The sequence below is a fragment of the Cyprinodon tularosa genome, unplaced genomic scaffold, assembly GCF_016077235.1.
Source record: "Cyprinodon tularosa strain WSP-4 unplaced genomic scaffold, ASM1607723v1 ctg70, whole genome shotgun sequence".
Lineage (NCBI taxonomy): Eukaryota > Metazoa > Chordata > Actinopteri > Cyprinodontiformes > Cyprinodontidae > Cyprinodon > Cyprinodon tularosa.
Window position 1 is genome coordinate 4706807 of NW_024039452.1, and position 72089 is coordinate 4778895.

General features: G+C 41.0%; 3 protein-coding genes across 4 annotated transcripts in view; 1 reads left to right on the forward strand and 2 right to left on the reverse strand.

Annotated features, from left to right (window-relative positions):
• The first annotated feature begins 1585 nt into the window (after positions 1-1585).
• aco1 (aconitase 1, soluble) lies at positions 1586-34744 on the forward strand. The gene is made up of 20 exons (XM_038268462.1): positions 1586-1721; positions 1807-1975; positions 3222-3359; positions 3435-3504; positions 3584-3767; positions 5176-5315; positions 6559-6730; positions 6830-6930; positions 8425-8541; positions 14169-14328; positions 14424-14559; positions 15772-15856; positions 25240-25396; positions 26369-26493; positions 26580-26684; positions 29800-29942; positions 30031-30178; positions 30259-30381; positions 34025-34210; positions 34284-34744. The coding sequence occupies exons 1-20, from the start codon at positions 1613-1615 to the stop codon at positions 34398-34400; spliced, it is 2685 nt and encodes an 894-aa protein (XP_038124390.1). The 5' UTR covers positions 1586-1612; the 3' UTR covers positions 34401-34744.
• A 12452-nt stretch (positions 34745-47196) lies between these two features.
• paqr9 (progestin and adipoQ receptor family member 9) lies at positions 47197-50603 on the reverse strand. Its single transcript, XM_038268382.1, has one exon. The coding sequence runs from the start codon at positions 50233-50235 to the stop codon at positions 49078-49080; it is 1158 nt and encodes a 385-aa protein (XP_038124310.1). The 5' UTR covers positions 50236-50603; the 3' UTR covers positions 47197-49077.
• A 19849-nt stretch (positions 50604-70452) lies between these two features.
• The window catches only part of LOC119772102 (leucine-rich repeat-containing protein 72), a 15727-nt gene continuing 14090 nt past the window's right edge, over positions 70453-72089 (reverse strand). Inside the window, exon 5 of one of the 2 annotated variants that reach the window (XM_038268401.1) lies at positions 70453-70867. In XM_038268401.1, the coding sequence (XP_038124329.1) occupies positions 70678-70867 (190 nt within the window). In that variant the 3' untranslated portion in view covers positions 70453-70677. The remainder of the gene's footprint in view (positions 70868-72089) is intronic. The other variant, XM_038268400.1, reaches the window with a different exon arrangement.

Below are 72089 nucleotides of genomic sequence, written 5' to 3' on the forward strand. Positions count from 1 at the left end.
TCTAACGTTAGACATAGTTTCAATGACTAATTTAGTCAATATCTTCCAGTCAGTCTGAGATAGCCAGTCTAATGTTACGCTCCATGCTTTACTATTGGATCCATCGGCGTATATATTAGGGATGGAATGGTTTATGAAAACCGTCCGAACCGTTCGGTTCATGTGCTGCTCCTTTTTCTCATAGGCGAAGCGATTACACTCCAGGGCAGCAGGTGGCGGTACTGTGACCAAAGCCAACCATCAGTAGTAAACAAGAAAAAGAGAAGCAGCCTAGCTGGGTGTAGCAGAAAAAAATCAGTTGTTGTGGAGAATTGTGTGGGTATGGCGAGTGGGAAAGAACAGGAGTTGGAAGACGCGCCAGCAGCACTTTATAGGTCTGCTGTATGGGACCACTTTGCATTTAGAGTGACCTACGATGACGGCGGAAAGAAAGTTGTGGATAAAAGTGCAACAGTGTGCAAGCATTGTGCAACACCATTTGTTTACACTAACAGCAACATGACCAACATGTCATGCTAACCCCGAAATCCCTCATACTCCACCATGCTCCGCTCCGCCCCGCTGTGCTCCAGACCGCCTGCACAAAGCAAAGCCTACAGCCTCCGCTGTGGCTCCCGTCCGCTCCGCTCTGAGTCCCTTGGAGATGGTAGAGGGCATGCGCCAGATGATTAAATTCAAAGCAGCAAAACATACGGAAATGATCTAGGGTTTCCGCGGATCATTAAAAATAATTACAATTCATAAATTTTTTTGGATTTTTTCATTAATTACATTAATTTTTATGGGATTTCGGTGTAACAATCAACATATACCGAACCAAACCGAAAACCGTCACCACAAAACCGTGAACCGAACCAAATCATGGATTTTGTGAACCGTTCCACCCCTAGTATAGATGGATTTATTGATTAGTTCATCCACTGACTGTGAAAGTACCAATATGATGGACAGTGGCTTCACTTTTTTTTTAAGGCTAATGGCAATCAAGTGAATAAATACAGATCAGTTACCAACTTAGCTCCTAGCGCCAAATCTAGCGACTTTTTTTCTTCTTCTGGAGACTTTGGAGACAACATCTAAAAGCGGCAAACTCTGCTCTCCAGAGCGAGTAGATTGGTAACCCCGCCTCCTGCTCTCCTCTATCTTGTCTGCTGTCATGATTCATGCAGCTATTATTTCATCCAAATGAAAAATGGAGAACAGATAAGCAGATCATGGCTTGTCTACAGTGAAAAGAAGGACTGGGTTATTTACTTTGGCCTTTTTGGAAACACAGGAAGGAGCAATCAGCTAAGTGAGCTTAGTGCTTGGAAAAAATCTTTCATTCTTTTAGAGACAGCATGAAAAGTCAGCTGAGTACAAAACATAGAGAGGAAAACAAGAAGAAGAGAGAGACAAAATGTAGAACAGATAATGGATGTCTATTCTATTAACATTTCTCTATCTGTAGAATTGGTCTATTCTATGTGTTATCTTCTCAATGCAGAGGGCACCCTGTATACCTTTGCCTAGGGCCCTGAATTTCATAACTCCACTCCTGCTTACAATGCTAATAAAAGTCGTATTGAATGTTTCTGTCTTTAGTAAGATCATTGGCTCCACACAGGGGAAGATGTCTGCAGCAGGAAATAATCCTTTTCAGCATATAGTGGAGCCTCTCAGCCCAGAGGCACCAAGCCAGAAGTTTTTCAACCTGCCGAAGCTCGGAGATCCCAGATACGGTAACGGCCGACTGGTATTTGGTTGCAAGGTGACATAAAAACCCGTTAGATCTGCTGAGTTCTGATTGTGGTCGTCTCTCCTCAGAGAGTCTGCCGTTCTCCATCCGGATCCTGCTGGAATCGGCCATTCGAAACTGTGACGAGTTTCTAGTCAAGAGCTCGGATGTGGAAAACATCCTGAACTGGAAGGAAACCCAGAGCCGGAGTGTGGAGGTGCCGTTCAGGCCGGCTCGTGTCATCCTGCAAGACTTCACGTAGGTCCCGCCTCCGCTGCTGTAGCGCTGTGGGAGGAAGAGAGCAGCGGTGCGAATGAATAATAGACTCAGATTGACTCTGTACTTTAGTTAGACTCTCTGTTATTTAAGTAATAATTTAAGGCTTTAAAATGTTTTTTTTTTTGACTGCATCTTATCAGGGCGAAGAATAATTTAATCAACTAATGGAATTTTTAGCTACAGTTGGGTTTCCGGTTCGGAATTTGTTGTAGATTGCAGGTTCCATAAAGCCCATTTCCACTAGCCTTTTGAAACCGCACCGAGATCGGTCCGAGCACGGTAACCCAGATAACAGTTGAGTGTAAATGGTACACACAACTGAACCGAACTGAGCTAAACTGGTATTAGTTCATCAGTAGGGCTCAGCGTTGTTCAGTTCTGGCTCAGTTCTAAGATAACAAAGAGCGCATCAGCGTCATCTCCTTAAAGGCTGTGTATACTCCCGCAGTGTGTCCAGGGTATGACGCAGACATTTTTGATTTATGCCCAATTTTGAAGCGTTGTCTGGCCACGCTACAACACCAGAGGGACAATCATGAACTAGCTAGGATTGTGGGTGTCCGTGTGGCGGTTTGACAAGCTTGTTCGCCGTCTGCAACCCCTCATCCAACGCAGGACGACACACAGTTCACCCGTGAGTGTTCCCCAAAGACTGGCCGTGGCGCTGCGTGTTTTGGCTTCGGGTGCAAACCAACAGACCGTCGCACAGAGCTACAAACTAGCGTCCTGCACGATGTCTGGGATAGTGTCCGAGGTGTGCCAGGCGTTGTGGACGGCTATACAGCCAGAGCTTCTGCCATTAGTTACATTAGTTGCATAGTGTAGAGCGAATGTGGAATTCACCAATCAGAGGCCTCCTTTCCTCCAATTTCTCGCATGGAATAGCCTTCATTTGTAAGAACAAGAATAGATTGTCGAGTTTCAGATGAAAGTTCTCTTTTTCTGGCCATTTTGAGCATTTAATTGACCCCACAAATGTGATGCTCCAGAAACTCAATCTGCTCAAAGGAAGGTCAGTTTTGTAGCTTCTGTAACGAGCTAAACTGTTTTCAGATGTGTGAACATGATTGCACAATCAATTAGCCTTCTGAGCCAATGAGCAAACACATTGCACCATTACAACACTGGAGTGATTTTTTTTTTTTTTTTTGCTTTAATCCTTGTTACTGAGTTTTTAGTTAAACTGGCGGCGCTGCCCGGCTTTGACTGACTCGTTTCTTTGCAGCGGGGTTCCTGCTGTGGTGGACTTTGCGGCCATGAGGGACGCTGTGAAGAAACTAGGTGGAGACGCAGAGAAGATCAACCCCGTCTGTCCCGCTGACCTCGTCATCGATCATTCCATCCAGGTGGACTTCAACAGGAAGTAAGACCGCCCAGCCGTCGTCGCTGGTCTGCGTCCTTCGGCCATCCCTCATCTGTTGTTTGCTTCGTCCTCCAGGGCCGACAGCCTTCAGAAAAATCAGGATCTGGAGTTTGACCGGAACAGAGAGAGATTCCAGTTTTTGAAGGTGTGAATACTCCTAAGCTTCTCTCTGTCTGTCCCGCTGTAAACGGCGGGTTTTGTTATCGCCTCTGTTTTTCTCACAGTGGGGCTCCAAGGCCTTCAAGAACATGAGGATCATTCCTCCTGGCTCAGGAATCGTTCACCAGGTCAACCTGGAGTATTTGGCCCAGGTGGTGTTTAATCACGACGGCTTCTGCTACCCAGACAGCGTGGTGGGCACAGACTCCCACACCACCATGATCGACGGTCTGGGTGTTCTGGGCTGGGGTGAGACCTTTATCTGTTTGTTTTTCTATTTAAACCACTGATCCAGATCTTTGCCTGTCGTTTGATTCCAGAGCTCCTACTGCAGATTCATGTGAAGACTCTTTTTCTTAAAGGAAAATTCCGGTCAGCAATGAATTATCAATGGATCATTATTCATACCTAGAACTAATACGTCTCGGTGATTTAATGAATTTAGCGTTAATCAGTAAAAGAAATAATAATAATAATTTTCGTCACAATCACTGAGTCTGGGGTCGGCCATTTTTGCCCAAATATAGTAGCCCCTCCCTCCTGCCATCTTCCAGCAGTGACGTCACGGTGCGGTAAGCCTAGCGCCATTCTCCCCGCTTTACAAGCAAAATCAATGGGAACTACTAGACACATCTGCAATCAACAACAATTATTGAAGATTTCCAGAGGACTTCACCATTGAAATTCACCAGAGCTATAGTGAAACTGACAATGCCCACGTGCATGGCAGCTGGATGCTGGAATACATCGGGTAAAAGTGAAAAATTATTCCACCTTTCCGATTCCTGATCCTCCACGGACGGGTTGGTCGTTGGATCGCCAACTTGAAGAGGGAGGATTTGCCATCGAACTTCTGGCCAGAGAAAAAACACGTAATATGTAGCCAACATTTGGAAGAAGAATGTTTTCAAGATGACTTGCATAATAGCGCGTTGTGACAAACACCAGATACAGCACTGGGACTTGATCAACAGCAGATACCGCACCGTGACGTCACTAACCAGTAGGTGGCAGTAGTGTTCTTTGACAAACATGGATGCCTCCAGTAAAGCACATTCAAATCAAAATTACTCTTAATTAAAAACACTTATTATTTATTGAACAGGATGGAATTTAATTCATTTAGTTTTTTCTTTCTCTTAGAAATTTGACAAAGAAGTATATCCTGATGCCTTTTTATCTCTTCTGAATCAGAACAATGTTCTGCAGCATCAGCCATGTTTAAAGCCCTGGTGTGTAAGATTTAAAGGCAAGAACAGACCGAATCCTATTTTTCCTTGGATGAGGCATTTAGCGAACTGGAAGAAATAAAATCTTGATAGCTAGACAAAAGGAATATTTTACGCTTGGCAGACGATGATCAGCCACATATAGTTTATTAAGTAGCGAGAGCAGGAAGAAGCTAAGCTGGCAAAGAAGCATAGCTGGAAGAGCAGGGTTTGTCAGAGTTCAGTGTGCAGTACCGTCCTGCCGCTGCTGACATGGTCCATCTGTGGTCATGCAGAATGTATATACCGCTGCGCGGCAGGTTGGCGGCATTACCAAAATGGACGCGCTGTTACCTGTCCTACAAAAAGCAGCACTTAATGCTTAAGAAGTACTTTAAATCGATTTTGGATGAGTCGTTGCTGAACTGAAGTCATCCTGTGATGCTCAGGTGTGGGAGGCATTGAGGCGGAGGCTGTGATGCTGGGCCAGCCAATAAGCATGGTGCTGCCTGAGGTGGTGGGATACAAACTGCACGGGACTCCAAACAAGTTCATCACCTCCACTGACATCGTCCTCACGGTGACAAAGGTAGGCACAAGTTTGATGCAAAACTTCCCAAAAGTTTAAAAAACAATCCCCTTTGCTTGTTTCCAAGTTTGAAGACGTTTCGCTTCCCATCCAGGAAGCTTTTTCTATTCAAAATGTCAGAAATAGCTTTGAGTTCCAGGCTTTATAGAGTAGCCAAACAAAGCCTTTAGAAAACATGCAAATTGAAACGGACGAACGGATCCACTCCTTTAGAATGGAGGTTGTTTAGCCTGCAATGCCCTATACCTTAGTGATGCACGATATTGGGATTTTGGCCGATATCCGATATGCCGATATTTTAAAACTTATGTAGCCGATAACCGATACCGATGTTAAAGCTGGACAAAAATAAGTAGTCCTTGAAAATAGCAGTTTTGTTATCCATTTCTGACACTTTGAAAAATAATATACTCAAATATATTTTCATATGCTGATATCAAATTGATTTTTAAAAACGCGGCATCTATCTATTTTACTTTCAAAATCTTGTGAAATTTAATCGTTATGTTACAAACTCTCGTGATATTTTGCAAATTCTTGTGAGATTTTGTTAGTAAAATAGATCGATACCGCGTCAATATATCAACATATAAAAATATGGCAACATTTCGGGGATTTTTGGGGGATTTTGTAGCATAACGATGACATATAGCAATATTTCATTAGTAAAAGAGATTGATATGTTGTTTTTAAATGGCAATATATCAGCATATGAAGATATTGGGATATTTTAATGGATCAATATTTTTTCCCTCGTCTTTAGAAGTTTTTAAGTCTGTAAAAAAGAAGTTTTTGAGGAAGAAGAAGAAGTAGTATGTTTTTTTTTTTTTAGACTTTAGAAACTCAGAAGCTGATCAAATATCGAGTTGAATATCGGTGGGGTGGCCGATGTCCGATATTCAGTTTTAAGGCCGATACCGATAGGGGGCCGATTATATCGTGCATCCCTACTATACCTGTCTATGTCTCCGAAAGGGGGGTTGTTAAAGGGAATTGTTGGCCTGGCTGAATAGGCGCAGTCTTCTGGTTCCCTGTAAAGGGTTGGGGTTGCGATGATAGTGGGAAAGGATCAACTCAGTTGGGATTGGAAGCGAAACGTCTTCAAACTTGGAAACAAAGTTTTTTGGAATGACTATGACCTGGATGACTGAGGATCTTCACCAGCATAATGCAGGACCATCAGCAGATCGCTTTGTTTTCACGTTTGTGATATTATCTCCTCTCTCCGTCTGCGGACATGAAGCACCTCCGCCAGGTGGGCGTAGTGGGGAAGTTTGTGGAGTTCTTCGGCCCCGGAGTGGCCCAGCTGTCTATCGCTGACAGAGCCACCATCTCTAACATGTGTCCCGAGTACGGTGCCACGGCGGCGTTCTTCCCAGTGGACAACGTCAGTTTGAAGTACCTGGAGCAGACCGGTGAGGGTCCAGTTTGTGGGGATGTTGAAGGCATCGCTCTTCTTTATGGGTTTGCAACTGTCGATTTGGGAAAAAAGTGTAAACGGCATTTTAATTTAGGACGGGAACCCGACACGTTGGCCTACGTTGCCAAATACCTGAAGGCAGCGGCCATGTTCAGAGACTACAATGACGTCGCTCAGGATCCAGATTTCACTCAGGTCAGTGGAGCTTTTATTCTTCAAAACATTTCTTCGGTATTTGTTAGGGCTGCAACTAACGATTATTTTAAAAATCAATGAATCGGACGATTATTTTTTCGATTAATCGATGAATCGGACAAAAAAATTTTTTTATATTAACCTCTTTATTCCAAAATAAACATTTTAGACAGAACAAACAAGCACACAGGTACAGGTTGCTCATTAACTGTACTGGTGCAATATGAAAAATAAATGTTTGTGATAAAACTACGCAAACTTACATGAGAAATGTAGCTGTACATCCACAAAATATAGGGTACTTTGTTTCATAAAGCGCAAAAAAAGACATTTTTGTTTTTAAAAGCCCCTAAGGGGTTCAAACAATAGGCCCCCCCATTTCATCAAATGAGTTTTTTTAGACTAGAAGAGTTCTGCCTTTTAAGACAGGAAAGTATAGCAGTTAAAGTTGCTGCTTGAGAAAATACTGAACCATAGAGATAAAAATAGCCCTGTAATTCAAATTATAAATTGTATTTGGAATAAAAATGAGAGAACTAGGGGTGCTAAAAAACACATCCTCCAAAGACAGATATTTACATGGGAATGTGGCAGATAATTAATTGACATATTACTGATCTTGCTGGATTTTATTCTGCTTTACTTCCATAAATTGCAGGATCTTCTTTACTTTATCTTCGCCAGAAGATTTAAACTTTAAAAGCCTTGCCCTCATAATTTGCAAGTTAATTTATTTATAAAGTAAATGTAAACGCTGCTTAAGCTAATTCAAATGAAATTAAAAGTAAAATAAGTAGCCAACCTTATCATTGTCTGTAACCTACTAACAAGGTAAGGAAAGCATCAGATGAGCTACCTGAGAAACTAACGTAACGTTTCCCCACTTTAAAACGAATTTCTTTTGAAAAAAGTTGCATGTTATCACTTTTTTCACTTTACAAAGCGCAGGCTATTTTAATTATTGTGATCAATTTGCGCCGTCAATCCCGGTGCATGCGAGCTTCATTTGCAGTCTGGACGCTGAGGCTCTGACTGCAGCGCTGAGAGGGACTCCTGCGGGAGCGGGGGGAGGCGCCCCACGGCAGAGTAGGAACGATACATGCTTTCACGTAAGAGTCTCCAGAAGCCGCCAGTGCCACCGAAAAAAGTCGCCAGATTTGTCGCTAGTCGCTTTTTTGAAAAATAGTCGCTGGAGGGGTCTGAAAAGTCGCTGAGTTGGCAACACTGCACCTGCAGCCCTGACTCGCTCTGCCATATTTTTTTTTCTTCCTCTTTCAGTCAAGAGGCAGTGATGACGGCGCGTCGGATGACGCAATAATCGCGCGTCACAACTAATCGATGATGAAATTCGTTGCCAACGCTTTTAAAAGTCGATTTTTATCGATTTTATCGATTCGTTGTTGCAGCCCTAGTATTTGTTTTTCACAGCAGATTATTTGCTATCAGAGTCAAAGCGCATCATTATTACCCACGAGCCATTCTTTTCTCTTTAAGGTGGTGGAGTTGGACCTCGGCAGTGTGGTTCCTTGCTGCAGCGGCCCCAAAAGGCCGCAGGACAGGATCCCTGTTTCTGAGATGAAAACAGACTTTGACACCTGTCTGGGAGAAAAGGTTGGCTTAAGAAAATTGTTGCATTATTATATTTAACCATTTATTTTGTAATCTTCATGCAATACTGACTGAATAAACAAAGACAGCTTTTTAAACGTATTAACAATGCGATATAATAAAACAGGAACCTTTTAAAGGTTAACATCGGAGCCTCTGCTTGGCACTGTCACTACCAGATCCATCACAGTCTTCTGTCAGATCAACATACCCCGTCAGACTAGCATATAATATAGTCAATACGAATGCGTATGTCAGGTCTAAGCACCTAAAACATCATACATACATACAGGGAAAGAAAGAAAGCACAGAGACAATTAATTTAATTTTACTCGCGAGGAGAGTAGGAAGAGACTGCAGAGTTTACAAATCTCCACCCCACTCTGCCGGTCTTCAGCTTTCTCGTCGCTATTTATTGAGGTCAGGGGATGTCCCTAATTACACAGGCTGAGGTTTAACTAAGGGAAAGGGAAACAAAATGATCTTACCGTATTTTCACGACCATAAGGCGCACCGTACTAAAAGGCGCACTCTCAGTTATGTGTCCCATTTCTGTATTTAACACACACATAAGGCGCACCGGACTATAGGGCGCGTTTTTTATATACAGGTACAAGTCCTCTACTACCTTTAAATACCTCTACTGCGTATTTAAAAATACAGCGGGGGCAAAACTGAGTATGACTGTGCTTTATTCATGTATTTATTACAAAGTATTAATCAAACCTGGCAGCTGGCCGTGAGACAGACCACCATCGCAGATGACACAGCGCTGTGATCACTCCTAAATTAACTTAAAATCCTGAAACCTGCCGACGGAATATGTTCGCTTTTATTGCCGGTATCCTGGTGCCTGCAGTTTAAATTGTTTAGATGAAAAACACCTGCTAGCCGCCGCGGTGAGGCTGCTGTTGAAGGGATTTACTGTCGGTGCACCGCTGGTATGTGGGGGTCTGAGCGCCTCCGACAGAAATAGTATAGGCACGATAATAATCTGGATGAACTGACTGCAATTAGGAAGTTTTCAGGTGGACTTTCTCACTTAAAAACATATTAAAACTACGTTATTCCCACTGATCACAGCAAATATAGCTGCAAGATTTAGATTATTTAGATGAAAAACACCTGCCAGCCACCGCGGTGAAGAGGAGGAGACCCGCCCAGAGGCTGCTGTTGAATTAAGTTTTCAGGTAGAAAAATAGAGCGGGAGCAAAACTGAGTATGATTGTGCTTTATTCATGTATTTATTACAAAGTATTAATCAAACCCATCAAAGTCATCCTCCTCTGTTTCTGAATTAAACAGCTGCGCTAAATCAGACATGCCAGTTTCCCCTTCTTCTTCGCTGTCAGAGTCACTTTCCGTGCAGCGCAGCTCCTCAGAAATAATGCCGGCTTTTGTAAAAGCTCGAACAACAGTGCCAGCAGACACGTTAGTCCAAGCATCTACAATCCATCCGCAAACTGTGGCGTAACTTGCCCGGCGCTGCCTTCCACTTATCCTGAAACTGTGGTCTCAGTCTGTCATCCATCGCTCTCACGCCGCTCGCAGCCTTACTTTGAACGGCCGCTTTCACACCGATGTCGAGCGGTTGAAGTTCCTTTGTCAGACCCCCCGGGATAACGCCGAGCACAGCGTCAATTTGATTCACCTTTTTTTTCACATCGGCTGTGAGATGGGCACGCAGCGATGGTGATGCGTGGAAAAAAGCACCTGGTCTCCTCACATACACCTGCCTGCATCATCTCCTCATCCATCCAGCCCGTTTCATTTGCGTTAATATATGTCATCAGAGCGCTGTGTCTGTCTCACTGTCAGCTCCCAGATCAGCTTCTCTGATTGGTTGATGCGGCGCGTCCAGCAGCAAAACTTCAATTTTTCCATCTCGAGCAGCAGCAGCGCGTTGGCAGATGCTTAAATGCTCCTGCTGCTCAAAACGCGCTGCAGGACCTTTTGCTGCATCTATACGCGCGTCAACCACTGACTTTGCATGTAAACTCGCTGCTTCTGCTGCACCTGCTGGGTCCGGTTCACACCGATGTCGAGCGGTTGAACAGCGAGCACAGCGTTAATTTGTTTCCCCATGTTTTTCACATCAGCTGTGAGATGGGCACGCATGGAGTCACATATTAACAGCAATGGTGATGAGTGGAAAAAAAAACACCTGGTCTCCTTACATTCAGCCACTCTTTCATCATCTCCTCAATGAGGTGGTCTCAAAAGTCGCAGTTACAACACACATAGGGCGCACCGCACCATAGGGCGCACCGCACATTTTGAGGAAAAAAAAGACGTTTAAGTGCGCCTTATAGTCGTGAAAATACGGTACTTTAAACCTCAGCACATAGGATAAAACAAAGCATGTGGTTGTTTTACAACTGAATTGTTTCAAGAACACATGTTTAGAAGAGACATGTGATAGAGGATGTTCAGGCCTCCGTTGCATGACCTTTATCTGGAACAATCTTTAGCAAGAGTTAATAAATGATAAATCACACATTATACATCATAATAGTTCATTACTACACAATCCATGAAACACAAACGGAGTATGAATGAAATATTTCTAACAGCGTAAGACGTCAGATTTGAATTTGTCCCTTTAGTTTTGTACAAAAAATACAATTTAAACTACCTCGACTGGTGTGTATCCCTTTAGTCGTGTACAAATGACAATTTAAGGTCAAATCGCCATATGCTTCAAAAAACACCAAAAAATAAGTAATTAAATTGTTTTTTGTATGTGACTAAAGGGATACACGCCAGTTGAGGTAGTTTAAATTGTATTTTTCATACAAAACCAGACAGAAACTAAAGGGATAATTAAAGCAGGGTTCACCAATTAAAAATCAGCGGAGTCTGAATAAAGAAAATCATCAACCATTAAAGGTCCAAAGACATATTTAATTTTAATCTGTTACATTAAACAGAATTGTACACTGAAATTAAATGCATTTTATGCATCCATGGAATTTTTAAATCAAATGATATGAAAAATTAGAATTTTTTTTCCATTTTAACATCTAAATTGTTTTTTGAAGTAGAGAACAGCAATCGTTCAGTTTGGTTTATAGACAATTTCCTGATTCCCATATTTTCTCAAACACCTGAACTGAGCGTTTGTTATTTTCTTTCTTTTTTCTGTCTTAATGTTGGCAGTGGGCTTTAGGCTGCCCTGCAAGGCTTTAAACCTGGGTTTAACCGGAGACTAAGCCATTCTCAAGCACATATCAAGGAGCTCATTTTGAGCCTGGATCCAGATTTATTGTTGATTCTGTTCATGGTGGAGAATCCTGCTTCACAGCAGCAGGTTGAGCCAAACATCCTCTAAATGTGCAGGGTCCTCTTTGAGCACGCCATTTCACTTTTCTTTCACCAGTTCACCGCAGTTCTTCCAGCAGTCCACACTTTCTCTGCTCTCTTTTTCTCATGGTCTTCTCCTTCTTTCCCATCGCCCGGCTTGCCACAGGTTTGCCTGCTGTGTCTAACAGTAGCAGCAGCAGCAACCCAGACTGACAGCTCATTGGCTTATTTGGATCACGTGCAGCCTGGAGCCGGACGCTCCCCAGGGCTTTACAGTATTAACAGGAGAAGAGGCGCAAGTGAAGTTAGACATTGTCATCTGACAACATGTGGGAATTTATAAATGTTTTAAATCAGGCTGGATCCGGATCAGCCAGCAGGTGGGTCTGGATCCAGACCCTGGCCCGCTGATCTGTGACCTCTGATCTAAACGGATAAACGGGTAGTGACTATGGGTATGCTGCAGACATGTTCACAAGTCATTTTTTGCAAGTCCAAGTCAAGTCTCAAGTCTTGAGAAGGCCTGTCGCAATAATCAATTAATCGCACAATAAATTCTAATCGCTCGATTAATTAAAATAAGTGCAATAATTTTCGTGCTTGCTTGTTTCTCCTTGTGTTTTCATCTCCGTCACTGAGACGCTATAGCTTAAAGGTTGCTATTATATCTATGGAATGATCATTATCTTGAACTGGTAAATGAAAAATACAATTTAAAAAAGCACACACGCATTTTTTTTTTCCAGTAAAATTTTGCATCTTTATTTTTTTCTTTCAAAAACAACAATTTTCTTACAGTATTTACCTGACATTTGTGGTTACAACTTTATCTAGTTTTTGTAACTTAATGCCCTGGAACAGACAGAACCGACTTGGCGGGCAGTATTTTAAATTCAATTCAGTTTATTTATTTAGTGCCAATTCACAACATTATTCACAACATATTTCTCCTCTACGACTGCCATGAAGTTTTTAAAGCTTGTCTTGTCGATCATGCATGCATGCGCACGGGCGCGCGGGCATATATGTCACCCAGCGTTGCGTCAGTGACGTCAGTGCTACGTGACAGTTTTACAGCCCCTCTGCCTTTTTTTTAATTTTTTTACCTCTGCTGTGTGCGGGTAAAGCGAGCGACGATCAAAAAACACTTAAAAATAAAATATTGTTCACAAGTCAGAAATCACAAGTCTGAGTCAAGTCTGAAGTGCTTCAAATGCAAGTCTAAGTCGAGTCTAAAGTCATTAAATATGCGACTTAAGTGCGACTCTGGTATGCTGCTCGGACAGAACACTGGGAGCATGATCCTGACCATCAGCTCATTTGGGCCTGCGCAACCAGACATCAGAATTCTCCGATTTATTGACAAGAAGGTTTGCACTTACAAGGAATTTGACTTGGTGTTGATGGTGCCGACAAATTAGATACATATAACCAGAATCTCTAGATATATACAATATAAAACAGACAATATACTGTATACAATATATAGTATATAGCCATATATAATATACATCTGGGTTTCCATAAAATATATAATTATGGTTATAAAGTTACTTATTACTAACCATAACTCATTAAATACAAGCATCAGAAATGAAGCATTATGCGCGTTTTTGCTGCTCCTGCTGCTTGCAGACTGAACGTAGCTGAACTCTAGCAGCTGCTGCTTATGAAGCGTGTCACTTGAGGAACTGCTTCAGCTGCTCTAGATGCGCTGCAGGACCTTTTGCTGCACCTTGATGCGCGTTAACCATTGACTTTGCATGTAAGCTAGCTGCTTCTGCTGCCTCTGCTGCTTGTGGTCAGAACGTTGCATTAGGCTGATGACGTTTCACAAACACATGAGAACGCACAAGCACACATATTGAGAAATAGCCATGGATTGCGCATGTCTCCCTCTGGCATTACAGGCGAGGCTCTGCTTATGTATGAACAGTGGCGCCCTCTAGTGGACGGTGGTAACATTAAAACGGTGATAGAGACTCCTTTTAAGCGTAAATAATCAATTCATCGGTCCTCGAGGGCCGCTGTCCTGCAGGTTTTAGATGTTTCTCCGCTCCAGCACAGCTGATTTTAATTGATAGTTGATTAACAGGCTTTTGCTCTACTGCAATCATAATCAGCTGTGCTAAAGCAGGGAAACCTCTAAAACCTGCAGGACAGCGGCCCTCGAGGACCGAGTTTGGGGATGACTGTTCTAAAGGAACAAATGTCAACGTTACAAACTTGTTTTTGTTTACATTCCTGTGGCAGGATAAAATGTTGATTATACCATAAGTTTGTTTTTGCAAAATGTTCTCAGTTGTTCCCTTTTTTGTTCTTGTTAGCAAGGATTCAAAGGTTTCCAGGTGGCCCCCGAACACCACGGCGCTGCCATCCCCTTCCTATTCAACGAGAAGGAGTATATGCTGAGTCACGGCTCGGTGGTCATTGCTGCAATCACCAGCTGCACCAACACCAGCAACCCGTCCGTCATGCTCGGAGCAGGTGCTTATTCCAACTGCAAATTATTTCATGGCTGTATTTGATAATATAACCCATTTTTCCGAATGCAAAACTCCTGATATAATCTGTTGCTGCAGGACTCCTAGCAAAGAAAGCAGTGAGCCGTGGTCTTAGTGTGAAGCCGTATATAAAGACCAGCCTGTCCCCCGGCAGCGGAGTAGTGACCTACTACCTGAAGGAGAGTGGCGTTATGGACTACCTCTTTCAGCTGGGGTGAGCTTCTCGCCACTCTGATTTCTCACATATACTCGGGCGTGCTGATTGGTTTAAGCCGGGCATACACTGTACGATTTTTTACCCTTTCGGGCCGATTTTCCAGTCGTGCGAGAACTTTTTCAGTTAGGCCCAGTTTCAGCCTGATTGTGCATCATGTAGCATACAGGGGGTAACAAGGGGCAATTAGCCTCTTACGACCTAGCCTAGTGAGACCATCCTGCTCTCGCGAGCTTTCAAGATTTCTCTCGCTAATCAGTCTGGAGACTCTCTGTTGAAGAAAATTTGGAGCCGTTCACCAAATGAACGTCCAATCAGCGTTGGCTTTGAGGCGGGTTGAGGTTTGACGCAACGAGAAGTGCGACAGTTCAGTCTAAAGAACATGGCGGCTTCAGCCGATGAAACTAGCGTTAGCGTGGCTATCGAGCAAGTTTTATCGGAATTACAGAGTATTTCTTCACTGAAAGAAGAGCAAAACACTGCTCTGGAGGCTTTTCTCAGAGGAAAAGATGTTTTTGCTCTTCTCCCGACTGGGAGAGTAGCCTGGCTTGTGGTTGTGTTTTCGTTGTCGCTCTGTTAGTACGTCATATGGTTCGTTGATCTGATTGGTTTATTTGGCCCGTCTATCACCAACATAGGCCAATCAGCTAACCAGTATTTTCGCCCCTTCCCAAAATTACTTCAACGGAAGGTTTCCAGAAGGATATGCGGAGCAAATCCATCTGGCGGAGTCAGGTTACCTACGACCAACTCCCGATCAGGAGTCGTAAGGTCGGGAGAAAATCAAACATGTTTGAAATTCAGTCAGCCGTCGTAAGGTGTCCTTGTCCTGCTGTTGAGTCAGAGCTACGAGCCGATTTACCAGAACCTCGAGCACTGCGCATGTGCAAACAAGGGAGTTCTTCCTCTCCTTCTACCAGATAGACATGTCCGACCGGCGCCATCTGTCGGCGCTGAGTCCGACGTGTTTTTTTTAGACCTACAGTGAGCAGGTAGACCGCATCAGAGCGTCGCGCCGCACAGTGTGAGAACAAACATCGTGAGCTGTGAACTTTTAAACCCTGCAGTTTTCTTGTACAGTTTTAGCTGCAGCTGCGTGCAACGATTGAAAATATTGCACAGTGTATGCCTGGCTTTACGCGTTCTACAAGCAATGTTTCATACCGTAGGACTTGTGTATTTTGCTTTAACAGGTCTTTTGTCTCCTAATAGCTTTGAAGTCGTTGGCTACGGTTGCATGACGTGTATCGGAAACAGTGGTCCGCTCCCAGATTCAGTGGTGGAGGCCATAACCAAGGTACGTGTAACATCTCTTTGCTCCCCTAGAGTTACATGGGTTTAACGTCAGCATTTTCAACCTTCAGCTGTGTTTCCATTAAAGAATGTTTTTTGTGGCCTCTTTAAAATAAACAACTTTAAATCAATACATTGCACGTAGGTCGGTTAGGGAACGTGGGACCGCCTGCTCTGAACGGGTACGGTGTAAAGATGGGTTCTGACCGAACGCCAACGAGACGGCTGGAGCGAGAGATTTACATGTTGTCCCTTAGTAAAGACGCGATCAGGAGCGAAAAAATTGGTCGGTTATGTAAAGGATGCATTTCGAGCAGAGGGCACTGTCACACCTTGCAGATTTAGACGGTGTATGCCCGAGGTCCCAGAATCTCCTAAAATGCTCCTGAGGGGAGCAGCGATGATACCGCCTGCCCCCAAAAAAAAAAAAACGGAATAAAGAAAGAAAGAAAAGGAAAGAAGGTTTGCAGTCTCAGCAGAGTCACTTATGTTGGTTGTGGGCGTGAACGCAGGGAGTATCCATCACACCATCTGGCTCACCCTATGATGGGGATTTATCGAAGTACTCGCCGTATGCTGAGGTGTGACAGGGTGTTTCAGCATGTTTCAGCGTGCTCATACAAAATGTACTCTTAAGGTATCCCAATGCATGCCAGCGGTTTGCCAGATTTTCCCACGTCAGGCATACGCTGGTCTAAATCGTCAAGGTGTGACAGGGGCTAGAAATGGGGGATCTAAAGCCAACAAGTCATCTCTATTTCACGTATTTGTTCCTCCCTGCAACTGAACCATGATGTGATGTGAAGTAGGCATGCACAATGGAGACAATGGCTGTGTCGGAACGCCCGCCTGAACGCCTAAATAGGGCACTTTATGGTGTTTACGCCATTTTAGGTGTGTGCCTGAATGTCTAGTGCAGAGGTCAAGATTAGCGGATTGCGGTCCGTGTCCGGACCCACCTGCTGGCTAATCCGGACCCAACGTGATTTAAAACATTTATAAATTACCGCATGTCGTCCAACGACAGTGTCTAACTTCACTTGCGCCTCTTCTCCTGTTAATATGGTAAAGCCTTCCGGAGCACCTGGGACTAGGCTGTAGGAGATACAAATTTAAAGTACATTTAGAGGATGTTTGTCTCAACCTGCTGCTGTGAAGCAGGATTCTCCTCCATGAACAGAATCAAAAATAAATCTGGATCCAGGCTCAAAATGAGCACCTTGATATGTGCTTGAGAATGGCTTAGTCTCCATTCAAACCCAGGTTTAAAGCCTTGCAGGGCAGCCTAAAGCCCTAAAGCTTCGGATTGGTCAGTTAGAATAAAATTTTTAAAGCCAAGTTATGCTAGCGACAATCTGCGTTTTAGATTCACTTTTATTAAAGCTACAGTGTGTAATTTTCAGCGACATCTAGCGGTCAGACTGCAGACTGCATCAACATCAACGAATTTCAAACGTAATTGAAACAGTGAAAATAATTCTGAACTGAATTAAATAAAACAATTTCGGTTGATATAGTGATTTATCTTAAAGCCCTTGAGCATGTTTACTTAAAGCTACAGTGTGTAATTTTCAGCGACATCTAACGTCCAGACTGCAGACTGCAGCAACATGAACGTCTCCCCCCCACCGCTTCTCCCCCCCAACAGTACGGCGAGCGTTACGGGACAAAATGTCTTCCACGACGTCCGCATCACCTACCTTCTCAAGTGATGAGGTTTGTTTACATAGATAATTTTACAGATAGTATTTCATTAGTCTGTGTAGGGTATAGATTTCATGTAGACTTAAGATAATAAATATACCCGTTATTTTTTCTACGTCGTTGTGACGTTTTGGTGAGCTGCTTTGCATGGTGATATAAACAGACGAAGTAATTGTAGTCATTAGTTTAACAGCGAGATTGTGTTCGCTGGAAGAATATATATTCCCCGTTTACAGAGTCCAAGTCTTGTTTGTGGCACGGGGGTTACAAGGCAAGGAAGAGGGAAAGGAAGAGGGCAGAGAGGCCGGGGTGAGCGTGCAGCTGGGGCCAGGCGAGAGAGGGGAGCCAGCGGGGTGAGAGCAGAGGAGGAAAGGCTTGAAGATCTCCAAAGGAGCCGGAGAGAAGTAACCGAGGTATATATCCAGAAAATTATTTTACAGAAAATTACTGAATCATTACCTGTGAAACGTCAGGGACGTTGCTGAATAAGTATACTGGAGAGTAACAGCATCATCACGCAGCATGTTATTGTTTTAGACAGGTCTGAGCATCCTGTATTCCAAAAACTGCAGTGATATTAGACAATTGTGTGTATAGGATTAATTACCTGTCCAAGAGAAAACTGGCAACTTGAGCGTCACTTTGAAAACCTTTTTCCTCCATCAGTGACTTCCATCGTGTAAATGCCGTGCCAATGTTGATCCGTGTTTTTTGTCGTTTCTTGTCACTCTTGCGTTTATTCTCGTCGTGTTTCCGCTTCTTAGATGACGGGGGTTCGGTGTCCGCCGCTTTTCGTTGTGATACAGAGTAGGCATGATCCTCCATTCGTCTGATGTTTGGCCACACAGTGCCAAACAGTTTGCAAAGTCACTCACGCCTGCCGCCTTGTTTACCTTTCTTGTTACCGAGGCGCAGTATACCTGCTTCTTCTTCTTCTTTGGTTTCAGGCAGACTAAACGCTTCTCAGGCATAATACTGCCATCTACTGTTCAGTACCGTCTCAGTTCATCTCTCTCAACTTGCCGTAGTTATTTTCGAGCGTCATGGGAGATCTCGCAATCGCTAGTTTGTTGCCTCTGCGCTGCCGTAGCGCAAAGATGTCAGCCTCCATGGCTGCGAGACCCGCTCCTATGTAATTATAAATAACGAATTCTAAGGCAACGCAAATGTTATGGTTAAAAGGCTGAGCTCATAGGTGATGATAAATAACATAGTTATGTATAATATATTAAATTTCTGAATTTATATGCCTGTAATTATTACACACTGTAGCTTTAAGGTTTTCTGGCCTCAGTGGCTAGAAGAGGATCAGCACCTCCAAACCCGAGACCATGGTTTCCTACCTGAGAAAGGTGGGCTTCCCTCTTCAGGTCGGTGGAGTGTCCTTGTCTCAAGTGCAGGAGTTGAAGTATGTTGGGATCTTGTTCACGAGTGAGGGACGGATGGAGCGTCAGATCGACAGACTGATCGGTGTGGAGTCTGCAGTGATGCGGTCGCTGTATCAGATTGTCATGGTGAAGAGGGAGCGGAGTCGGGGGGTAAAGCTCTGGATTTACAGATCGATCTACGTTCCCAACCTCACCTTTGGTCATGAGATCTGGGTAATGACCGAAAGGACAAGATCACGAATGCAAGCGGCCAAAATGAGTTTCCTTCACAGGGTGGCTGGGCACACCCTTTGAGATCGGGTGAGGAGCTCAGGTTCCCAGGAGGAGCTCAGAGTAGAGTTGCTGCTCCTCGACATTAAAAGGAGCCAGCTGAGGAGGCTCGGGCATCTGTTTCAGATGCCTCTTGGTCGCCTCTCTGGGGATGTGTTCCAGGCATGCCCCATTGGGAGGAGGCCTCTTGGAAGTCCCAGAACACAACGGAGGGACTGTCTTTGAGCTGGCCTGGTGTCATCTTGGGGGTCCCTCCAGAGCAGCTAGAGGAGGTGTGTGTGGATCGGGAAGTCTGGGTATCTCTGCTTAGACTGCTGCCTCCGTGATCCGGGACGGATAAGTGTAAGGAAATGGTTGAATGGATGCCTCTATTGCTAATACTAAATGGAGATTCTAAGACTTCCTGCACAAAGACAGAAGGATGGATTTAGTTTTTAAGTAATTAGCATCTCTGGTGGGTGTGATACATATTAATGTCATGCTCTATGCTCTATTTTAACTTAATTAGATGCAAATTGAATCGGAACAGCTCATGATGATGGAAATATGGCAGAGCTGTGGTTATAGAGTAGAGGATTGCTGTTGTCTTAACTGGGCTTCTTGCTAAATTGATCTCTGTATTCACCCGCACACTAATCTTTGTCTGTTTTATACCTGCGCTTGATTACGTTTCATATTTGAATATTATTGGTGAAGTTGAATGGTGCCCACTGAAGGCCTGGGTACCGTATGCACCGCCCACCACTGCCTTGATACCTCTTGGTGAGGAGTGGCTGAACTGCTAAGCTTCCTGGATCCAACAAAGACCTTAGAGCAGAGGCATTTTGTTGAGCCGGTGGAAGAACACGATGTTGAAAATACTTTTCAGCGCTGTCTAGTAGAGGGCCATCTTTTCACAGCGAGAGCCGTTGCATGTACCATATCTGCTCCGGTGGTAAGACCTGCTCGGGGCCCTGCCCCTTCTTATGATGTCAACATACAGTAGTAGCCATTCAAAATTTTCCCCACTTTCCTTGATGGGTCCTTGGCTGGTCCTCGGCTGGTCCTTGGCCGGTCCTCGGCTGGTCCTTGGCCGGCCCTCGGCTGGTCCTTGGCAGGTCCTTGGCCTGTCCGTGGCTGGTCCTTGGCCGGTCCTTGGTCGGCCCTAGGCAGGTCCTTGGCCGGCCCTAGGCAGGTCTTTGGCTGGTCCTCGGCTGGTCCTTGGCCGGCCCTAGGCAGGTCCTTGGCCTGTCCGTGGCTGGTCCTTGGCTGGCCCTAGGCAGGTCCTTGGCTGTCCCTGGCTGGTTCTCGGCTGGTCCTTGGCCGACCCTAGGCAGGTCCTTGGCCTGTCCGTGGCTGGTCCTCGGCTGGTCCTTGGCCGACCCTAGGCTGGTCCTTGGCTGGTCCCCTACAATTCATTATTAAATATCAGCCTTTGTACTTAAATATTCTTTCTGTCATGATTGGTGGACATTAAGATTGGCTGGCGTTTGACTGGGAAGGGCCATTTTGAATGGCTGCTACTGTATGGACACTCCACTCAGACAAACTGTATTGCACCCGTTTCTTAAGAATCAGGTCTCTCCTGGAGTCTCAACATATTATTACCCATGTTTGCTATTATTTATCGGTTCATTAGCGATTTAAAGAAGCTGAAAGTAGAAAACAATCATTCTGAGTCGGTCTTCAAGGAAAGCACTGCCTTCTACTGTAAGATAGACTGAGCTCTGCCATTTAACAGTGTGACACACAAAGTCTCCAATGCTGCTTATTCTTATAATTAAGATCTGAGGGCAGGGTAGGATAAATGGAACATCTTAAAAAATGACTTTCATTGAGATTTTAGACAAAGTTGAAAAAAAAAGTTATTCTACTTGTAGTGAACGAACGTTGCTGTTAACGCCATATTAAAAGTAATGTTGCCTTATATGGCTAACTGACCTAGCTAAAAGAGGCTAACCCCCACCTCTCCCCCTTTATTGCATGGTCACTTACTTTGTTCACCATAAAGATTTTTTCAGCTTTGTTATCAATCAGGTAAAACTTCATCGGCCATTAAATGCGCTAACATTACAGATGCTCCAGGACGCACACGGACGCTGCATTGTTATTGTTGTTGTCTGGGCAACCACCATGTTATATGTCATGTGACAACATTCAGCAAATTCTATAGCGTAACTTCACTGGCACGCACTGGGCCCGAGCAGATCTGATGCCTACACTGTGTCTGTTTTCTTGTTACAAAGTCGCCCTTGTTTCCTGCTTGCTTTGATCTAAGCTGAGCTCAAAGGCAAACCTCCGGACTTACCAGGACGTCATGAGACATGCATTGTGACACAGTTCTATTGACCACCGTTTAAATTGTGTTTTTCTCGGTTTCTGAATGAAGAAATCAATTAAATTACAAGCATCTAAAACTTTAGACTGTGAGGGGGGGAAAAAAGATTATTATTGGTTAAACCAGCCACCTGTACTTCTTACATCCCATCCCATGACTTCACAGCCTTCGCTCTTCTACCTGCCTGCTCCACTGCAGCTCACCTTCATGAGACTGTGAAGAGCAAAGCCTCAGCCTGTGCTCAGACTAACAGAAATGCAGTTCCTAAGCAGAGCAGATCAATTTGTAGGTCTATGCACAGACCACACAGGAGCATAGAGAACGAAAATCAGGATTTGGAAAGAATTGAACTATCTTGTCAAACAAGGGTTGAAAATGAAGTTTGGAGAGAGAAAAAAAAATGGTAAAATTCAATCTAGGAAAAAGGCAAACAAAAAAATGTGGATTGCAAGAATGTATATATATTAACCCTTTTTTTCTATTAGTTTAATTTGCTTTTAGTAATCTTGGAGTAAATTCCTCTCCATACGAATCTGCAAAATCGGCATCAGGTATCAAATACTTTTTCTTCACGTTGCATAAAGCAGCTTTGCTTTTATCTAGAAAACAAGTCTCTGCAGCAAAGCTTCGTGTGAAGCATAGTCGTTTTTAGCCCAGTGTTGCCAACTCCTCAGTAAGGAAAGTAGCTATTGGCTGTGCTAAAAGTCGCTAAATGATGTCAGCGCCTAATTTGCATAATCTGCCACAGGAAGTGATGTGCATGTTATTGATTCTGTGGGAGAAATAATGTTGTTACAGAAAGACAAAAAGTGAGTAAAAACACTATATAATATATATAGAGCTACTTTTTTCAGGGTTTGATTCCCTCTTGTCTGTATTTTTGACTGTACAGTTTAGACTGAGAGATAATGATTCTCACCAGCAGATTAATGTTAATCTTAGAGAGGAAAACACAATGGACAAGGTGATTAAAGGAATAGTACACCCAAAACATGATTAGCCTTCATTTTCTACTCACCCCCATGCTGAACAACACTCTGGAGTACTTTTTTGATATCTCAAATGCATCTGGAGATCTGGGAGGCTTCTTGCTGTCTGCTGACATTCAAATAATGGAGGTCTATGGCGCCCGAGGCAGAAAGGTCCATAAAAGTCCACAAAAAACGTGTCAATATTCCTCCATACTGCTCGTCCAATGTATTCCAAGTGTCCTGAGTGGGTAGCATCCAGAATTTACTCGAAACAAAGTCATTTAGAATGTTATTAGAGCATAAACAGTAGTATATAGGATTTCCTGAAAGCGCGCACCTGCGCGATCACGACGCTACGGAAGCCGGCAGACCAAACCAGATGAAAGTGTGCATTCAGCATCTGCTCTGCCAATAATGCAAGCGTAGAAGAAGAAATGTGCTGTTTACCTGTGCAAAGAAAGAAACAACGAAAGAAAAATGTCTGAGGACTTCAGTGTTGAGGAAGAGCATGAGTTCTTTGCCGAGCTGAATGCGCACTTTCATCCGGTTTGGTCTGCCGCGGTTTCCGTAGCGTCGTGAACTTGCAGGCGCGTGCTTTCAGGAAATCCTGTACACTACTGTTTATGCTCTAAAAACATTCTAAATGACTTTGTTTCGAGTAAATTATGGACGCTACCCACTCAGGACACTTGGAATACATTGGACGAGCAGTATGGAGGAATATTGACACGTTTTTTGTGGACTTTTATAGACCTTTCTGCCTCGGGCGCCATAGACCTCCATTATTTGAATGTCAGCAGACAGCAAGAAGCCTCCCAGATCTCCAGATGCATTTGAGATATCAAAAAAGTACTCCAGAGTGTTGTTCAGCATGGGGGTGAGTAGAAAATGAAGGCATATCATGTTTTGGGTGTACTATTCCTTTAAGTGACTGACTGTGGCTGTGTGAATCAAAATATTTCAAATTCAGTTATTTATTTTAGACCAAATAACATTTTACATTTACATCCCGCTCGCTCCCGCCTCGAATGTAAGTCAGGGCGTAGCGGCACCGCGTGATCAATTTGCGGCGTCAATCCCGGCGCATGTGCGCGGTTCATCCTGCGGCTCTGACTGCAGCGCTGTCTTTGAACTGCTCCCATCTGGAAGACGTTTCAGGGCAATAAGAACAAAAACAACCAGACTGAGAAACAGTTTCTTTCCTAGAGCTGTTGTTGCCCTGAACGCCTCACGTACAATGTAACAACTGTATCTCCAAAAGCCGCCAGTGACACCGTAAAAAGTCCCCAGAGTTGTCGCTAGTCGCTTTTTTGAAAAATAGTCGCTGGAGGGGTCTGAAAAGTCGCTAAATATAGCGACAAAGTCGCTGAGTTGGCAACACTGTTTTAGCCTATTTTTTTAGGGCTGTGAAGCAACCTTAATTTGAATCAAAGCACCCCTGAAATATGAGTTGTTTTTTTAATACTATATGTGCTTTTTACAATAAAAAAAAAACTAAGTAACAAAAAAAAATATGTGACATTGTAAAAACTATACAGTATTTGGGTATTTAACCCCAATTTATGTTCTGGTTTATCAGAAATAATATTAAACTAATTTAAAAAAAACAAGTGAACAAGCCTGATGGATCTACTTAACTAAAATGTTGACCGACGCTTTTAGAAGAACGCTGCATTCAGGTGTTTCTGGAAGGTTCAGTCAGATTTCTGCACCTATTGATGGTGTGTTGGTGAAATGTTCACCAGCGAGGAGCTCCAATGTGTCTGAGACTGATTTGTTTGATTATCTTTAAAACCACAACTCAATATCAATATTGGAATTTACTGCATCATTAGTAAATCGTTATAATTTTTTAAGTTTCTAGTTATATAAATTTACAATTCATTTTATGATTTACTAAGTGCAGATGGGAAGTAGTCGGGAATGATGCAGTCAGTTATTAACAAAACGCACTGAAAAAGTTTCAAAAATATGAGTAGAAAAAAGTGAAATGAATTAATCTTGTCTGGGCAGACAGTCTCTGGGGGCTCAGCAAAACGTTACCATATTTAAATTGAAAAAGCATTTCCAGAAATGCTTTTTCATTTTAAGAATGTGGCTGCATTGTTTGACTCATAAATAAAATTAGTAATCAATCATCCTATTTTCATTTTCTACTTCAACTACGCTCATCCTTTTACTTAATTAAAATGAAAAAGAAAAAGACATTTGAGGTTTATTTTTCAAAATGTACCCCAGCAAATGCATACAAAGATTCCAATTTGAAATGTAAAATTTTAAAATGAAAAAGTATTTCTGGAAATGCTTTTACATTTTAAGAATGTGGCTGCATTTTTTTTCCAAAATGTACTCCAGCAATATGATGATTGATTACTAATTTCATTTATGAGTCAAACAATGCAGCCACATTCTTAAAATGAAAAAGCATTTCTGAAAATGCTTTTACAGCAATATGATGATTGATTACTAATTTCATTTATGAGTCAAACAATGCAGCCACATTCTTAAAATGAAAAAGCATTTCTGAAAATGCTTTTACATTTTAAATATGGAAACGATTTGCTTCCATAAGAATCGCCCCTGATGTGAAGTTTAGTAAAAAGCAGCACTAGTGGAGATTCTCAGCTGATCTATGAGGCCTTGGAATAACTTTGCTTTTATCTGTAAACTGGATCCTTTCCGTCTCTGGTTATTCTTTTTTTATAATCTACATTTCCAACGCTGGTTTGTTTTTTAGGGGGATCTGGTCGCTGCGGGGGTCCTGTCAGGGAACAGGAACTTCGAAGGCCGAGTCCATCCCAACACAAGAGCCAACTACCTTGCTTCTCCGCCGCTGGTCATTGCTTATGCAATAGCTGGAACGGTGAGGATAGACTTCGAAAAGGAACCTATTGGTGAGTTGGGCCTTTAGCTGGCAGCAGAAAATGAAACGTCTGGTTATGTAACCCTGAAGCTTTAGTGCAAACTGTGGGAGGAGTGTTTAGGTCCGAGAACGCCGGGCTTTCAAATGAACTGGCAGGTTTCTCCTGCTCTGAACTCAGGCTGCTGTGTGACTGGAGCCAGGGTCAGAAGTTTCTTCCGGATGGCGTCTTTTTCCCACAATAATTCCATGTTTTGCTTTGTTTTTGAAGGTTCAAATTTACTGGAAGGTTTTGTTTCTTTTAGTGAATATTTTGCCTTAAGCAGACAGAAATCCAGTAATAACCTCGAGGTGGGGTTCAGTAATGATAAACTAAAGTAGTTTGGGGGCATAAAATGCTCAAAAAAATAAAGAAAAAGAGCCACCTGGTAGAATCTGAGTATACAAGAAAGCGTTTTTCTACCATTTAAAGGCTACGAGTGGCGTTCCAAGCGTAGTGCCCCTGACCCACTTCCACGTATTTGATCTAGCTGAATTTTTTGCATGTGCAATTATTTATATATCTATAGATTAAGTGGCAAATTCCAGCTGTGAGCTAATTGTTGTTTCTGATTTACAGGTGTTTGAGCTGAGTCACGTCTGAAACGGAGCCTGTTGACTGTCGAGCAGTGATCCGTTTTTTTGTATTTGAAAGGACGAACACCACAAGAGAGTTTTGATGAAATGAAAGTAACTTATGGTGATGATGCCCCATCGTATGGCCTTACAAGGATATAGAAAAACTGGACTACCCCACTCGACAAGCTCCGTTTCAGTCGATGAGGGGGTGATTGATTGTCGTAATTTATCTAGATCATATACCAAAAATAACGCCATAAACGGCTCCTAATTTTTTATATTGATTTTCTTCATTTCACTCGTTTTTATGCCTAATGTTGTGGAAAAAGCTAAAACATTGAGCTTCAGTTACGGTCTGAATGTCCCGCCTACTTTTCCTCCGATGCAGGGACCGACCCCGAGGGCAGACCGGTCTTCCTGAGGGACATCTGGCCCACTCGGGATGAGATCCAGGAAGTGGAGAGAAAATTTGTCATCCCGTCGATGTTTAAAGAAGTCTATGAAAAAATTGAGGTGCTAAGAATCCAATGTCTTGTTAAAATGATGGAAGAAATAAAAACCAACCTTCAGGGTCTTGATCCGTTTTCATTTCATTGCAGAAAGTGAATGAACGTTGGAACTCTCTGGTTGTTCCCTCAGACAGTCTGTACACCTGGGATGATAAATCAACCTACATCAAGTCGCCGCCGTTCTTTGATGGATTGGTAAGAAAGCTTCTTATCAATAAAATTCACACAGCTGCTGTTTAGTGCAACCAAAGCAAAAAAAATGCTAAAAGCTCCTCCGCAAGAGCTGGTTCATGCGTCGTTCATGCCTCCGAGACAAAGAGCAGTTACACAGCCTCAGTTTGACTTTAATACAAGCAGTTCGTTTTACCATTTGAAGATGAAGCACAGGTGAGAGTTTACTCAGAGAAGCAACACGCAGGAAATCAATGCAACCCAAAAGAAGACCTCAGAAGAACAACGTTATTAAAGTCTTTAAACGACACAGAACTGCCTGATAATGTCGCCGACACGCTGAAATTTAAGCCGAAACAGATGTTTTATGCCTATTGCCCCCCCCAACACAGTACATTTCAGCACTGATGCTCCTTAAGCTGAGGCTGAATCCCAAATCGGCCTCCAAACACTATCGCTCCATTTGCGCTTCCCCGAAGAAGGTCCGCCACATTAATGGCCGTCCCAAACCACATAGTTTTGAGGCGACTTTCCAGTCATTTGAGAATTTTTTGATCGGCCTGACTTTCAGCTTGGACGTGCGTAGTGTAGTGTACGGGGGTAACGAGGGGCGATCAGCCTCTGACGACCACCTCCAAATCAGGAATCATGAGGTCGGGTGAAAATAAAACGTTTGAATTTCAGTCGACCGTTGTGAGGAGGTTCGGAAGCACAATCGGCCAAAGTTCTCGCGAGTTCTCGATTAGGCTCCCCGTTGCTCTTTGCCGAGAAAATGCTGTGCGTCCCTAGAAATTCCAGACCAACGGTGCAGAAGCATACCATCAAAACTGGTTCATGACCAGACGTATAATCTGCCCTTAAGTGTGAATTTGAAGTTGTAGAGGGAGTTACATTCTAAGTTTTGTATTTGTAGAATTAAAAAACAATTCACAAGTACAAATTTTTTGTACCTGTTCAAATTTTAAGTACAGCCACACAAATTCCGTTCTACAAGTTGCACATCAAAAACCTTTTACATTCTCAGTTTTGCTCCAAACGTTCCAGAACTATTGTTGCAAAACTATTCGTGCATTGTCACTTTTTATAATTGTATTTATTTTTTTTATGTGTCACAACTACAAGAAAAAGTTACACGTCTTCATAATTGAGTACAAGTACACAAATTGTATTATGTGAGTTGCACATAAAAAATTACTTCAGTTGATCTAAAACAAATGGTGCAAAAATCTATTCAAACGCATGTTTTAAAATCTTCAAATTTTTTTTTCCTTAAAACAAATAAAAATAATATAACTGCACAAATCTGCTGCTGTGAGTCATAAATTCAACTTTACAAGCTAGGCCTTCAACAATTTCATACTGGTAAAAATGAGCTGTGGCTTGTGTGTAGCACCCTCAATTAGACAGCAGGGGGCGCTGTTGCTCAGTTAGTCTGTACCAACCAGAAATACATATATGGCCTACTGCCATGTTGCCTTTTATTCCAGTAAAAAAATAAATAAATAAAAAGGATTTCTCCACATTTTATTTTTAAAGGTTAAAAAATAAAGGTTAACTTTAATGAACTAACCAGAAATAATGTATTTATTTATCGTGGAATAAAAGGCAACATGGCAGTAGTTTTCCCTCCCCGTAGCTTTAGCAGGGAAATTAAATTTCAGGGAATTTCAGGGAAAGTCAATGTCTGGGATGAGATTCTTAAAGAAATTCCTCTAGGAAACTGAAGGGGGCAGCAAATGATCATTTACAGAGGAGGAATTTTCTATCTGCCCCTTCAGCATCAAGCTGGTTTATAAAGAATGGAAGAAGGTTTCAGTTTTTAGAGAATAAGAATAAAATCTGCTCTGCATTAGGGGTGTAAATCACATCCATCATGGCGATTCGATTCAGTATCGATTTCCTGACCCAACGATTCGATTATTTTCGATACTCAAGAATACACCACGATTCGATTCGATTCGATTAATCGATTAATCGGTTATTTTTTATTTTTTTTTATTATTATTTTTTTTTACACCTTACAGGCTAAACAAAGTTTCAAGTTTGAAATAAATCAATGAAAGCTGTAATATCATTATGCATTTTCTTTAGAAACAACAGCAAATAACAGAAGTAGAAAAGTTGCATCAAAAAATACTGCACAATATCAGTGTAATGAGTTCAATGCAATACCTCGGCTCCAGAGAAACTGTCCAACATATTTTTTTAGAATGTAATAAATATACTCAGGAAAGAGAGATGTTGCTTAGAGAGTTAGACAGGAATAAAAATAAACTACATATAAGGGAATTGTTTCAAAGGTCATCTGGGGATGTCGTTTTTGGTAGTATTTTTAATTTTCTAAGAAGAACGGGTATTTTAGGGAGAATATAATAGTTTGTCTGGTCCATACTCCATTCTGGAAGGTGGTGGTAATGCACCTATAAGTTGTTTGCCAACCGCCATTAAAAAAAAAGAAGAAGAAGAAGGCTTCAGAGTGTTGACGTCACTGCCCCCTTGAGAGACGCTCCGCTGCTCCTCGCCCAGATTGTAGCTGACCGCAAACAGTGCAGCAGACAGGAGGCCGGCTTGTTTTGTTTTTATGACCGAAATTGCGGAAAACAACTCGTGAAGTTTGACCCGCTAGAAGAGCGAGGTGCGCGAGAACGCTGGGAGCCTTTTTCCAGCTGAATCTCCGCTCTTTTTGCCCTCATGTCCCTCCGTCGTCGGACTAAACTCGTCCCCACTTCCTCATCGCCTCGGCCGTATCTAGACCCACAGTGTGTAGCTCAGACCACGCTTCAATACTGAGTATAATTTAAAAATGTCTGTGTGAAGCTTGCTGCAACAAACTGCTGTAAGAGTATAACCAGGAAGCGCGGTAGGATGGCAAAATAGGTTTAGCGGCACCGCAGCACGGGAGGAAGAATTACGCCCAGGAGCAAATGGATAAAAATAGACCGGAGGAAAAAAAAACATGAATCGATTATCTTGCGGACGTGTCGATGCATCGGATCGTCGGCTTTTGGATCGATGCATCGATACAAAACGATTATTATTTACACCCCTACTCTGCATATTATAGTAGGAATGTGTAATAAACTGAGTTATAATCTTAATTTTTTTACTGTTCAAACTGTTGGGTCTCATCCATATTCAGACCATGAAGCTGCCGCCTCCAGAGTCCATTAAAGACGCCTATGTGCTGCTGAACCTGGGTGATTCTGTCACAACCGACCACATCTCTCCTGCAGGCAACATCGCCAGGAACAGCGCCGCCGCCCGCTACCTCTCCGACAGGGGGTCAGTCTCCGCCAGACGCCTTAAATCTTTCTGCTGTTTCCGGTCAGGTGGCCAAATTTAGCCTCTCTCTGACTTCTTGTCTTGACAGCGTGACCCCGAGGGAATACAACTCGTACGGCTCCCGCCGAGGAAACGACGCCGTCATGGCCAGAGGGACGTTTGCTAACATACGCCTCTTCAACAAATTCCTGAAAAAGCAGGCGCCTCAAACCATCCACTTTCCCACCGGAAAAACGGTCTGATCAGTTTTAATCTCCCACATCTCATGAGCGAATCCTGGCTGCTGAAGTGACGGATCGTTCCTGTGTTCCTCCAGCTTGATGTGTTTGACGCTGCAGAGATGTACAAGCAGTCTGGTGTCCCTCTGCTGGTTCTGGCTGGGAAGGAGTATGGATCTGGGAGCTCCAGAGACTGGGCAGCAAAGGGCCCCTTCCTGTTGGTGAGCTACAGAAGACGCCCCATAAATGCAGAAACCATAAACAAGCATAGTCCTTTGATTCGGTGTTCTGTCAGTCCAGCATACGCATCAGAGTAGCATATAATACAAATGCGCAAGCACGATCTGACAGGTTATCCGTTCCGTCAGGTTGTGAAGTTGCAAACACAGAAAGTAAGGCTTTTTTTTTTATTTAAAGCAGTTTAACTTTAAGTTCTGCTTAACTCCGACTACTGCTTTTAGTTTATTACATCACGCGTGAGTAAACTAGCCTAGTTCACTTTCGGTATGCTGTTCTCGTAAGTTTGCGTGTTTACCTTCGACTACAACGTTTCCTTATTCCTGATGTTGCAGAATCCTTTTGTGTCAATGATATATTTATAGATTTTGGAACACTATGTTTTTGTTTCAGTACAATTAATATTTCTATTTTTTGCTAAGATATTAAAACTAAAACTAACGATTTGATGAAAATTCTGATTAAAACACATTTTCTTTAACAGAAATTAAACTCAAAACTAGGCTTGCAGAAAAAAGACAAAAACTTATAGGAACCGTAATAGTTTAGTATAAGCAATGGTAAGAGTTGGCAAAACAAATTCAGTTAAAACTAACAGAATTTAACAGAGAATGTTTTTAGTTTTTGTTTTGTTTTTCTTTTTTAGCCTTTTCACTGTAATGTGAGTCGTATTACATAAAAAGCAAAAACTAAAACTGAAACTAGCAAAGGTTAACCTGAAACTAAGCATTTTCAAACAAAACACATAAAAACTTAACTAAGCTAGCTAACAAATGCTGAAAATAATTTCAAACTAAAAAAGAGCTGAAAATCAGAAGTCAAAACTAAATAAAGAATAGAAATTTAAAAACTAACCTTTGTTCCATGGATGTATTATTATTTGTGTCACCTTTTGATGAAAAAGACTTTACAACAACAACCATATATAAATGGGTACAAAACCATTAATTATTTATTAATTGTTTATAAATAATTGATAATTATTTATAAACTATATCTTACCCTATCATATTTTTAAGAAATGCATTTGCATGTGTGGATTTTGTTGTGTTTGCGTGAATCGTGCTGTGTGTGTGGATCTTGTACTGTGTATACGTGGATTTTGTTGTGTTTGCGTGAATCGTGCTGTGTGTGTGTGGATCTTGTACTGTGTGTATGTGGATTTTGTGTGTTTGCGTGAATCGTGCTGTGTGTGTGTGGATCTTGTACTGTGTGTATGTGCATCTTGTGTGTTTGAGTGAATCGTGCTGTGCGTGTTGTGGATCTTGTACTTTGTGTATATGGATTTTTTTGTGTTTGCGTGAATCATGCTGTGCATGTGTGGATCTTGTACTGTGTGTATATAGATTTTTTGTATTTGCGTGAATCGTGCTGCGCATGTGTGGATCTTGTACTGTGTGTATGGGGATCTTGTGTGTTGGCGTGAATCATGCTGTGCGTGTGTGGATCTTGTACTGTGTGTATGTGGATCTTGTGTGTTTGCATGAATCGTGCTGTGCGTGTGTGGATCTTGTACTGTGTGTATATGTATTTTTTTGTGTTTGTGTAATTCATGCTGTGCGTGTGTGGATCTTGTACTTAGTGTGTGTGGATTTTTTCTGTGTTTGCATGAATCGTGCTGTGCGTGTGTGGATCTTGTACTTTGTGTATGTGGATTTTTTCTGTGTTTGCGTGAGTCTTGCTGTACATGTCTGGATCTTGTACTGTGTGTACCTGGATTTTTTTGTGTTTGCGTGAATCGTGCTGCGCATGTGTGGATCTTGTACTGTGTGTATGTGGATCTTGTGTGTTTGCGTGAATCATGCTGTGCGTGTGTGGATCTTGTACTGTGTGTATGTGGATTTTGTGTGTTTGTGTGAATCTTGCTGTACATGTGTGGATCTTGTACTGTGTGTACCTGGATTTTTTTTGTGTTTGCGTGAATCGTGCTGCGCATGTGTGGATCTTGTACTGTGTGTATGTGGATCTTGTGTGTTTGCGTGAATCATGCTGTGCGTGTGTGGATCTTGTACTGTGTGTATGTGGATCTTGTGTGTTTGCAAGAATCGTGCTGTGCGTGTGTGGATCTTGTACTGTGTGTATATGTATTTTTTTGTGTTTGTGTAATTCATGCTGTGCGTGTGTGGATCTTGTACTGTTTGTATGTGGATCTTGTGTGTTTGCATGAATCGTGCTGTGTGTGTGGATCTTGTACTGTGTGTATGTGGATTTTGTGTGTTTGCGTGAATTGTGCTGTGTGTGTGTGGATCTTGTACTGTGTGTATGTGCATCTTGTGTGTTTGCGTGAATCGTGCTGTGCGTGTTGTGGATCTTGTACTTTGTGTATATGGATTTTTTTGTGTTTGCGTGAATCATGCTGTGCATGTGTGGATCTTGTACTGTGTGTATATGGATTTTTTTGTGTTTGCGTGAATCATGCTGTGCATGTGTGGATCTTGTACTGTGTGTATATAGATTTTTTTGTGTTTGCGTGAATCGTGCTGCGCATGTGTGGATCTTGTACTGTGTGTATGTGGATCTTGTGTGTTTGCGTGAATCGTGCTGTGCGTGTTGTGGATCTTGTACTTTGTGTATATGGATTTTTTTGTGTTTGCGTGAATCATGCTGTGCATGTGTGGATCTTGTACTGTGTGTATATAGATTTTTTTGTGTTTGCGTGAATCGTGCTGCGCATGTGTGGATCTTGTACTGTGTGTATGTGGATCTTGTGTGTTTGCGTGAATCATGCTGTGCGTGTGTGGATCTTGTACTGTGTGTATGTGGATCTTGTGTGTTTGCAAGAATCGTGCTGTGCGTGTGTGGATCTTGTACTGTGTGTATATGTATTTTTTTGTGTTTGTGTAATTCATGCTGTGCGTGTGTGGATCTTGTACTGTTTGTATGTGGATCTTGTACTGTTTGTATGTGGATCTTGTGTGTTTGCATGAATCGTGCTGTGTGTGTGGATCTTGTACTGTGTATACGTGGATTTTGTTGTGTTTGCGTGAATCGTGCTGTGTGTGTGTGGATCTTGTACTGTGTGTATATGGATTTTGTGTGTTTGCGTGAATCGTGCTGTGTGGGTGTGGATCTTGTACTGTGTGTATGTGCATCTTGTGTGTTTGCATGAATCGTGCTGTGCGTGTTGTGGATCTTGTACTTTGTGTATATGGATTTTTTTGTGTTTGCGTGAATCATGCTGTGCATGTGTGGATCTTGTACTGTGTGTATATAGATTTTTTTGTGTTTGCGTGAATCGTGCTGTGCATATGTGGATCTTGTACTGTGTGTATGGGGATCTTGTGTGTTGGCGTGAATCATGCTGTGCGTGTGTGGATCTTGTACTGTGTGTATGTGGATCTTGTGTGTTTGCATGAATCGTGCTGTGTGTGTGTGGATCTTGTACTGTGTGTATATAGATTTTTTTGTGTTTGCGTGAATCGTGCTGTGCATATGTGGATCTTGTACTTTGTGTATGTGGATTTTTTCTGTCTTTGTGTGAATGGTGCTGTGTGTGTGTGGATCTTGTCCTGCATGTATAAATCATATGTGTATTTGTGAAAATTGAGGCTGATCTCCATTATTTTGTCCTAGTAAAAAAACTGCACTGCTCTGTGAAAGTGCTTTTGAATGTTTCCGTTTTTGTAGGGGATCAAAGCGGTTCTAGCAGAGAGCTATGAAAGAATCCACCGCAGTAACCTGGTTGGAATGGGGGTGATTCCTCTGGAGTATCTCCCAGGAGACAATGCTGAGAGCCTGGGGCTGACGGGCCAGGAGCGCTACACCATCCTCTTCCCCGAGCTGCTCACGCCGCGCATGATGGTGGACGTGAAGGTAAGCGTAGGTGGCATTCTCCGTGACGTGGTTCTGAACATGTCGTCTGATGAGCTCTGTCCTGCGTTCGCAGCTCGACACGGGGAAGACCTTCAAGGTGCTCGTGAGGTTTGACACGGATGTGGAGCTGACCTACTTCCACCACGGAGGGATTCTCAACTACATGATCCGCAAGATGTCACAGAACTGATCCGTCGGGTTGTTCTGACTTGCTGGAGTTCCACTTACAGACGTACTAATCAGTTCAGCAAAGTGGGATGGCCAGTTTCCCTCCTGATTAGTTCTGAATGGCAATCGGTTGAGCTAACACTGAAGAAATCTGTACCAATTTTAATATTTCAGATTTGTAATCAGAACTATTTAGACTGGATTAAACTGTTTAGGTTGGACCAAACTCTGAGCTGGGACCAGGGGTTGTTCATGCTGAACATGTCATCTCTCGCTTAACCTCTGCTGTTTTGTCCGTTGATTGTATAGACTGGGATGTTTCTATGATTCATCATAGAGCTTTATGCTAAAGACGTAAAAATAAAAGTGATTCATTTGGGTCCATTTACTGTCATTTCTTCCCTTTTTAGCTGAAATGTGTTCTTATTAGAGATCAAAATGAGCTTTGAGGTCAACCCCGCTTCCCTTTAGCTTCAAATAATAACACAATGACAAGGCTCTGTTGAGATGTTTTTTTTTTTTTTTTTGCTGCTTCATTGGACTAAAATAGTCCCAGAAAGCCCTTCATCAGCTCCAGGAATAGAATCCCCGCTTCTAGCATGCTGCTCACGCTGATTGGGAGCTTCTCGCTCCTTTGCAGAGCCGGAGAGCGGCGGTGAATCTGCTGAAACACGTGACACACCAGAGAGGAAATGAGAGCTCTGTGGTTGTCTGCGTTATCGCTAAGGCTCCTTCCGGTCTGCCGCTGAGTCTGAACCAAGCAGAGTTGGTTTCGATTCTCATGGGAACACAAACAAACACAAATTAGATGCATCGGTAGGTGGTGGAAAGTGGTTCAGTACGCATCTCAACTGATGCTGAGGCAGAATTAGCTGGTCACCTGTGATTCTGCTCTAAAGCTGCAGACCCGATGGATGTAAACAATTATTTTACAATCAGACTGTCTGAGGGGCTAAAGTATGGAAATTATTTCCTAACCTTTTATAGGGCACTTAGTCAAATACTTAGAAAATCAAAATTTCAAGCCAATAGTGCTATTAGAATCCAGGACAAGACCTTATTACCTTTGAAACATTAAAAAAATATATGTTTTCATGTCAAAAGTGAAAGTCAATGTAATAACAAGAAACGCCAACTTGTCTGAATATATTAAGAAAAATAACAAAAGTGCTTCTATAAGAAATTGATGAAAAACACTCTGAAAGTGAAAGAAACAAATTTTTTTGGTCCAACATAACCTTAGAGACATTAATCCTGATACTGGTACTTTTTTAGTTTATAAACCTAAATATAGTTTTCAACTAGGAATTTTTTTAACTTTTCAATCAGCTTTTTACCTTTTTCTTCTTGATTTCTTAACTTTTTTCCAACTTCATTTACAGTAGGTAAGATATCATTCAAGGGCTCATCTAATTGGTCAAACGCCAAAATAAGTGGTGGGTTGCCATTTGTAATGGGTATGCAAGTGATCAAAAATGGTAACTTGTCCTATTAAGGGTTAAAGGCCTCCTAAAGCAGGTTTTCTGATCTCCACATGTTTAATAGATGTAATGGAACCACTTAAACAACAAATGATGCCATCAGCTCAGTGCAGTTTGATGTTTTAACTGAAGCATTTGTTTCTAAAGATCAGAAAGCTCTATTAGAAAGGGATGTTCCTCTAGAAAATATAGGGATGGACGATATAATCGGCCCCCTATCGGTATCGGCCTGTATCGGCCTTAAAACTGAATATCGGCTTCTGAGTTTCTAAAGTCTAAAAAAAAAGAATACTACTTCTTCTTCTTCCTCAAAAACTTTTTTACAGACTTAAAAACTTCTAAAGACGAGGGAAAAAATATTGATACATTAAAATATCACAATATCTTCATATGCTGATATATTGCCATTTAAAAACACCATATCAATCTGTTTTACTAATGAAATATTGCTATATGTCATCATTATGCTATGAAATCCCCTGAAAATTCACGAAATGTTGCCATATTTTTATATGTTGATATATTGACGCGGCATCGATCTATTTTACTAACAAAATCTCACAAGAATTTGCAAAATATCACAAGTTTGTAACAGAATGATGAAATTTCACGAGATTTTGAAAGTAAAATAGATCGATACCGCGTTTTTAAAAATCAATTTGAAATCAGCATATGAAAATATATTTGAGTATATTATTTTTCAAAGTGTCAGAAATGGATAACAAAACTGCTATTTTCAATGACTACTTATTTTTGTCCAGCTTTAACATCGGTATCGATATCGGTTATCGGCTACATGAGTTTTAAAATATCGGCACATCGGATATCGGCCAAAATCCCAATATCGTGCATACCTAATAAAATAGTTATGAAATCATCTGCCAGAGTGTAAAACAGTCCATCGGCACCTCTTATAGTAGCCAAAGGTGTTCCTCAGGGATCTCTTTGGGACCCTTTTTTTTGGCTTTTTTGATAAAAGAACATTTTTAGGTGCACCTCATGAAAAGGAACAATTAATTTAAATGTAGTAATGATCCAGGTCATGTGCAAGTTTTAGCTAAAGGTCTAAGTCACTATTTGTGGCAGAATTTGCTGCTTGGCGGAGGTCTGCACTCGTTTATACGTTTTTTTACGGTAGCATTTCTGAATAAGCATGAAGTTGGTGGAGGATTATAAATACCTCAGCGTCTATCTGGACAACAGACACAATTGTGAGGCAATCTGCAAGAAGGAACAGAGCAGACTGGACTTTCTAAAGAAAGCTGCTGCATATCTTCAGACATACTGGGCTGTTGATGAGAATTTGATCTGCACAGAAGATCCTTCATGCCAACAGCTTTTAACATCTTCAACTCACTGTTGTTCAATTCAATTCAAAATGACTTTACTCCTCATAAAGGGAATATCAGTGTTTCAATAACTCATAGCTTTCCTAACAACTTGATCTTACTAGCTGCGCTCTCTTCATCCTCGGACATGGGAGCTGGCTCAGAGCTCACACTCAGCCTGGTTCTGCTGGAGGTTTCTTCCTGTTAAAAGGGAGTTTTTCCTGTCCGCCGTCGCTACAAGCATGCTTGGTGTGAGGGATTGCTGTCGAGTCGATGCAGTCAGATGGTTTTCCTTGGATAGAAAACTTTGAACTAATCTGACTGTATGATCTGGTGGAATCGGTCTCCGCCAGTCACGTGACATCTGTTGCTAAGACGCCATTTTTGGTGGAAAAGGCGTAGTGTAAACAACCGCAGCATAGCTAAACGAAGGACTAAAGGATTGAGTTTGTTTCTCTGACTATATGGAAAAAAGAAAGCAGAATGCGAAATTACTGGACAGGTGTCGTGTCAAGGTAGTTATCCCTGCGAAAATTTGTATCCCCTCGTCGGGAGCGCGCACGGAGTAGGAAGAACAACCCGAGTTAACTCCGCTTCAATTCCAACGTGCAGAACTTGAAATTTGAAAGGTTTTACGTGTATGAAAGTTGAGCTTTACTGTTTTATTCTTTACTTCACGTGTTATAGCAGAATATCGCCAGTGATATTGATTTAAAACTGATTATAAAACAAACGTTTGCTTGAAAGCTGGTCGCTGACAGCAGTGTCTACTCCTTCCTCTGAAAGCAAACAGATCCTTGTTCTTTTCCATACGTTCATTAAAAAAATCTCTCATTGTTTCACAGTGTCCAAATGTTCTCATCCCATTGAAAACTGTTGTAAACCGTATACTTGTAATAAAAATGAAATAGAAAATGGAGTGCACGTGTAATCATTAAAGACTATATGCAGAAGGAAATATTTTTTTCCTGGTTGAAATTTAGTACTTAAATCTATATTTGTGTTTATAGTAACGTACAATTTATCTATGTGTTACTATCCTTAATAAACAGTTTGTCTTCTAACATCAGCCGTTTTATTTCATCCCATTTTGCCAGAACTGGCAATATGGGATGAAATAAAACCTGCTGTAATCTGTTCCCCCTGTCTCAATCAGACAAAAAAGGCCCTAGCTTTTTCATTTTTGGCTTATAAGCATCTTTTATGATGCAAAAAATGAAAAAGCTGGGACCTTTTTGGCCTGATTTAGACAGGGGTGAACAGATTATAGCAGGTGGTCTGCTATAATTTGTTCCCCCCTTATAACTTTAAGAAATAAAGGTCAATCAACTCCAAAGTTTCAGGAGTTAGTTGTCATCATAAAAGATGTTTAAAAGCCAAAAATAAAAAAGATGGGGCCTTTTTTGCCTGATTTAGACAGGGGGAACAGATTACAGCAGGTTTTATTTCATCCCATATTGCCAGTTCTGGCAAAATGGGATGAAATAAAACGGCTGATGTTAGAAGACAAACTGTTTATTAAGGATAGTAACACATAGATAAATTGTACGTTACTATAAACACAGATATAGATTTAAGTACTAAATTTCAACCAGGAAAAAAATATTTCCTTCTGCATGTAGTCTTTAATGATTACACGTGCACTCCATTTTCTATTTCATTTTTATTACAAGTATATGGTTTACAACAGTTTTCAATGGGATGAGAACATTTGGACACTGTGAAACAATGAGAGATTTTTTTAATAAACGTATGGAAAAGAACAAGGATCTGTTTGCTTTCAGAGGGAGGAGTAGACACTGCTGTCAGCGACCAGCTTTCAAGCAAACGTTTGTGTTTTAGTATTAGTTTTAAATCAATATCACTGGCGATATTCTGCTATAACATGTGAAGTAAAGAATAAAACAGTAAAGCTCAACTTTCATACACGTAAAACCTTTCAAATTTCAAGTTCTGCACGTTGGAATTGAAGCGGAGTTAAGTCGGGCTGTTCTTCCTACTCCGTGCGCGCTCCCGACGAGGGGATACAAATTTTCGCAGGGATAACTACCTTGGCACGACACCGGGACTGGCAGCCTCTCACACAACACGATCGTGTCGTTTCTGGTAAATAATTGTGCCGAAAGAACAGCCGCGTGTGGGTTATCTCGACTTTCCACCTATTATGGTGGTTTTCCCACGATGCAGCGCGCCCGAGGTAAACATTGACGTCACCTGGCGCAGACCGATTGTCTCTGTAAAGCATGGGCGTAGGTTTGCATAGGGACCATAGGGACATGTCCCTACCAAAATTTTGAACCGACCTAATTGTCCCTACCAATAATTGGATGTGAGCAACATGTTTATAATTTACAGCAGTAGTTGTTGCAGCAGTGGCTTCTTTTCCTCTCTCAGCTCCTCTGCCTGGTCTCTCCTGTCCCTTTCATGTAGCAGCGCATGGAACTGTGCTGCGCTGTTTAACTCAACTCTCATTGGTTGTTCTGCCTTAAGTTCCGCCTTCTCTCTCTCTGATTGGCTGTTTACTAGTCCGCGTGTGCTTGGAGCACAACATTGAAAATTTATTCACACTAGAATGCAGCGGTTACTGATATTAGGCTACAAAACTAGTCCCAATAAAAAAATGAATATCATGTACACTAAAAAACAAAAACCTTTTTTTTTCTTTTATAAAACGAAATATTCTGAGTCAGCCAGGAGTTCTGAAGACTGCTGGAAAAATGGGCAAATAAAGGCTGTAAGCCATCAACATTTCTGATTCTTAGCCACAGCCAACTAAAAAAGAAAATGTGAGGGTTTCCTTTTTACCGATATTTAGTTGATATTACTGTTTTCTTTTTTTTGTTTTTATTTTTACAATTTTGCTTCATTACCAGTAAAGAGCGAGTATCCTTCTATCAAATGTGTTGTTGAGCGGGAGCTGAGAGATAAAGACAACAAAGACCTCTTCTGCATCCGATTCCCGGTTCAGATTGTGAGCTAAACCACCATAGCAGAGAAGAACCTCAGATGAGCTGCTTTTAAGAAGGGATTCAGCTTTGAGTAAAAAAAAAAAAAAATCTAATATCCCTGGTTCTTGAGACTTTTATCTAAGTGGGTTGCTCTGTGGGGAAAGGCACATTTTACATTTATATTACTGTATGTTTTAAAGTCTCTATACAGTTAATGATGAATCACTTGCTAAATTAGTTGACGATTATTGAAATAATCAATTAATATGATAAATTTTTTTCAGCCCCAGATGAAATACATGAAATGGGCTACACAGAGTAACTACAGCCCAGATATTCAACTTTTATAGTGAAGTTAATATTTTAATGAATGTATTATTTTGCTTGATACAGAGAGAGAATAGTAGGTACAAATATTAGAGTGGGGTTTAACTCTGCAAAATTCTATATCTTCAAAAGAAAATACTGTATTTACCTTCTCTCTTAGTCGTTCAAATGAAACCGTTTTCAAAGTGGAAAACAGTCCTAATTCCACATTCATCAGAGCCGGTGATACTTCAAACATTGATAAACAGCATCTAATGAGTGTAGAGCTTATAACATTTTTATTAATGGAGCAAAATGTTGCTTTTCTCTTTTAACAATGAATTCCTCTGACCAGTACGGATGCTCACATCGAGCATAAAAAAGGGCACGCATATTGCATAGCACCAATGACACCAGACCAATAGTGTCCCTACCAAAGTTCAAATCAAACCTACGCCCTTGCTGTAAAGTGCCTTGAGGTGACATGTGTTGTGAATTTATGTTACATAAGTAAACTGAAATGAATTAAATTGACACATTAGCATCATTCCCATAATTGACTTATAGAACTATTACAAATCACACCATGATGGTCTGAAGGTAACTCAGAACTGCTTTTATGTTTTTTTGTTCAGGGTTTGTGAAGCTTTTGTTGAGCTGGACAAATCCGCCAATATTTGCTGATAAAGCCGCACCCAGTTCAGTAGTTCCTGATAAATAAGCAGAGCTGATATGCAGCTGTAACCCTCAAGACCTGTTTATCTTTACATGCAAACCCTCTCAGCATTAGGGCGCGTTGAGGTCTATGGTTATATGTTGTGATCCACATCAGTTTTTTTATTTCTGTTGTTTGCTCACCTGTTTTCTATGCAAACATTGTGGGCATCTTAAGGCACTTTAAAGAAACAATTCAGCCACGCACTGGAAAAAATCGAAATCTAGATAAGTAATTTTTTCTTAAAATAAGTGCATTTGTCCTTGAATTGAGGAGGTAAAAGAGACATTTTGCCAATGGAACAAGACAATTTACACTTAAAATAAGAAAACACACTTGCATTGTCTTATTTTAAGAGTAAAAATACTCATTCCATTGGCAAACTATCTCATTTACCTGCTTAGAATAAGGATAAATACACTTAATTTAAGAAGTTTTTACTTATTTATAGAACTTTTTTGCAGTGCATCATCCAGTCAGATTGATTCAAAGTTTTCTATCTAAGGAAAACCAGCCAATTGCATCGACTCATTGACTCTTCAGCAAACCCTCACACTAAGCATGCTTGTAGCGACAGTGGAGAGGAAAAACTCTCTTTTAACTTTTTACTCTGATGAGTACCTGCTACTGGAGCAGCAGATAAAGCTGGTTCTACGAAGTGCTGACTCAGACAGGGATGAAAACAAACACCAGCCACACTTTTCAGGTAGTAACATTATCATGTTACAAGATGTAGAAAGCCTTAATGAGGCATGAATACTTTCGCAAAGCAAACGGTTCTGTTTTCTGCAGGAAACTAAGGTGAAAGCAAAAAATTTTCGCAAACATTTATTCTTAATATTTTAACATCAGATATATGTGCTCGTGTTCTTAAAGGTGATGGACTCTCAACTGGCTGCTGCGGTGTGTGATTCCTGTTTTATTTTCTGTATGTTTTTATGTATTCATGAAAAGCTGGATCAGTTGGCTTCCATGGAAACTCTCTATCTCCAGATTATCTATAGCAGACCTCACATCTCCTGTTTAAAATATCCATGATTAAAATATAGAGGAGTTATTATGAAGGGGTTTGCAAAGTTCAGCCATCAAGACCAGACTAATGACTGTCTGTTGCGGCAGACCTTGCTGCTTTATTCAAAGCAGCAGGTGGTGTCAGGTCACCTGTTTGTTCTTTCACTTCACTGCAGAAGAGGAACCTGTAGGATTCAACAATGTTTTATTTAAAAGCAGAGTCTCCTGGTGTTACAGTTGCACAACTCTAAATCACATTTCAGTTCCAAGCATCATATATTTTCCATTATGTGCAAATTGTTTGTCCTTCCAACTTCCTTAGCCTTTTTAGCAGCAGGGTTGCATTGCAGCTAAACCTCCTAACTAAGAACTTTCTACCTCTTTGCAGCTTCTGTCAGACAAGCCGAGGAGTGGGGATAAAAAGCCGGCTGCATGTGATGCACACATGCATGACGCAGCTCAAGGTCCAGTTCACCTACATGATGTATCCAGAAATAAATAACTCACCAGGCTTTGAGGGAACAAGGAAGAACAAGGAAAATAAATTGAAGAAATTTGAATTATTCAAAACTTGGGAAAACGTATTTTCAAACCTTACACATTTGTTCTGATCAATGTCTGGGTCTGCATGAAGCTGCTGATCTGCACAGCAACGAGCAGGTTGTTGTTATAGTTCTCTAAGTGTCCTAGTCAGTATCAAATGAATTGGTCCGCCTCATCAGCCGATCCTGCATAGTAACTACCCAGCTCATCCTGCACGTTCTGCCGGCAGCTTGATCAGTGCCCAAATTGCCGCCGACATCCTCTATAATTGTAGAAGCATCAGGTATCCTCCAAATCCAAACAGGAGAAATCCGAGTATCATAACTAAACCTCGCTCCATTGCGGATCTTTCAGCCTAGCTAGCTATTTTGCATTTTCTTTTTTCTCATCAACGTTTTACAAGTTAACTAAAACATATCATGATGAAGACATGGATCGTGACACTGAAATAGCCTCTGTATGTTTGAGTTTTTGGCCTGAAGTTTCAGAAGGGGAACCGACTTTTATTGTGAAAACTGTTCTTGATATTATATATCTTTACAAAAGTGAAGGAGAGTAACCCCACAGCATTATATTTCAGCATCTGTGTCTCAGATATTCAGATCTGGACTCATCAAACCTTGATAGATTCTCCCTCCATGTTTATGGTTATTAATGCCATGTTCCGCCTGTCTAAGTTCCTCCTGGTTGAGGATTTTCTATGACTTCAATCCTCTAAAACGGGGATGTCAGACTCCAGTCCTCAAGGGGCCGATGTCCTGCACCGTTTAGATGTGTCCGTGCTCCCGGTTCAAAAAATTTGGTTCTCTGCAGAGTCCTGGAAGGCTGGACTTCAACTGAGCAGCTAATTAAGTTGTTTGATTCTGGTGTTTTGACCCAGACCTCTAAGACCTGAGTTTGACATCCCTGCTTGGTAGCTTTTCTATAAACTGTGGCTTTAGCTACAGGATGCAAAAACAAAAATGTGAGAGAAATCTTATCTGAACAGCTTAACTTTGTTTTAAGAAAGTCATTTTCCACCCAAAGCAGACGAAAATTTTTAAATTAGACTGAAGCTACGGAAAACAAAGTATTTGAAGACGGTGCATACATGTCCCCCCATATCGCTGCATTGATTTCATTTTATTACATTTCTTTATTCTTACAACTCAGGTTGTTTTCAGTTACATTTTTCAGAATGTGTGCAACATTATGTGATTTATCATTGTCTTTGTTTTAACCATCCTGGAGCAGAAACTTGGGTGTGTAGACTTCAGAGGGCCATTGGGCCGACCATGTAAGCTATTTTATATGTTTTGGAATTTCATTATGCTAACTGAGAAAAAAACGAATAAACTAACTGTAAAAATAAGAGCATTTATTTGTGTTAAAGGTATAATGGAGAATGTTTTTTTTTTTTTGGATCATCTCAATAAGTGGTCCTCCTAATTGTCAATCATTCTGGCGATATGTTTACATAAGGCCGTCCTACGTGCTCGTCCCCATTTTCACTTAGCAGTGGTGAGTCTGACATGGAGGAAAAATTGCAAATTTTCTTTTGTAAGTAAAGTAAAGTAAGCTTGTATTATTCAAATAGCAACTTTTAAAAAGAGCATGCACAAGGAGAAACTGGCTTGTGGATGCTCTCATGCGCATTTATTAGGTATTCCCTCTCGGGAGTGGGCACAGGGTTGTGCATGTGCATGTGGAGAGGGTGGGTCTTTTAAAAAAAAATTGTGACAATCCACCACTTTACCTTTAAGTTAAATTAAGTACCCTGACCTTTAAGTAGATTATGTACCCTACAGATAAATGTACCACAAAGCTAAAATAAAAACACAACAATTTCCTTTGTACTTTATTCAAAATCACTTTAATGATAAGTAAAAGTGCTATTGATCATAACAGTTGAGATTTTTACAGCGCAAAAATCATTCGGTGCATTTTCTTTCTCTACTAATCCATAATTAAATGCATGTCTAAATAATGCATTAGAGTCACCCTTGAGTCACCCCTGAGTACATGACTAAGTAAGATAAAGCAATCTGACGTTAACATTCACCTACAATAATGGGGTTGGTGCAGAACTGGGAACAAAGTCTGTTTCAACGGCTCTTCCTTTCACTCGCAAAATGACTGACACACATGTTGTTTTGAGGTAGAAACAAAGCTTCAACACCAGCTGCATAATCTGATGGATCCCTCAGCCAGCCCGCTGGAAAGTACTAGTTAACTGACATGATACAGTACAGCTCGGGTTGTTTTCCACGTGTTTACAACCAATAATTTCAGTCCTGAAAGGTTAAAAAAACATTAGTGCATTAGAGCTTTCAGTTTGCACCTTTTTTGCACTGTTGATGAAACCTTTCTATTACAATATTTCCAGAACCCACTTCGAGAAATGAATACCAGGAATTATGTTGTTACTGACATCCAGCAAGTGTTTTAAATACAAAATAAATGGATTACCAACGGAAACGTATGCTATCTAAGAACATTTTAATCAATCACACTGTTTTAATTAGCTACTATATGCTTAATTATTATTATTACCAGCTGTTCACAAACTTAGTGCACTCTACACTGCAAAAACGATCTAGAAATAAGTAAACATTTCTTAAATTAAGTGTATTCACCCTTTATATGAGTAGGTAAAGGAGATAGTTTGCCAATGGAATGAGTATTTTTACTCTTAAAATAAGATAATTAGATAATATGCACTTGAAATAAGACAATGCAATTGTGTTTTCTTATTTTAAGTGTAAATTGTCCTGTTCCATTGGCAAAATGGTTCTTTTACCTCCTCAATTCAAGAGCAAATGCACTCATTTTAAGAAAAATAAGACTTATCTAGATTTAGATTTATTGCCGTATACTTTGTAACACACAGTAACACGGCCATTACCGTAACCTTGTGTTTTTCAAGGAACGTTACTACTAGGTTCCTGTGGAAAAAAAGGGCCCTCATTTAAACAAACAGGAATTCTGCCCTTGATTGACAATTCAAATATTTTAAAAATGTCCCTACATATATATATGAAAAGCTATGCGGACGCTTTAAAGTGCACTATTACACATTTTGTTTCATGACAAGCAGCTTTCATTTCTTTTCACTTTCTCCTGTGCAAGTAACTGCAAGTAAATGTGCAGAGTTCAGAATAAAATTTCTACATTTAAACACCAGCCAACTTTAGTTCTATGTTCTAAGATACAGTTCATATTATACGGCAATTTTTTTTTTTTTCTAATCAGCCGATGCGAGCATATTTGCCGAATCATTACTGCATTCAGCATACATACCTTAAGATCATGTGAAACTCATGCATTTCCTCTCCATTGTTTTGTTTTTTTTTTTGCTAATAAATCTGTCCTTTTTTTGTATTAACTGAGACTTAAGATACATTTGTTATAATTTTTTTAATTGTTATCATATGTCTGAATAACAAAAAAGAAATAGTGGCTTCAAAGGAAAAGTCCAGTCAGCAAGGAAAAATCAATGGATCGTTATTTATACCAAAAACTAAGATATTTGCAGTAATTTAATGAATTTAGCGTTATTCAGAAAAAAAATAACAGCAATACAAAACAATTTTTATCGCGATCACTAAGTCTGGGAGTGGCCATTTTTGCACATACAAATGAAAATAACTCTTAATTAAAAATGCTTATCATTTATTGAGCAGTATGTAATAATTTCGTGTTTAATTACTTTCAGAAGTTTGAATTCTAAATATGACCAGACTTTTCCTTTAAAGTCGTAGGGAAACGGCTGTTCCAAGCGTCGCATTTCCGAATTCTCCTGAGTGGTGTCCGACTTTAATAGAGTGAATAAAGTGAATGTGATTGGTCTATTATCAAGGGGGCGGGATTGTTGTGGCGAAGGTTCACAAGCAAGTATGATTGTGGCCGGTTTGTCGGTAGCATCTTGCTAACCAGTTAGCAACTTAGTGCTAGTAGGTTCCCAATGGGAAATTCCATTGGGACCAAGTAGCACTAAATTGGTGACTTAGAAACGACACTGTCAAGGAACGCTATGGACAGAGGAAACATGCAAGAGGAGGAGAGTTTAGTGTCGGAGGTCGTGGATGAGTCTCCTCCGTCATCCATTTTTTATTTAGAGGAGGAAAGCGGGGACGAAGATGTTGTGGAAGAGGACGCCAGGGCGGCAGAAGCTTGGTTTGGTGTAGAAGGCTTCCAGCCGTACATGTTTGAGCCCTTGCCTCGCAACGCTGCCAGTTCTGTTAGCTCTACGCCTGCCGAAGACACAGACGTCCATCCCTGTGAACACTGGGACGCAACTCAATGGGAAAGGAAAGGATTCTGATTTCAACCATTGCGTATATTAGCTGCGACATATGAATCAAGATGCTATGACTGAAAAAAGGTGATTGACAGATGATCGTTGATATTTGATTGGCCCAATTTAGGAGTAAAAGCTGATGTATAACTAACTGGTCTGCAGAAGATAACGGGAAAAAACCCCAAAGATTTTAAGAAAGAATTTTTTTTGCTAAAAATAAATTTTCTAACTTTTGGGAAAATATATTCTGTTAAAGAGTACATTTATATACATGTTTAAGCCACAATAATTTAAAATTTAAATATGACTTCCCTACGACTTTAAATGGATTCGTTGGGTTTCGAAGTAGAGTTATATAGGGAGGTTAACTAGTTACTGTCTTACCAGCAGTGAGTAACTCCTTAACTAAATAGGAAAAAACATGACTTATAAAACGGACCATAATAGAGTCCTAAACAGAAACATTAAAAACTGCTTCTGAAAATGCAGTTTAAAGATAGATATAGTCTTAATTTGTGGGCAATGAAGTTGCCACTTGAAAGATTGTAGGTTTGATTCCTGTTCCCTCCTGTCGTTGTTTATAGTTCCAGTGGCAAGGCATTTATCACCAAGTTGGCTAATGATCTATCTAGTATATGACTGTGAGTGTGATTTGGTTAAAGTTGCCAGAGTGTAAGAGCTATAAAAATGTATGATCAAAGTCCAATTGGCCATAATTTGCTGCAATATAACAGCATTTATTATTTCATATCAGATTATGATTTACTAGCAGGTAGGATCCTCAAATGTGGTTTTCCATGAGGACATCATAACTGAAGTCTGTGATTTATATAGACCTTTTTGTAAATAACAGTAGATTCAAATGTGAGTAATTGTCTGATACAATATATGATTGAAATTCAAGAGCTTAGGAAATACCATTGAGCCGCCATAAAATCGTAAACACAGCAAGATCCAGTTTGGTCTGACACAAGCTTCTTTTTCCGTCAATATAAGCTGAAGTCATTAAAGTAAGCAGTTACTGCAGGTAAGATTACATCAACTGATAACGTCCGCAAGAACCCAACTTTAACAAAAACTAAACTCTGAGGAAGAAAGTACTCAGTGAACAGCTACAATCCAAGTCAATCATTGTCCAACTCACATAGTAAAGAAAACCTTCATTTCTAACATGAAAGAAAAGAAATACATCTGAATAAGACGGGGACAGGTGCCTAAATGTGATTGAAAGCTGGTTAGAGATGCAGCAAATGCATTAAATGCACCACGAATATGTTTCACATCTAAAGAAAACGATGACTTTTACAGCAGGAGATCATAATATGCCTTTAAATTGCAAAAACATCCTTTCAGATTCGAAAGTGAACATGGCTTTTTAAAGACGGGGCTAGTCTCACTGGCCCCTGAAAGTGCTTTATTATGTGATTTATACGAGGTCTCAGCTGTTTGTGTTGCCGTCTTTTAAGGCCATGCAACTTCCTGCTGCAGGGCTCAAGAAAGGGGAAATGAGACAACCCAAGACTTCCTGAAGGCCACAAAAGGATACGCTAAACAATTCATGATGAGGAAATGACTAAGAAAGACAGTTAGGGTTACACTAAATTTAAAAAATGAATATAGTTAAATACTAAATAGAGGAAAGGGAAGTGCAATTAAAGAATGGACCAGACCAGAGGAATTAGAAACGGCAGAGTGACATTTCCAAAATGTTACCAGAATCCGGCACTAGAGTCCTGTAGCTCACAAATCCTCCAGAGCTCAGCCAACTGCAGTAGTCATTATCCTCCACAGTTAGACATCCTGTTGGAACATGCTGAAGGTGCTCTGGGGAAAAAAATAACTGGCAGAGATTTTCAATATCCTCTCGACAAGACAGCTTCCCTGTGGAGAGCCCAGAAATAACCTTTCATCTCCTCTTGTCCCCTAGGTCCTTATGAAAGCTTCTTAATGGGTCCAGAGGGACTCGGAACACATTAGAGACTTGGAATCAAATTGGTAAAATTGTTTTCTTGAGCAGTTATTAATGGTATGGCTTTGAGGGCATGTGCAAATCATCTTTCACAGTAAAGAAGAATGACCTCTACTGGATCAGTTGACTTTCATGTGTTTAAATGGATGTTCCTTCTTTAGTTGGTCTCTCTGGGGGCCGTAGATAGAGTTTGCATGCCAGGAGAAACCCACGATGATTGAGATAATGGTAGTCTGGAGGAGGAACATGAGTCCGTAGGTGGAAGCAACGGTAGGTCCGGGTAGGGGGGACAGCGTGGTGGGGGGTAAGAGGAAATCAGGGTTGAGCAGGATGGCCCTCACCTCAGCCTGGATCATGTGGAGCTCGTCAAGGATGGACAAAAACGTGCAGCAGTGGAACCACTGGTGGCTGTGGCCCCATATGTCGAAACGGCCAGGGGCCAGTCTCTCTGGGACCTTGCTGATGTTAAACAGGGCCGACACCAGCAGCCAGAGAGAGTGACGGTAGAAGAAGCAGGGCATGGTTGTCGAGGCAGCAAAGGAGGATGAGGTGGTGGAGTACGGCGAGGTGGTGAGGAAACGGTAAAAGATAGGAGTGGAAGACATGAGGAACGGCAGGAGGAAAACCAGGGTCCGAATGATGTATCGATGCTCCCTCCACCTCTGGCGGGTGTTGCAGCAGGATAAGACGCATATGATGGCTATAACACATGCACACGGCATATAGTAGTTCTCAAAGAACAGACTAATATCTGGCATTGGTGAGGATGCAAGAACCCCCTCATCCTCACGATTCAGGGCCGAATGGGAGCTGTTCCGCTGTCCTCTCTCCACTATACCTGCACGAGGATGGATGTAGTAGTAGTATGCCAGCGACGAGCCAACGGTGTAGGCGCTAATTGTGCCGTAATCCACAAAAAAGCAAACCTCCCTTACAACCAGAGACATAGAGTTCAGTAGGTGGGCCAAGCTGCTGGCCATGAGCAGACAAAAAACCCCAATAAAGTAGTTCCACATAGGGTAAAAGAATGGGGCGTCGGCATCAGGGGCCCCATCCCAACCAAACACCTCCACAAAGTAGTAAGCAAAAATGAAAATGGGAAGAAAGTGTGTCCAGAAGTTGCCCGTTTCATTGGTGGGCCTGAACGCAGACAACAAGCATTCCCTCAGGCTGTAGTTTGGGAAGCGATACCCTGTCAGGATGAAGTTTTCTGTGACACGGGGGGGTACATCCGTGTGACTCAGCAGAGGCAACGGCTGACCACAGTTTAGAAGCATGGTGAGGTAAGAGTGTTTCTGCCACCAACAAAGAGTAACAGCCAGTAACCTTTACGCCGTACTTCCTGGTTGCTCTCGGAACTGCATGGTTGGTGAAGCATGTGAGGTGTTAACGGCTTGCGAGGATCTAAAGGACAGTTCAGTCCAGCTCCTGCAGGATCAATGATTACAGCATCCAGTGCAGGCCTTGTGAGTTCTTGGCCAATTTACACTAACAAAGTGAGGATTAATCCAGAGAAAGGAGAGACGAGATCTGGTGCAATGCCCAGCACACACAGCATTAAAGAACACTTCCTTTTCTTCACTGGGTTTCCTCAGTGACCCCCCTGGGAACATTATCAAACATCCAGCTTATGTAAACCTAATCCCATTGCATAGGTCTCTTTTTTTATCAGGTGCACATTCATGTATCTGGTAATGCATAGTTTTGCAGCAGCAGGTAAACTCAAAGATCTCTTATTGCTGGACTGTCCTACAAAGTTGAACGGTACATCAGCAGCTTTTTGATGCATGCAAGCAGCAGGAATGTCTAAGAGATGCATCCACTGAGCTCTGCAGTATGTAGGCCAAACTGTCCATTAGCATCAGAGACTGCTTCCTTTGGCTTTTGTTGCTTTCTTCTCCTCTTCTTCTTGCTCACGATGATTGTGTCCACATCCAACTTCTAATTCATTCAGTCCACTTGTCATCTCATTGCAGGGTGCAGCAGAGTGAAATAAATCCATGGTTGCAGGACAGGACAAAGTGTCCAGGTTGGTGTCCTCTATCTGGTGAAAGCCTTGTTTCCACGCAGGTACACGGTGGGTGAGCCCCGGCAGGCGACTGGCATGCTGACTACAGCGCAGTGCCCTGTGAGGAGGACGGCAGCCGGCATCTCAGTAAAGGCTGACAGGCACTGGTGTCAAATTAAAATGAAAACAACGCACTTCCTGCAGAGATTTTCAAAATAAAACACAGAAAGTATTATGTAATACCTTGTAGAGGTCATTCTGCTGCTGGATCCTTCCCAGGACGGCAAAATGGCGCAAACATATGACCTCTGCTGATTTGACAAATAAATTAATAATCTGTAATTCCTGATCAAATGATTTTTATTGAAATGAATGATGGGCTCCTTCATTTTCATTTGTGTCATCTGGAGTTGTATTTAAATTAAATGTCTTCATATGATCATTTAACTGGTTTGGGGCCGAAATAAATTCAATTCAATTCAGTTTATTTCTATAGCGCCAATTCACAACACGTCTCATTGACTCGAATGCAATCCCTCACACTAAGCATGCTTGTGGCGACAGTGGAGAGGGAAAAAACTCCCTTTTAACAGGAAGAAACTTTTAGCAGAACCAGGCTCAGTGTGAGCGGCCATCTTCTGAGACCGACTGGGGTTCAAGGAGACAGAAGGAGAGACACAAAAGGCGGTCCCGTCCAGGAAACACACAGCCAGGCAGACGAGCTCCGAGCCAGCTCCCATGTCAGAGGATGAAGAGAGCACATCCAGTTAGTCACAGTCAGAGAAACAGGACTACACTGGAAAACAGGCCAAGCTCCAACATCTAGAAACAAAGGTGTTGATGGCAGCAGCACAGCTGATATTTCTCTCCAAGATGGAGTCACAGCCAAACAGGAACAGACCAGATGAAGCTACTATGAGAAAAAGCAGAGAGAGCAGAACGTTAGAGATTGAACTAACAGATTCTGCAGAGAATAGAGATAAAATGAAGCAGAATGATGAAAAAGGGGTCCCTATGTCCTCCAGCAGTCTAGGCCTATAGCAGCAGAACTCAGGATAATCTGAGCCACTCTAACTATAAGCTTTATCAAAAAGGAAAGTTTTTAAATGGTTGGAAACTGGGCATGTTTCTCTTAAGATGACATTTGTTATAATTTGGTGCCTTATAAATTAAGTGACTATGAATGTAAAAAATAAAACAAAACAAAAAACAGCAGACTAAGATTTTTTTTTAAGTGCTGAATAGATTAAACACTTAAATGAATCAGAAGCTTGGACATTTAAAGATTGTAGAATTAAGTTTCAATAACAAAACTAAATAGAAAAAAACAATTATAATGTACCACATGATAAAAATGAAAAAAGTTATATATGTCCAATATTTCTTTATAAATATTTCAGGTGTTTTTTTTATACTAGTAATTATTATTATTTTTGCATTTTACTTGATGTGAAATAAACACTTTTGAACCAGAAAAACACATTTTCTACTTAAATAACATACATTTTGCGTTTTACTAAATTACTTTGGTATTTTGTTTCTTTCATTATAAATTACAATGTATCATTTTTTTAAATTTTACACAATTTTTAGGTTTCACACTCTTTTTTTTATTTTAGCACTATTTGCGACTTTAATGCTGTGATAAATAGCAGATCTTTAAAAGTGTCCAGCTCCTGATGCAGGATTTCGGATCAGTTTAATCTAGTATCCTGTTTGAGATTTTAATTTACAACCAGACAAGTCCGTATGTTTTATGTTCTCTCCACCAATAGAGTGACCAAAAGAGGAAAATAAATCATTTCTATGTTCAAAAGACTATTTTTGTTTTGTTATTTTTTTAAGTAATTTTGCATCACTTAAAGTATAATGTAGGTATGTAGATTCTTTAAATTTTACTTTAAAGTCGTAGGGAAGCGGCTGTTCCAACCGTTGCATTTCCAAATTCTCCTGAGTGGTGCCCGACTTTACACGAGTGAATAAAGTGAATGTGATTGGTCGATTATCAAGGGGGCGGGATTGTTGTGGCGGAAGGTTTGCAAGCCCATTTGGTTGTAGCCGGTTTGTCGGTAGCATCTTGCTAACCAGTTAGCAACTTAGTGCTAGCAGGTTCCCAACGGGAAATTCCATTGGGACCAAGTAGCACTAAATTGGTGACTTAGAAACGACGCTGTCAAGGAACGCTATGGACAGAGGAAACATGCAAGAGGAGGATAGTTTAGTGTCGGAGGTCGTGGATGAGTCTCCTCCGTCATCCATTTTTTATTTAGAGGAGGAAAGCGGGGACGAAGATGTTGTGGAAGAGGACGCCAGGGCGGCAGAAGCTTGGTTTGGTGTAGAAGGCTTCCAGCCGTACATGTTTGAGCCCTTGCCTCGCAACGCTGCCAGTTCTGTTAGCTCTACGCCTGCCGAAGACACAGACGTCCATCCCCGTGAACACTGGGACGCAACTCAATGGGAAAGGAAAGGATTCTGATTTCAACCGTTGCGTATATTAGCTGCGACAATCAAGATGCTGTGACAGAAAAAATGTGATTGACAGATGATCGTTGATATATGATTGGCTGAATTTAGGTGTACAGGCTGACGTAGAACTAACTGGCCTGCAGAAGATAACAAAGAAAAACACAGATTTTAAGACAGGATTTTTTTTTTTTACATTTTCTAAATTTTGGGACAACATAGTCTGATAAAGATTACATTTATATTAGTGCTGTCAAAATTATCGCGTTATTATCGCGTTAACGCGAGGCCATTTTAACGGCGATAATTTTTTTAACGTGAGATTAACGCTATGTGGTTTTATGGTACAATTTTCCAAGTACATCCCGCTGCAGCCTGCGGAAAGGCGGGGCTATTTTCCCCCAGTCCATGCATTTTCCATAGGCTTCGAGAGCGGAGCTCCTCAAGGAAAAAAGACGCTCATACACTGGGTAGCGCTAGTGCCTTTTCTTTAAGCCCCACCACCAACAAACAAGTTGAGTGTCTGGTAACTAGTAGCAACCTGAAATACGCTGAGAAAACAGATTACTGAGGTGAAATGGAATCTGCTACGGCACACTTGCTGTCTGTGTACGCCACAGGTCGGTATCGTGTGTGTGTGTGTCTGTGTGTGGGTGGGTGGGTGTGTGTGTGTTCTCATTTTTGTTAAGAGGCTGAAAAGTAACTTTCTAGAGCATAGACTACCTCCATCTAGTGATGTCGGTCTATTGATTTTGATGTATTGATTGAAAATTTTTCATTATTATCTTGGTTAATTAACATCTAATGTTAACTGTACTACATTTTATAGCAGTAGGGTAAAATGCTTGTCTTTGTTCAAAAGACTGTATTAACTGTAAAGACTGTCTTTTACATCAGCCTGTTTTCAGGGCCTTTTTTTGGCTACATATTTGTTATTTTTTGCTACATGCCTCCCCATCTTCTTGCCATATGTTTCTATGGCATAAATCAGTGTCTGTGACCTGTTTTCATTTTAAAAAAAGAACATTGGCACAAACCTAGCCTATATGTATTTTTTGTATGTCATCGAGAGTATTTAAATGATTTTCAATCAGAAAAAAAATTTGCGATTAAAATGCGAACTCAGGCATTGACGCGATTAATCGCGATTAAAAAAATTTAATCGATTGACAGCACTAATTTATATACATGTTTAAGCCAGAATGATTTGAAATTTAAATATGACTTCCCTACAACTTTAAATACTCTGCATTTTTGGTCAATGGCAGCTCAAGAAAAAAAAAAAGCACAACTTAAAAATATGAAGGAAAAAATAGGAAGAGATGAAACACTTTTTATGTTTCTATATAACTAGATTCAGTCTGTAGATGGAGTTACAGCGCAGCTTAATCCACCAGGTTGGCTTTTAGTGTCATGTAAAAAATTCATCAAATCAGGTGGTTCTATATTATTATTTTTATTTTTTACTTGTTTCTTTGTTTTAAATTTTGGTTTCTGGAAATGTTTGTTTTGTTTTTTCTGTTTGTTTTCTTTTGAAAAGCAATCACTGCAGCTTCCGGTGTGTAGCGCTGTCTCACTGCCTTCCTCCGGACAGCTCGCCTCGCCGGGGTCCCGAACTGATTCGGAGCGGTTCTTATCGTTTCATGTCTGCTTCCTGATCTAAAACGAGCTGCGCACGAGGCAGACTGAACGTGACGGCAGGAAGAGGAGCAGTGAGCTCGCGCCATTAATGCTGTCCCGTTAGGTAATCCCGTTACTCTCCCCCCCCACCCCTTCATTGCCTGCCGCTGTGCGTCACCAGGGCCGTCTATTATGTGACTGGCGCCCAGGGCTCAATATTACGAAAGGAGAGGTTCATATTATTTTATAAATGTCCAGTATTTCACATAATCATATTTTACATCATAAAAAACAAATGTTATTTCGGTCTATATTTATTTAATATATCATAAGTAATAAATATTCAAATCTAAAAATATTATGAATAAATACAAACATTTAGAAATGTTTAAAAATTTAAGTAAATTCTGAAATAAATAAATCTTATATAATAATGATTTAAATAATTAAAATAAAACATTTTTGTATAGAAATAAAAACTAATCTTGAAACAAATCTATGTATATACATTAATATGTTGAAATAAAGCTTAAATAAACCTTGAAATAAATGATAAAATTAGCTTAAAATGCATTTTTAAATATATTTGTTTTTATTCAAAGGAATCATTTATGGAATTTTTATTATAAAAATTATTTGTATTGATTATTCATGTATTTACATAATTTTGAATGGAACGGCTCTCCATATGCGTCAAGCGATGTGCGAAATATGTAAACACAGACGTTTTTATTTCACCTGTACAATAAAGCACCTGTCATTCATCCTGCAGTCAGCGGTTATGAAGACGGCATAAAGAAAGCAGCAGCATTCACACAGAAAGAATGACGAAACGTTAGCCTTTAGATGCAAAACCCCATCATGCACCTCAACATATTTTTGCAAAATATTCTAACATAACTTTGCCAGATATAAGAGAAACATCGTAGTTTGTTTTAAAGAAAACATTTTAGTTTTATTGTAATTTAGTTTGTTGCACGGATTTTACAGTTTGAAGAAATAGAAAATGACACCATATGCCAACCGTCACAAGGAGGTGCATGACAAGGAAGGGCTATATATACTGCATGCATCATTTAGGTAGTTAACATTGGATTGTTTGGCTGTGACTCCATCCTGGAAAGAAACATCAGCTGTGCTGCTTCCATCAACACCCTTGTTTATAGATGTTGGAGCTTGGCCTGTTTTCCAGTGTAGTCCTGTTTCTCTGACCGTGACTGAGTGGATGTGCTCTCTTCGTCCTCTGGCATGGGAGCTGGCTTGGAGCTCGTCTGCCCGGCTGTGTGTTTCCTGGACGGGGCCGCCTTTTCCAGCTGCTTTTTCTATGTCTGCTTCTGTCTCCTTGAACCCCAGTCGGCCTCAGCAGATGGCCGCTCACACTGAGCCTGGTTCTATTGGAGGTTTCTTCCTGTTCAAAGGGAGTTTTTCCTCTCCACTGTCACTACAAGCATGCTTAGTGTGAGGGATTGTATTTGAGTCAATGAGTCGATGCAATCAACTAGTTTTCCTTAGACAGAAAACTTTGTATCAATTTGATTGTATGATCTGGTTAAACTGTAAAGTGCCATGAGATGACATGTGTTGTGAATTTGGCGCTATATAAATAAACTGAATTGAATTACTTCTTGAGCTCCGAGAGTTATTTACTCTCACAGGTAGGAGCTTCGGCCGGAGAGGAAGTGTTGGGGCCGGACGGATGGCCCTCGCATGCTGAAATCAGGACCGGCCTGCCCGGTATCACAGATTACCAGTCTGACCCTGAATACACGTCATCAGATGAGTAGACATCCATGGCTCCAGCCTTATCCAAATATTACACTTTGTTCTTAGCTCAAGGACGGAGCAAATCTTTGCCACGTACAGAATGAAGATTAGACCTGCATATCCACACAGTGATCGCGACGAAAATGATTGTTTTTTTTTTTTTACTGATTAATGCTAAATTAATTAAATCACCAAGAATATATTAGTTTTAGGTATAAATAATGATCCATTGATTATTCCTCGCTGGCCGGACTTCTCCTTTAAGGGTCTGACTTAAAACTCCAACTCAGATTTACGACGGCCACACATGAAGAGAAAAAACATTTTTGCCATGACGAGATTAAACTCGACATGTCGACTTTAAAGTCGACATGTCGACATTAAACTCAACATTTTGAGAATAAAGTTGAAATGTCATGTTGAGGTTAATCTTGACGTGTCGACTTTAAACTCGCCATTTCAAGAATAAAGTTGATATATCGTGGCGACTTTAATCTCGACATTCCAAAGTTTGGAGAAAAGAGCAACCGCGCTCCACAGCTGCAGTCTGCGTTTTAAGAGGGAAGGTAGTATTTGACGTGCTGCAACTGTATAGGATTCTGTGCATGTATCCTGTGCAGCGGTTGGCTCTCTTGAACTAATTTAAACTTTATTGTCAACACGTCGAGATTAAACTCAACATGACATTTCAACTTTTTCTCGAAATGGCGAGTTTAAAGTCGACAGGGCGAGATTAAACTCAACAACATTTTAACTTTATTCTCGACATGTCGAGTTTAATCTCGTCATGGCAAAAATATTTTTTCTCTTCATGTGTGGCCCTAATACTCCGTCGTACAGATTGGATGGAGAACATCTGTGAATTTATTTTTTTTCTAGCTCTCACTATAGATTATCTGGACTTTGACTAGGCCATTTTAACCAATGACTGTTTTGATCTGAAGCATCCACTGTATCTCCTGCTGGATGTCAGGGGTTTCTCCGCCTCCGCTCCAGTCTCAGGACATCTGCAGCCTCTAACAGGTTTTTCTCAAGGATCTTCCCATCAACTCTGACCCACTTCCCTGTCCCTGCAAAAAAAAAAAAAACCCAAACACCCCACAGCAATTTCAGTTTTTCATTTGTAATGTTTTGACGTCGCCTTAAAAAAAGCTCTGTCTTGGTGTCGTCTGGGAAGAGCACTTCCTTCCTTCTGCTCGTCACAGAAGGTGACTGTTTTGTTTTTGTTTTTTTATTTCAACGTTGGATTTCTTTTTTTTTTTTTTTCTATGAAAGACTGGTCAGAGTGGATCAGTCGATTTTTTTGCCAACATATTTGCATACAGATCTGTGGATCTCAGCATCTCCTCCAGGTTTAGCTTTAGGACAGAGGTCACGGATGAGCTGGCTAATCCGAACCCAGCCTGATTTAAAACATTTATAAATTCCCGCATGTTGTCCGACGGCAGTGTCTAATTTCACTTGCCCCTCTTCTCCTGTTAATACGGTAAAGCCCTGGGGAGCGTCCGGCTCCAGGCTGCACGTGATCCAAATGAGCCAATGAGCTGTCAGTCTGGGTTGCTGCTGCTGCTACTTTTAGACACAGCAGGCAAACCTGTGGCAAGCCGGGCGATGGGAAAGAAGGAGAAGACCATGAGAAAAAGAGAGCAGAGAAAGTGTGGACTGCTGGAAGAACTGCGGTGAACTGGTGAAAGAAAAGTGAAATGGCGTGCTCAAAGATGACCCTGCACATTTAGAGGATGTTTGGCTCAACCTGCTGCTGTGAAGCAGGATTCTCCACCATGAACAGAATCAACAATAAATCTGGATCCAGGCTCAAAATGAGCTCCTTGATATGTGCTTGAGAATAGCTTAGTCTCCATTCAAACCCGGGTTTAAAGCCTTGCAGGGCAGCCTAAAGCCCACTGCCAACATTAAGACAGAAAAAAGAAAGAAAATAATAAACCATCAGTTCAGGGGTTTGAGAAAATATGGGAATCAGGAAATTGTCTATAAACCAAACTGAACGATTGTTGTTCTCTACTTCAAAAAACACCTTAGATTTTAAAATGGGACAATGTTCAATTTCTTTAAAATATTTTTTAATCATTTAAAAATTAAATCTATAACATGGATGCATAAACACCTCATTTTATTTCAGTGTTAAATTCTTTTTAAAGTCACAGACTATAATTAAAAATATCTCCAGACCTCTACTGGTTGATGATTTTCTTTATTGGCTGTTGATTTTTAATTGGTTACCGCAGCTTTAGGATAACGCTGCTTACCTCCAATGACTGCTTTGATAAAACATTCTGATGTCTCTACCTGCAAAGCAGCCAAGCGTGCAAAACTTAAAAGGGTATGAAAACGGCTCTACATGGCGCTTTAATCAGGGAATGATGCTGTTCTGGGGGAAATTGGATCTATGTCATAAGCAACAGTTGAAGAGTACAGCTAAAGCTGCTCTCTTCTATCCTTTCTTTAATCCTGCAGCGCCTTTACAAAGCTGGCCAGATGTCAGGAAGTCTGTCAGAAAGCTGTACTGGAGGGATGAAGAGCAAAATGAAGGGAGGGGAAAATGGCTTTTATGTAGGAAGAAGAAGCAGGACACATCTAAGTGTGCAGCAGATGGTAGAGGAGCTCTAACCTGACTCCGCCAGATGAATTTGCTCCGCATATCCATCTGGAAACCTTCCGTTGAAGTAATTTTAAGAAGGGGCGAAAATACTGGTTAGTTGATTGGCCTATGTTGGTGATAGATGGGCCAAATAAACCAATCAGATCAATGAAGCATATGACGTACTAACAGAGCAACGAAGAAGAGGAGCCAATTGATAGATCAGACTCTTGCCGAAACCAGTCGGGAGAAGAGCAAAAACATCTTTTCCTCTGAGAAAAGCCTCCAGAGCAGTGTTTTGCTCTTCTTTCAGTGAAGAAATTCCGATAAAACTTGCTCGATAGCCACGCTAACGCTAGTTTCATCGGCTGAAGCGGCCATGTTCTTTAGACTGAACTTTCGCGCTTCTCGTTGCGTCACACCTCGACCCGCCTCAAAGCCAACGCTGATTGGACGTTCGTTTGGTGAACGGCTCCAAATTTTCTTCAACGGAGAGTCTCCAGACTGATCTGCGAGTGAAACCTTGAAAGCTCGCAAGATCAGGATGGTCTCACGAGGCTAGAGGAGCTCCAAGTTGACAGTAAAACCCAAAATGTGTTGATTTGCAGGCTTGACTTTGTGACGTTGCAGCTCATGCTGCTTTAATTACATAGTTCTGGAAAAAAAAAAATTTGAAGTAGGGATGCACGATATAATCGGCCCCCTATCGGTATCGGCCTGTATCGGCCTTAAAACTGAATATCGGCCAACCCACTGATATTTAACCCGATATTTGATCAGCTTCTGAGTTTCTAAAGTCTAAAAAAATAAAATAAAAATACTACTTCTTCTTCTTCCTCAAAAACTTGTTTTTTTACAGACTTAAAAACTTCTAAAGACGAGGGAAAAAATATTGATACATTAAAATATCCCAATATCTTCATATGCTGATATATTGCCATTTAAAAACACCATATCAATCTCTTTTACTAATGAAATATTGCTATATGTCATCGTTATGCTACGAAATCCCCCGAAAATTCACGAAATTTTGCCATATTTTTATATGTTGATATATTGACGCGGTATCGATCTATTTTACTAACAAAATCTCACAAGAATTTGCAAAATATCACGAGAGTTTGTAACAGAACGATGAAATTTCACAAGATCTTGAAAGTAAAATAGATCAATACCGCGTTTTTAAAAATCTATTTGATAACAGCATATGAAAATATATTTGAGTATATTATTTTTCAAAATGTCAGAAATGGATAACAAAACTGCTATTTTCAATGACTACTTATTTTTGTCCAGCTTTAACATCGGTATCGATATCGGTTATCGACTACATGAGTTTTAAAATATCGACATATCGGATATCGGCCAAAATCCCAATATCGTGCATCCCTAGTTTGAAGTTTGTGTCACAATTATATTTTTGTTTGTTTCTTTATTTTATTATATTGCTTTATTATTATTATGCTGTTTTTGTTTACATTATTTCTGCTTGAAGATTTTTTCTTGTTAGGTTTTTATTTCTTTACTTGAGGTTTTTCCATAGCTTGATTTAAGCTTATTTTGTTTTTTTCCTACTGGTAAATGTTTTTCATGCTCATATTGTTACATTTCTTTCCAAGCTTTTCAGTTTATTATTGGGCTGTTTTTCTCCCAAGTTGTTTTACTCTTATCTCGTGTTTCATTTATTAAGTTCCTCCTGGAACTTAATAGGGTGTTGATAAGTTCCTTCTCATCAACACCTTTTGTTTCTAGATGTTGGAACTTGGCCTGTTTTCCAGTGTTGTCCTGTTTCTCTGACTGTGACTAACTGGATGTGCTCTCTTCATCCTCTGACATGGGAGCTGGCTCGGAGCTCGTCTGCCTGGCTGTGTGTTTCCTGGACAGGCCCGCCTTTTACAGTTGCTTCTGTCTCCTTGAACCCCAGTGGGCCTCAGTAGATGGCCGCTCACACTGAGCCTGGTTCTGCTGGAGGTTTCTTCCTGTTCAAAGTGAGTTTTTCCTCTCCACTGTCGCTACAAGCATGCTTAGTGTGAGGGATTGCTGAAGAGTCAATGAGTCGATGAAATCAGTTGGTTTTCCTTAGATAGAAAACTTTGAATCAATCTGACTGGATGATCTGGTTGAACTGGAAAGTGCCTTGAGATGACATGATGTGAATTGACGCTATATTAATAAACTGAATAGAATTCTGGTTTTGCTCTAGTTCTGCTTTTTTCTTTTCTTGCCAGTGTAATCAGCTGGATCCTCTCCATCTGTTCATGCCTGCCTCTTATTCAGACATTCTGATGATGCAACATTTGTTTACTTTCATTTTGCTTTCACCCACTTTGGGAATTAAATCTCTACTGCTTTGAGCTGTTACTTGGATCAGAAATGCTCTAAGTTTTTCAAAAAATGAAAGAAATTGCCTTGAAATGCTCTGGATCCCATAAACAGGAACACATCATCCTGTATACCTTTTCTGTCTGCAGGGTTGGAAGCTGCTTTCCTCCACCTGAAGTCAGAACGAGACAACTGTCCAGTTTAAATCCAAGACTGGAATAACTGACTGATTCTCAGCTTGATATTATGAACAGAATACTTTGAAAGAAATGAATTTAAAAAGATGAAATTCAAGGGAAGATGAATCATGAATCCGGCTAAGATGTCATGCCTGAGGGCATCCCTGCTCTGAGCGGAGCTGTTGAGAAATCCAGAGCTGTCACAACATGTTGAACCCCCCCTGAAATGTTCTGAGTAATCTTTTAGTTTATAGTATGTCAGGGTTCAAAAATATGTCAACATTTTTCTCTGTGGTTTATGTGTAATACATTAGAGGCTATTTGTGGTGCATATTTCTTAATTATATTTTACATACTGTTTCACTTGGTTTCCAGATGGCTTCTTGAGTTTTCCCAGTATTTCACTCATAAACCTCCATTAAACCAAATAACGAACCCAAGAGTTTGACTGCAAATTATTGGTTTGCTCTGGGAAGGAAGAGGTTACCTCTGCTCCAGTTTGAAGACCTCAGCCTCCTCACCCAACATGGAAATCAGCCAAATAAAATACTGAAGGGGTTAAAACATGTGGCAAACACATAAACGTGCAGAAACTGCGAAAGCTACTGCAGAGACAAGAATGAGACTAACACATAAAACTCATTCAAAGGGAAAAGTTAAGACTTTGTTTCCAAGTTTGAAGACGTTTCGCTTCCAAGCGAAGTTTTTTCAACTCAAAATGTCAGAAATAGAGTTGATGCTGATGAAGATTCTCAGTCATCCAGGTCATAGTAATTCGGTAAAAGTTTAAAAAACAATCCACTGGACTTGGTTTCCAACATTTGAAGACGTTTTGCTTCGAAAGAAATAGAGTTGAGTTCCAGGTTTTATACAGTAGCCCAACAAAGCCTTGTTTTTGCGTAGAAAACATACAAATTGAAACGGATGAACGGGTCCACCCCTTTGGAATGGGGGTCGTTTGGGTTCTTTGTTGGCCTGCAATACCTGATACTGGTCTATGTCTCTGTAAAGGGGGTCGTTAGAGGGCATTGTTGGCCTGGCTGCATAGGCGAGGTCTTCTGCTCCCCTGAATGGGGGTGGGCATGCAATGATAGCAGGAAGGAATCAACTCTGTCGCTGAATTGTAGGTTTTTGAAAGCTGAAACCTGAGTCCACCCCCTATGTTTAAGGTTGGTTTTTCTTTCTTTACAAAAATGGAGAAATTATCTAAAATGTGAACATTCTGGTCCTCAAAAGAATGTCCTTTGTCCATAAGGTGTAGATGGACAGCAGAGTCTTGTCCTGAGGACGTCGCTCTTCTGTGTTTGGGCCATGCGTCTGTGGAGAGGTTGTTTGGTTTCTCCAATATAAAGATCAGAGCATTCCTCCGCACTCCGCTCAGATTAGGTCTGGGTTTTTTTTTTTTTTTTTTTACCTAACCAGTGACATTGTCACACACAATATTACCATTGCCAAATCTATACTGGATGCCTGCCCAGGGACATCTAGCCTCGTGAGACCATCCTGATCTCGCGAGCTTTCAAGATTTCACTCGCTAATCAGTCTGGAGACTCTCCGTTAAACAAAATTTGGAGCCGTTCACCAAACGAACGTCCAATCAGCGTTGGCTTTGAGGCGGGTTGAGGTGTGACGCAACGAGAAGCGCCACAGTTCAGTCTAAAGAACATGGCGGCTTCAGCCGATGAAACTAGCGTTAGCGTGGCTATCGAGCAAGTTTTATCGGAATTACAGAGTATTTCTTCACTGAAAGAAGAGCAAAACACTGCTCTGGAGGCTTTTCTCAGAGGAAAAGATGTTTTTGCTCTTCTCCCGACTGGTTTTGGCAAGAGTTTGATCTATCAATTGGCTCCTCTTCGTCGTCGCCCTGTTAGTACGTCATATGCTTCGTTGATCGTTGATTGGTTTATTTGGCCCGTCTATCACCAACATAGGCCAATCAGCAAACCAGTATTTTCGCCCCTTCCCAAAATTACTTCAACGGAAGGTTTCCAGATGGATATGCGGAGCAAATCCATCTGACGGAGTCAGGTTACAGGGACATCTGGAGGGGAAAGCAAAAAGGAAAGTTTACCTTTGAATTATAATGCTTTTACGAAGGGTCAGGTGCACAGTGGTGATCATCTCCGCCTACTGATCTGGAGCACTTCTTTTATGGGGAACTAATTTGCAGCCTTTATTAATTTCCAGTTTTGGCGACTTTTCATCTGTTTTGTGTAATGGCATCATTAATGTATTTGCACCACTTTTGACACTTTTCTGCTCTGTATTTTTTTTATTTGCAGCATTTATCTTAGCAGTATTTGTCCTCTAAATTTTCTGTGCTCTGCTCTGTTAGCCAACCTTTTATTTCTGCATAAAATAAATCCTGTTAACCATTAGTTTCAAACTGTTGCATTACAGTTTCAAAGTAGAAATATAAAGAGACCTATCGGCATGTATCTAAAATAGTTCATTAGCAACATAGTAGGCTAAAACTGTCAGTTTCTCAGCTCAAAGCTGGAGCATGGTCACTCAAGGTTGGTGTTCAGGTTGTTTTTTTTTCTGATGCAGCATAAGACCGATCTGTAGACAAAATAATTTAAAACTGCGCTTTATAAGGGACATAGTAAAGTTTACACACAAAATAACACTAAAAACCATATAATCATGACAATTGATTTAATCATTGATATACACAAAGTAACTGTCCTGATGGTTTTTTAATTTTCCTTTCTGAGCCTAAATAGAACTTCCAGCACCAGATGCAGACATCAGCAGACATAAATAGACATGGTACCATCTGCTGGCAGTACTTTGGTACTACCGTAAGAGCCAGACAGTGGTTACATGCTGCTACTTATTATAACCCAGGCCATCCTGCTAAGTTGTCCCTATAAAGTGACAACTTTGCTGTAGATTGTTGGTTTATTTAATTAACATTGGTTGGTCTTTGACCCCATCAAGCTAAGTTCTACTGTAGTCAATCCTCCCCAGAGACTCTGTTGAGTACATCCAAGTGAAAGAACATTCCAGTTCCGAACTAACACAAAAAGGGACAAAACATCAATGTAAGACTTTATCTAAAAGTTAAATAAAGTGACTCTGCAGCTTTAAACTGAAAATCTAGCCAAGACTTAGACCTCATCCAAAATACTTAGGTTTTCTTGAGCTATTTTTTGAATTTGTGCTGCTATAGGCTTAGACTGCTGGAGGACATAGGGACCCCCATCATCATTCTGCTTCATTCTATCTCTATTCTCCCACTCTGCAGAATCTGTTAGTTCAATCTCTAACGTTCTGCTCTCTCTGCTTTTTCTCATAGTAGCTTCATCTGGTCTGTTCCTGTTTGGCTGTGACTCCATCCTGGAGAGAAATATCAGCTGTGCTGCTGCCATCGAAACCTTTGTTTCTAGATGCTGGAGATCGGCCTGTTTTCCAGTGTAGTCCTGTTTCTCTGACTGTGACTAACTGGATGTGCTCTCTTCTTCCTCTGACATGGGAGCTGGCTCGGAGCTCGTATGCCTGGCTCTGTGTTTTCTGGAGCTCTTTTTCTATCCCTGCTTCGGTCAGTTTGGTTCTGGTTCTCCTGGAGGTTTCTTCCTGTTAAATGGGAGTTTTCCTCTCCACTGTCGCTACAAGCATGCTTGTTGTGAAGGATTGCTTTCGAGTCAATAACTTAATGCTATGAACTGGTTTTCTTTTGATAGAAAACTTTAAAATAATCTGACTAGAAATTTGGTTGAACTGTCTCTCTAAAGTGCCTTAAGATGACATGAATTGTGACTTGGCGCTGTACAAATGAACTGAATTGAAATAAACTCAATATTTTCCCTTGTTTATCTAAATATAGTCATTTCATATCTGTCTTCTGGAAACAAATCACAAATCTACATTTTGGATTACAGAGGAACCACAGTAATTATGTCTGCATCGGAAGGGCATAATCTAAAGCTCTGCAGGCCTCAGTTTTCCTCTGAGTTAATGATTTAACTACAGTAATGGTTGCTTTAATCTCACTGTGACAGACTGTTCCAGGCTGACAAGTCATGTAGAAAAAAAACTGTACTCCCTGAATCCTTCAGTTAAATCTGCAACATTGCAGCTAAATAGTTTGTTAGAAATTTGCAGAGCCAAATAGGGCCTCATGGTGTTACTCTGCAGCGGTGCCGCCCAGCATCTGCTCGGAAACATTCGTAGGCAAAACCTGCCCTGGAGCAGTGCAGACATACAGCTAGGCCTTGAGAAACATAAGGAGGCGGGGTGGGGTCCGAGAAGGAACATTCAGTCCCAAAGCCTGCAGAGGAAGGAACAGAGATGTTGATAACAAAGAGCAAAGACCGGAGAAATTCCTCCAAAGATTGCAGAAAAATAGGTTTCTAGCTGAACAAACCATGTGGATGTGAGGCCGGCTTGTGTCAACAGGAGCCAAACGGTGCTGGAACTAGCTAACCTCACTCTGTACATGTTGGCCTTTTGTTTCACACTTGGCCTAGTTTCCCCGTTCAGCTGTGGAGGCAGGTTGCATGGTTCCCCATTGAAATGATAATGTGAGGCAGGCTGGCTAACACTTAGATCTGTTTGCAGTTCTGCACTCAGTAAACAGGATATACACTGAAATGCAAAAGTATTTTACACCCAATGAGGCTTTTACATTTATTTCTATTATAGCACTTTATGCAATAGACCAGATCAAATCTCCATAAGAGAAAATAAATTTGAGAAAGAGAATTACTAGGAACAACTCAACAATCCAGCGGTGGCCTATATTATTTTTATGTAACCATATTTAAATCATGTTGAGTCATCCAGTTCAGAAGGATGCCGACATAATGCGGAGGATGCCTCCATATGGCTTCAAATGAATACCACTGTATATTCACAACATTTATTGATGCAAGTATTTTATAATATAACCCTAATATACAAGTTAAGTGTATTTTCTAGTAGTTTTTATGTGTTTTTGTCCTCTACGTTCTCTTGCATCTCTGCTATTCCTCTCCTGACAGAATATATGGATACAGGATGTGAAAAATGGGACAATGAGGGGTGCAACAATCCATCTAGATTAAAAACATATAGTTTCACAACTAATATGAGCTTAGATATTTAAAATAACATTCATAGATTGTTTTTGGGTTTTTTTTGGCGATAATAATATATGACAATAATACATTTTATTTATTAGCACCAGAGATAGCAAAAGTACTCACTTTCCATGCTTGAGTAAAAGTACAGATACTTGTGTTAAAAAATACTCTGGTTAAGTGGAAGTACTGATTAAACTTCTTTACTCAAGTAAAAGTAACAAAGTACAGGCTTGTAAATTTACTTAAAGTATAAAAGTAAAAGTAGAAACCACTTTTTTCATGCTGTTGCCTACATTTTAAATGGATGTCTGCCAATAGGACTAGATCTCCGTTGTGTTCATTTTCAATCATCTCGTCGTCCATGCTACTATGCTAACGCCACCGCCACCAAGCTGCAATGATTTGCCGCCAATGAATACCGCCGAATCTGTCGATTCATCTTGTAGCGGTGCGTCAAATGCAACGTAGATTCCCATCCAATTAGATTGAATTTGGTATTGATGACGTGAAAAATAATAACGGTAACTCCATTGAAATGATTCAAAACTAAAGTAACGAGACAATTTTTTAAAATGTAAGGAGTAGAAAGTACAGATATTTGTGTAAAAATGTAAGGAGTAGCAGTAAAAAGTCGCCCTAAAAATAAGTAGTAAAGTAAAGTAAAAATATCAGAAAAATCTACTTGAGTACAGTAACGAAGTATTTGTACTTCGTTACTTCACACTTTGACTTTTAAAGAAAACCAATAACCAAACACACACAAACACACGCTCGCACATGAGACCAGTTCAAAGAGTCGTGTAAATTAAGACATCTGATATTACAACCTTCCTAGATTACATGACCAGAGAGAATAACAAATGTCCAATTTAAAGTAGCAGATTCCCTGACCATATGTTTGCTGACCCACTTTCTTTCCCAAGACCGTAAGCACATGAAGACGTACACTTCAGTAGGGCTGTACTCGTCCAATCATAGACCCAAAACCATGGCACATAAAGTGAGCTTCCCAGGTGTAACAGTGGTGAAAGCCAATCGCACAAGGAAAGACAGAGGTCCAATCAGGAGCTTGTGGGCGGACCAAACTCAGGGAAGTGGGCTTTAGATTGAGCTGCGGTTTCCAGCTAGGTCCTAGTGCTCGATGAGTGTTGGTGTACTTTAGCGTAACGTTGTTATTTGAACGGTAAAAAGTGCAGGGGACCAAAATGGAGTTTTGAAAAAAAACAGGCTAAATGTCCCCCATGTCTCCGCCCATAATTACGTCCCTGCCCCTGTAGCTCACATTAGTTGCATCCAAAATGTAGCTAGTTTTCTGAAAGATTGCCACACCCTCCTTGTGTATTTGTTATTTTTGTTTTAAACACTTTGGCTTTGCTCAGTTTGTTTGTAAATAATGCCCTTCTGATGATCTCACTTCCTGTTTCCTTTTTCTTTTAAGTTTTTACTCTTCGGGTTCTCAAGTATGCTTTGTTTTGTTCTGTTTTTGTTCTAGATTTACATCTTTTTTTGTATTCTTAGTTTTCCTCATCCTGTTTTTTTTTTCCTACATTATTGGTATTTGTATGGTTTCAGTAAGTTATTTATCCTTTGGTCATGTTTTCCATAGTCTTGGCTGTTTTCAATCAAGGCGATGGAACACATTGGTTTTTTTCTTTTTTGCGCATTTGTTTGTTTTAGTTACCTTTAGATGCTGTTGTTTCCCCTGCTTATTCTCTGTTGCCACCTAGTGTTCTTTCCTTTCCCCTTAGGTCCTTCTAGTTACTTCTGTCTACACCTGCTCCCTATTAGCTAATTATTCCTTCCCTTTGTTTCCTCCCTGTTCTGTTACTCTGAGCTGGATCCCCCTTAGGTTTATTGCTCCCTAGTGTCTCCTAGGTTTTTTGGTTCCTGGGTTTCTTGTCTATTGGTCAGTTCTGGACTATGAACTCTGCATTTTACTTTTTCTTTACATTTTGCAAGAAATCATCTATGCCTCTTTTGTTCTGCATTTGGGTCCCCAACTAACATCCACTAGACTTCACAGTGCTACGCATGTGCGTAATGGTTAAGTAGTGGGGCTAAGCTAGATAACACCTGCCAGCAAGTAGACCGGGAAGAGTCTGAAAAAGTACAAAAAATGATTTCAAAAGGAATCAGACTCTACTTGTACTGGGATTACAGCCTGAATATTGTGGGTCACTGGAGTCGGGGCTAAAACTGGATAGCCTCGTGAGACCATCCTGATCTCGCGAGCTTTCAAGGTTTCACTTGCAGATCAGTCTGGAGACTCTCTGTTAAAGAAAATTTGGGGCTGTTCACCAGACGAACGTCCAATCAGCGTTGGCTATGAGGAGGGTTGAGGTGTGATGCAACGAGAAGCGCCACAGTTCAGTCTAAAGAACATGGCGGCTTCAGCCGATGAAACTAGCGTTAGCGTGGCTATCGAGCAAGTTTTATCGGAATTACAGAGTATTTCTTCACTGAAAGAAGAGCAAAACACTGCTCTTGAGGCTTTTCTCAGAGGAAAAGATGTTTTTGCTCTTCTCCCGACTGGTTTCGGCAAGAGTTTGATCTATCAATTGGCTCCTCTTCGTTGTCGCTCTGTTAGTACGTCATACGCTTCGTTGATCTGATTGGTTTATTTGGCCCGTCTATCACCAACATAGGCCAATCAGCTAACCAGTATTTTCGCCCCCTTCCCAAAATTACTTCAACAGAAGGTTTTCCAGATGGGTATGCGGAGCAAATCCATCTGGCGGAGTCAGGTTAAAAACTGGAGTCCTTTAGGATTTAATGATTGCATGAATGCCCTTATTAATATTGGTGCTAGTGATAGCAATGCTATTCTTGGTATCTACAGTCTAAGAGCAAACATTTTAAACAGGGGGGGCAGAATGTTAGAGATTGAACTAATGAATACCAGAGAATGAGAGAATAGAGATAGTGTGATAAAAAGGGGTCAGTATGCCCTCCAGCAGATTAAGCCTATAGCAGCATAACTATATAGAGATAGCTCAAAAGAAACCACTAAGAACAGGACCTGGCTTTAGAAGACAGACTCCATTTACTAAGTGACAAAACTGATGTTTTGTTCACATTCTAACAATGTATCCATACTCAGAATTTGTATTAGTGCACAGCACTATTTATTACTCTGTTAAGTAGCATCATCAATTCTGTGGTACTGCCAGCAGATGTTAAACTGCGTAATTGTCTCGAATAATTCAGGAAATCTTGAAATTAGAATTTCACCAGGCGTTCAGAGTAAACATGGAAGACCGGCAGCTCACATTCCAAGCTGCAGAGCATCGAATACAAGTGCACCACAGATTAAACACCGGGTTCACCAATGAGGTGAAGAAGAGATAGATTTTGTTTTTTAAGACCTGATCAATGCAATCAGTTTTTATAGACTTCATACACAAAGGTAGGATACTGCACAATTTTTATTTCTTCTTTGAAGACGTATCAGCAACATAACAATCCAACATTGGTGAAATATATTAGTTTTTTTTTATTATTATTGATTGCAAACAATTGTTGTGGCCCCTGATGGCACCTTAGTTAAAGACAGATGGGCAGAAATAACACAGATGTGTTTGATGATGATTGTGCATTTGAAAGTGCTGCATCATAGAACATGTTTTTTATTTAAATGATAGCAGAATCAGCGCAAACTAAAGTGTATTAAACATCAGCTCATTGTCAAAGGGTTGATTTTATCGTCTGACAATGCCGTCGCTCTTCCTCTGTATCTGTTTCCTGGACAAGTCGCTCTTCTTCTTCCAGCTGCTGCTGGGGTGGCTCTGTTGCAGCCTGTAGGTTTTCCTGGCTTCAGCTCTCTCCTTCTCCATAACCTCTGTGTCATCCAGAATCTCCAGGCCTGGGATCTGACTGATCACATAGAGCCTGAGGGGAGGAAAATACAGCAATAACAATCAACAGGGTTGGACAGACATTCTTTCGTCCGTAGTTACAGTCCATAACAACCAGGTGATACAAGGAAAATATTCCTTTTTTTCCCCTTAAAGTACAGTTATGGTTGAACAATTACTGCTTAAAAAATGAACTCAAATAACACATCCAGGATCTGCATGAATGAAATTCTCATTGTATTCTTTGTTCCGTACAAAGATGGATGTGCTAACACCAAAAACACATAAAACCGTTGATGGCAATCCAATTTATTATCCAATGGAAACCTGAATTTAGAGTCAAACACCAAATTAAAGTGGAAAAACTCTACAGGGTGAACCAACTTTGATGTAATGTCCTAAAAAACAATTCAAAATGAGGCTCAGTATTGTGTGTGGCCTCCACCTGCCTGTATGACCTCCCTACAATGCCTGGACATGCTCCTGATGAGGTGGCGGATGGTCTCCAGAGGGATCTCCTCCCAGACCTGGGCTAAAGCATCCACCAACTCTGGATAGTTCGTGATGCAACATGACGTTGGTGGATGGATCAAGACATGATGCGCCAGATGTGGTTAATCAGATTCAGGTCTGGGGAACGGGTGGGCCAGTACATAGCTTTAATGCCTTCATCTTACAGGAACTGCTGACATGCTACAGCCCCATGAGGTCTAGCATTGTCCTGCATTAGGAGGAATCCAGGGCAACAGCACCACCATATGGTCTCACAAGGTGTCTGAGGATCTCATCTCGGTACCTAATGGCAGTCATGCTACCTCTTGCAAGCACATGGAGGGCTGTCAGGCCCTCAAAAGAAATGCAAACCCACACCATTACTGACCCACTGCCAAACGGGTCCTGCTCAAGGATGTTTGAAGCAGCAAATCATTTTCCATGGTGTCTCCAGACTCTGTCATGTCTGTCACATGTGCTCAGTGTGACATCTGTTAAGAGCACAGGGTGCCAGTGAAGCCTGCAACGGGTATGGGGCATTGCAGGCTAACAAAACAATCCAAACGACCCCCATTCTGAAGGGGTGGACCTGTTTGTTCATTTCAATTTGCATGTTTTCAAAAGATTATGATGGGCTACTTTATAAAGCCTCGAATTCAACGCTATTCGTGACATATTGAATTGAAAAAGCTTCCTGGATGGGAAGCGAAACATCTTCAAACTAGGAAACAAAAAAATTTTTTTTTTTTTTTTTTTTTTACTTT

Excerpts from the sequence above, each read along its gene's own strand:
- aco1 (XM_038268462.1), top strand. The coding sequence starts at position 1,613 with ATGTCTGCAGCAGGAAATAATCCTTTTCAGCATATAGTGGAGCCTCTC. Across the intron at positions 30,179-30,258 it reads ACTTTCCCACCGGAAAAACG|CTTGATGTGTTTGACGCTGC; the intron begins GTCTGATCAGTT and ends GTGTTCCTCCAG. Across the intron at positions 30,382-34,024 it reads CAAAGGGCCCCTTCCTGTTG|GGGATCAAAGCGGTTCTAGC; the intron begins GTGAGCTACAGA and ends CCGTTTTTGTAG.
- paqr9 (XM_038268382.1), bottom strand. The coding sequence starts at position 50,235 with ATGCTTCTAAACTGTGGTCAGCCGTTGCCTCTGCTGAGTCACACGGAT.